The sequence below is a fragment of the Notolepis coatsorum genome, assembly GCF_963971535.1.
Source record: "Notolepis coatsorum genome assembly, chromosome: 11".
In the NCBI taxonomy this organism is placed as follows: Eukaryota; Metazoa; Chordata; class Actinopteri; order Aulopiformes; family Paralepididae; genus Notolepis; species Notolepis coatsorum.
Window position 1 is genome coordinate 4130162 of NC_140175.1, and position 71797 is coordinate 4201958.

General features: G+C 46.5%; 4 protein-coding genes across 4 annotated transcripts in view; 1 reads left to right on the forward strand and 3 right to left on the reverse strand.

Annotated features, from left to right (window-relative positions):
• The window catches only part of slc25a1b (slc25a1 solute carrier family 25 member 1b), a 35295-nt gene extending 25410 nt beyond the window's left edge, over positions 1-9885 (reverse strand). The window contains exon 1 of the mRNA XM_084324000.1: positions 9517-9885. Within this exon, the coding sequence (XP_084180126.1) occupies positions 9517-9634 (118 nt within the window). The 5' untranslated portion in view covers positions 9635-9885. The remainder of the gene's footprint in view (positions 1-9516) is intronic.
• A 5681-nt stretch (positions 9886-15566) lies between these two features.
• LOC311236684 (non-selective voltage-gated ion channel VDAC2) lies at positions 15567-33587 on the forward strand. The gene is made up of 9 exons (XM_084324406.1): positions 15567-15680; positions 21134-21204; positions 22456-22505; positions 24719-24871; positions 26095-26147; positions 27680-27901; positions 30009-30159; positions 31093-31150; positions 32231-33587. The coding sequence occupies exons 2-9, from the start codon at positions 21138-21140 to the stop codon at positions 32320-32322; spliced, it is 846 nt and encodes a 281-aa protein (XP_084180532.1). The 5' UTR covers positions 15567-15680; positions 21134-21137; the 3' UTR covers positions 32323-33587.
• Positions 33588-35807: 2220 nt separating this feature from the next.
• On the reverse strand, positions 35808-51802 carry tor4aa (torsin family 4, member Aa; the record flags this gene model as incomplete). The annotated part of the gene is made up of 3 exons (XM_084324160.1): positions 35808-37273; positions 41827-42294; positions 51755-51802. The coding sequence occupies 3 exons, from the start codon at positions 51800-51802 to the stop codon at positions 36407-36409; spliced, it is 1383 nt and encodes a 460-aa protein (XP_084180286.1). The 3' UTR covers positions 35808-36406.
• A 10523-nt stretch (positions 51803-62325) lies between these two features.
• Positions 62326-71797, reverse strand: part of brap (BRCA1 associated protein) — a 30342-nt gene continuing 20870 nt past the window's right edge. Inside the window, exons 10-13 of the mRNA XM_084324681.1 lie at positions 70735-70824; positions 66679-66782; positions 65522-65661; positions 62326-63343 (exon numbers count right to left, since the gene is read on the reverse strand). Of these exons, the coding sequence (XP_084180807.1) occupies positions 63126-63343; positions 65522-65661; positions 66679-66782; positions 70735-70824 (552 nt within the window). The 3' untranslated portion in view covers positions 62326-63125. The remainder of the gene's footprint in view (positions 63344-65521; positions 65662-66678; positions 66783-70734; positions 70825-71797) is intronic.

Below are 71797 nucleotides of genomic sequence, written 5' to 3' on the forward strand. Positions count from 1 at the left end.
GAAAGTCTTTCTCTGGTCTGCATCCCCTTAACAATTGTATGTATTGAGATGTACTGTACTGTACCCATTCTGCAATCTGTTAATAAACTTTTCAATCAATCAATCAATGTATGTCATAAATGTTATGATGTGGCGGCTAAGTGGCGCAGTGGGCAAGGCGCTCGCCACTAACGCAGGAGATGCTGGGTTCGAGGCCAGCTCTCGGCGTTGCTACCGGCTTGGCCGGTCGTTCATACTAACACATTTGGCAGTGTTAGGGGGTGGGAAGCTGGTGGGTGGGGATTGGACGTTGTGGACAGCGACTCCTACAGGTTGGTTGGTGCGCCTGTACAGCAGAATCAGGAAGTGACGGGGGCAGCGTGAGCCTCCCACGCGTTACTCCTCGCCGCCGAGAGATCGCGCTGTTCAGGTGAAAAGATGCGACGGCTGCCTCCTCGTGTACCGGAGGAGACACGTGATGCAAGGCTTCTGTCCTCACGGCAGCCGACCAGTGGGAGGCATAGTCTAGCAACGTTCGAGACAGGGGAGGGGAGAATTGAAGGGAGAATTGGCGAGGCGAAATTGGGATGGGAGAAAAATAGAAAATAAGGAGAAAAAGTGGATACAAAAAAATAAAAAAAAATTCAATCAATCAATCATACAACACTGGTGGAAAGGAACCCTGAGCGTGACGGTGAATATGGTGAACGGTGCTGGTGGTGTCGACAAAACCCTCACATTCCGTAGGTTAGAAAAGGGCTGCGGGACAGTAAGTGAAACTACTAATTAAAGCAGAGCGGGAGGATCGACCAATCGTCACCTGCGACCCGACACGTCTTATTTTACTGCCCTCCTTCCTCCCTCCCATGTCGGGGTGTTGGGAGAGAAAGCAGTCTAACCACATGTGTGGAGACTTGAATGGCTGCATTGTCACTCTGGCTGGGGGGGGGGGGGGGGGGGGGCAACATGAACCTCTGCTGCAGGTTCAAGAAAGACAATGTTTTCCCTCGGGATCAATAAAGTACTTCTATTCTATTCTAGTCATAGCAGCATGGGGGAGGGGGGGGGGGTGCAGGTATAGGCAGGGTAATAGTAGAAAGACATAAATTGTATCTGAATATAAAAAGATGAGAAGAATAAACAGTGTAAACAATATAATTAACTCTGAATATAAGTTATATATATATATCCTCCATACTTATTGATGCAATCTCAGCATTCCGATTACAAAATCATTGTGATTTAATTTAATTTTGACATGCCACTTTGAGCCATTCTTCTTCAGTGTAGTTTGCACCTGGGCCTGATCTGATCTGAGACCAGAAGCTGGGCAGTGATGCAGGTGGGTCTGTGTGAGTTTGGGCCTGGGCCAGATCTGAGATCAGCAGCCGGGCAGTGATGCAGGTGGGTCTGTGTGAGTTTGGGCCTGGGCCAGATCTGAGATCAGCAGCCGGGCAGTGATGCAGGTGGGTCTGTGTGAGTTTGGGCCTGGGCCAGATCTGAGATCAGCAGCCGGGCAGTGATGCAGGTGGGTCTGTGTGAGTTTGCACCTGGTCTGATCTGATCTGAGACCAGCGATGCAGGTGGGTCTGTGTGAGTTTGCACCTGGTCTGATCTGATCTGAGACCAGCGATGCAGGTGGGTCTGTGTGAGTTTGCACCTGGTCTGATCTGATCTGAGACCAGCGATGCAGGTGGGTCTGTGTGAGTTTGCACCTGGTCTGATCTGATCTGAGACCAGCGATGCAGGTGGGTCTGTGTGAATAGTACAGAACGTGCCAAAGGCCTCGTGAGATGTGCTTCGTCATCGTGGCTCGTGGAGCTGCATTAAGCATCGCGGGCCTCACGGCGGCGGTTGAGTACCGTTCACATTCGAACCGGTACCGGTACCTGGGAATCGATACCGGTACCTGACAGAACCTTTTTCCGGTATTTTCATTATAAATTTGTTTCTAAACTTCTCAATTTAAACATTGCTATCACACCACACAAACTAAAAAACCCTCCCTACCTCCCTCTCCCAAACCGTTCCTACAATGATTATTTTTATGTTGCATGATCATGTATATACATTTATTATGTATTATTATTTTTTAAGTTTAAATATCAAAATTAATCTGGCCAGCCTCAGTAAATACTATCAAACTCCTCTGACCTCATCTGGTCTTTCCAAAGACGAGAGATGGGACGTGCACACACACACACAAAGGGAGAATGGCTCATAGCAGACTTAATGATTTTAGAATATTTCAAATAATGAAATGTTTATATCTGGGAGGCTCAGTCCGCGCTGGTCTGTGTCTATAATTAAAGCAGAGCGGGAGGATCGACCAATCATCACCTGCGACCGGACACGTCTTATTTTACTGCCCTCCTTCCTCCCTGCCAATACATTTGGAAAAACCTGGAGTGCGTGCCTGGACATTGTTTTCCTATTTTTATCTGTGTCTATAATGAAATGACAATTGCGCATTATTGGAATTCGGATCATTTTCTAACTGGGCGGGTCTTAGGTATCGAAATGTGGCACTGATTGATCCAACGTGAATCGATACTCGGTAGTACCGACGTAATTCGGTCGATACCCTTAAAAGTACCGAGTTCGGTACCCATCCCTACTCACGGCCCCTCAGACCACCTGCTGGGTCCCTGGATGTACAAGCGGAACCGCTTTGTTGTCGCTTTATAAGTCGTTAGGATGACAAAATGTTAACACTTTAACTGCCAGAAGACGAGTTTAGGCGTCCTTCCCCGCCATGCTCAAGTTGCCGAAGACGCCGTAACTCGTCTTTGATATCAATATTTCAAAAATCTGTGATCGGATTCATATTTCCCATCCGCTGACCTGAGACCCACCAAAAAGCCCCACTGAACCCTCTAGCGGTTCAAGAGCGCCATCTGGTGGCCGATCGGCGCAATCGCCAAACAGGAAGTTACTTGGACGATGTGCTGTTCACCCATATTACTTCCGGGCACTCGGTATAGGTTCCGGCACTCTAGCTTGTCACAATACATAGCGATCCGTTGCCAATAACTCGATAAACAACATGATTTGGACGTATATACTATTACACAAGCTGGAAATGAACCGGATATTTTTACATCCCATAATGGAAAACTGTCTACCCCACGCTGATCGCCCAACGGCCCGCGGAGACTGGGGTGAGTTTTAGCGTGTAATATTTCCGTGTTCGACACTAACTGCTATGATGAACATTTTACCCACATTAGATGAATGGTATAACGCTGCCCACGGAATTATAAACGCCCCCTAGCCCATCCGGTCAACATCAGATGATACGTAGTAACTTCCAGAAGTCTGTCCAGTTGGATTTTTTTATATCGCGCCGATTGCTATCAAACTGTATTTGATCATCAATATAATGCATTTGGGGCTATAAATCACGTTCTGGAGAAAGCTGCAGAAAGAGATGAAAACATACTTATACTTTAGATCATATTTTAGTATGAATATGTGAATGAAAAAGTTTAACGTTCATACACCCTGAACAATACATATAGGACATTGAATGGGCCCTAATAATGGCAATTTAGCAATAGAATTTAAAAAGTTATAGCCCTGCAAAGAAGGGGAACTTCTCCATAGACAAATAGAGCTGGCAACCTATGGTATATCATGAATTTAGCCTTAGGCAATCAAAGTGTTAATGTGAAATGTATTTTTGTTTTAACATATATGTTAAAAGAATAAGTTATCATGTTATAACGAGGAACGTTTTATGTTAAAACAATAAGTTCTCACGTTATAACGAGGAACGTTTTATGTTAAAACAATAAGTTATCACATTATACTGATCACGTTTTTTTCTGTTTCTGGTGTGGCAGCAATACGCTTCCGTACAAGATAATCCACATTCCATGTAGGAACAATGTTCTACCAGACAGGGTTCCCACAGACATTGCAAAATGAAATTCAAGGACTTTCAAGTACTTTCCTAGGCACTATTTTTCATTTAAAAAACAAAGGGCATTTAAAAGGATACAATTCACTTTAAAATTCTGTTTTTTAATAGGAATAAAAGCGGACCCAATATGTATTTTCCGACAATTATTACACTTTAGATAAAACATTTCTTGATTCAGAACTATTTTATCATGGATGAACAAAACTTTCAATGCGAATGGTTGATTTGAATTTCAATGACTTTTTAAGCACCTTGTTAAAAAAATCGCTGTTTTCAGGGAATTCCAGGCCTTGACTTTTTTTTTTAAATCAAGCACTTTAAGCACCTCAAGGACCTAGCCCCTTTCGTGACTGTGATGCAAGCTTTGCTTGAATACGCAAGAAGAAGCCATTTTAGCCAAGGTTAGCTCAGTGATTTTTTTACTTGTTTATAAAACTGATTTAAAATGTTTATTAGCAACGCCGAGCTTTCAAACCACCCCGGTTTTGTGTCTGAAACCCTCGTGCAACGTTGAGTACCTTTTAAATTTCTATCTGATAAATTTAGAACGATCCGTTCCTATTAAGTAACCAGTGCTTGATGGTGCACATTAACATGGCTAGTAATGTGGGAACCAGTGACTGCGTATTCAAGCAAGGCTTGCATCACAGGCACGTAGGGCTGCAACTAATTACTATTTTTAGTAGTCGACTAATCTGTCGATTATTTTTTCGATTAGTCGACTAATCGAAAAACAATTATATAAAAAAAATATATATATATATATATTTTTATTTTTTTTGCACTACCTATCTTTGTGAAAGTGGCTTCTCAGCTCTGGTCCAGCTGAAGACAGAGCAGAGGAACAGATTGGACATTGAGCATGACCTCAGAGTTGCTTTGAGACTCTTGTCAGGACCAAACAACATCCCCAGTTATCCCATTAGTTCCCCCAAACTTACTGTCGGTCTGTTATGTTAAGCTAAGAAGTCTTCAGCTGGACCAGAGCTGAGAAGCCACTTTCACAAAGATAGGTAGTGCAAAAAATATATATATAATAATTTTTAATTTCATTTTTTTTAAATGACTAATCGACGCAACAATTCCTCGTCAACGATTTTTTACTAATCGTTGCAGCCCTACAGTCACGACTCACGAAAGGGGCTATTCAAGGACCTTGTGCGAACCCTGACCAGAGTACAGCCGCCATCACGTCACGAAGTGTTCCTTAATGTCCTTGGGGAAATCCATGTCATAGCATCACGGGGGAGGGGACTCTTAACCACCAAAACCTGCACAGACTAGTACAATGTATGATGTATATCATGCCAGTTACGGTACAGACACTCACCTGCACCGTATTCTTCTCATATTTTAATATTCAGAGTTAATTATATTGTTTACACCGTTTATTTCGCTCATATTTATATATTCAGATATAATTGTATTGCCTATATTTATGTCTTTCTACTATTACCCTGCCCATACCTGTACCTCCCCTCCCCCATGATGCTGCTATGCATTTCCCCCAAGGGATCAATAAAGGCATATCTTATCTTATCTTAATAATAGAATGAGTACACTATAGTATAGACAATGTATACTCTATCGATAACGGTATTACATAGTAGTAGCATTTTCTTTTTTTAAGTTTGCGTTTTGTGCTTTAGGTTGTACTTTAGTTTGTATATTGTATATTTTGTATAGTGTTTGGACTTTACTCTTTTTACCTTTTTACTGTACGAGGCACAATCTCAGGAGGCTCATACAGAACAAAGTATTTCACTGTACATGTATTTTATATGTGACAAATAAAAACAAACTTGAACTTGAACACTGTGTCAGAGTGCATGCAGGGTTTAGTATAGTTAATATTTTTTTAAATCATAATGCATTTGCTTTGACATATTGCGCACCACCACTAACCAAGTGGCGTTCAGCTCCATTGTGCTGGAGTGACGGCAGGCCAGGGAACAAAATTAACTTTTTGACTTACCAGCCATTTGGCTGGTAGATTTGAAAAACTACCAGCCAGGCAGATTTTTTACCAGCCAAAAATTTAAAATAGCTTTTTAGTATATCGCCATGTGTTATTATTACTATATAATACTCTCATATGCTATTTTCAATTAATATCATAAACAACATAAGGGATATTAGCATAATTTTGAGTGGACTGAAGGAATGAGTCAGCGTTAATAGTTTTAAATGCAAATAATTTATTGAAACATAGAAGTGGGGTCGGGGGCACACACACTGTTTCAACTCACCACCCCCGCATCATATTGTAGTCTAGTCTGTCTTCAAACTTCCACTCCTCTCGAAACCTTTTTATATTTGAATATCAACATTATCTGTGCATCCTCAGTAATCCTCAGTTTACTACAATATACTCCTCTCCTGAGTCCTGACTAGTGACTTCATCGTCTTTCCAAACGCACGCACACACACAGAGAAAGGGAGAGTGCCCCCCCCCCCCATTTCCCTTTCCCCAGTCCACACTGTCTGCTGTTCTCTATGGCTCTGCCGCTGAACAGGATTAGCTTGTTAGCTTACGCTAACATAACGTTCATTTCGGGCGATGTGGGCATAAAGGAATGGCGACGATGCAATGCATGTTAGATGCATTTGACCCGTTGTGAGAAGAAGAAAAAACCACAGACTTATTTCGGCTCGCAAAATAGGCGCACTGCTGTGTAGCTCTGCTCTCAGGGAACAAACTTAACTTTTTGACTTACCAGCCATTTGGCTGGTAGATTTAAAAAACTACCAGCCAGGCAGATTTTTTACCAGCCATTGGCGGTTGGCTGGTACTTATTTTGTTCCCTGCGGCAGGCGTCTCTACGGCAGATATCTTCAACACTAGACGACTCACACCGAGACCATCAGGATGGATAGACAGCACTCCAGGTAAAGGGGGGACTTTTGGGTGAACTGGCCCTTTAATATGAAAAACTTCCAAATCTGTCATTGATTGACTAGTGAGACGAGTCAGCGATCTGGTTAACGAGAGCTGCAGTCTGTCAGGGCTATGAAGGATCTGGTCTGACTCTTAATAATAAACACTGTTAGGACTATCTGACTATTACTCACAATTACTACTGTATCCTACCACGCACTACAGTTCACCACTACTACTACTGTTATCACTATTATCATTACTACTTGCACTTTGTTCTATTATTATTACTACCTATCCTACCTGTACCCCCCCCTCCCCCTCCCCCCATGCTGCTATGACACTTGAATTTCCCCAAGGGGATCAATAAAGGATCAATAAAGGGGCACTTGACCCGACTTGATAAGTATCAGCAGCACCAGAGATGAGAGATAAGAGGGGCTTCTTCGTCCACGAGACCCCAAGGTGCCCTCCTCCTCACTGTGTCCAAACCACACACACACCCCTTCACACGTGTGCGAGACAGATGCATAGCCTTACCTACTTGTAGCAGAGTACACGAGTACAACGAGTACCACTGTGAATTGAAAATGGGGGACCCTGATGTAAACAAGATGAAAGTATTTCTCTGGTCTGCATCCCCTTAACAATTGTGTGTATTGAGCCGTACTGTATTGTACCCATTCTGCAATCTGTTAATAAAGTTTTCAATCAATCAATCAGGAATGAATAGCTGTCTGTGTGTGTGTGTGTGTATGTGTGTGTGTGTGTGTGTGTGTGTCGAAACTCTTGGCTCACTCAGTACCACGCGTGCAGGTTTGAATTGGTGCTGAAGTTACTGATTTATCTGAGTTTTCATTCATTCATTCATTCATGAGTAAACGCGTGTAGTGTAATAGAAATATTATCTATGTCCATCTGTGTTCAATCTCTGTACAGCTTGACTAGTTAATATGATCAACTATAGTATACTAGTAGCTACAGCTCAGACAATAGGACGACAGTCTGACAGTGTCTGTTACCAACAACGACCAAGGTTGAGGAGATATGACACGGGCCTTTTCTCCAGTTCTAGTGAGAGACATAACAAAGCCATAGACCCATTCTTGATATGATTCTTCTCGTCTTTATTGTCATATCTGGTATTTTATACGTACGTCATGTCAATTTTGTATTTAATGTACGTCTGACCAAGACCTCTGGGTCACTTTCTGGTCAGACGCTTTGTGTGTACAGTACACATGTTGTCTCTGATTATAAACTGATCACTTTTTCTATGGCTATGGCCGCAGAAATAAACTATGTATGTTCTATATTTTTATACAAATTGACTCGATCTGAATTCCTACAGCTTACTGACCTGGCTCGTTTGAATATTCCACAACACGCATATCATCATCATGACTGAATGAATGGATGAATGAAATAGTTTAAGTATTCAACTTTAACCTGCTAGGGGCTCGTGCTTGGATTGTCATAACTTGAGTCATATCATGTGACCTGTAATTATTATATGAATGAAAGTCGCAACATAAATCAGTAACTTCAGCACCAATTCAAACCGGCACGCGTGGTACTGTGTGAGCCAAGAGTTTTAACACACACACAGCTATTCATTCCTGATTGATTGATTGAAAACTTTATTAACAGAATGGGTACAATACAGTACGGCTCAATACACACAATTGTTAAGGGGATGCAGACCAGAGAAAGACTTTCGTCTTGTTTACATCAGGGTCCCCCATTTTCAATTCATACTATAGTGATCCTGGTCCTATATATATATATAAGTGGCAGAGACAAAACACAGTTAATTTCCTATGAAGGGGATAATTTTCTAGTTCTTTCACACACATCCACTGCTATTGAAGCCAGGGTGTGTTTTTTTGTGTGTTGATCCTTTGAAGAGGGCAGGACGGACATGGGAGGGAGAGATGTCTACATAACTTTACTCCCTCCCCCAATCGGTAGTAACACGTGACGCCAGGCGGCCTATATCTATCTATCGATCACCTCCCAGTAGCGATCACTTGTTTCCACAGAGAGACTCCCGCGCATCGCAGCTCTTGTAAAAAGAATAACGAGTAACTTCATTCCCTTTTAGACACATGTCGTTATCAGTTAGAAACATGCGAGATCATGGGTTCTCAAAACAGCCACTGTTGTTGTTGGCAATGGCGCCATGTCATCTGGTGTCGTTTGTGTTTAAGGGAACTAACTAAGTAGATCTCTTGTGCAGAACTAACTAGGTAGATCTCTTGTGCAGAACTAACTAGGTAGATCTCTTGTGCAGAACTAACTCAGTAGATCTCTTGTGCAGAACTAACTAGGTAGATCTCTTGTGCAGAACTAACTAAGTAGATCTCTTGTGCAGAACTAACTCAGTAGATCTCTTGTGCAGAACTAACTAGGTAGATCTCTTGTGCAGAACTAACTCAGTAGATCTCTTGTGCAGTAAGTAGATCTCTTGTGCAGAACTAACTAGGTAGATCTCTTGTGCAGAACTAACTCAGTAGATCTCTTGTGCAGAACTAACTAGGTATGATCTCTTGTGCAGAACTAACTCAGTAGATCTCTTGTGCAGTAAGTAGATCTCTTGTGCAGAACTAACTAGGTAGATCTCTTGTGCAGCAGAACTAACTCAGTAGATCTCTTGTGCAGTAAGTAGATCTCTTGTGCTGCAGTGTGTAACGTGGTAACAACAAGTGCAGTAAAACAATATATAAACACTCACCTGCGAGGATCGCCTTGCCCGGATGCGTGAGTTTGGCTTTCCCTGCAGAAGACGGCGCCGCGGCGGCCAGACACTGCGGTCTGCCGAAAGGGCTAACGAACCTGCGATTCTCCGACATTATAATTTGCTGCTGCAATCTATAACTTCTTTGCTTCAAAAGGTTTGCATCCGATCACTCAGCCCAGACCTCGTCCGTCCGCCTGCAGCCTCCAGGTCGGTGCTCCTCTGTGCCGACCACTTCCGGGCGGTCACTCACTGCTGCTGACCAGTGGACTTCAACTCAAAAAGTTGCTTGTTATTATGGCATCGATCTGCTCCTCTCTCTGACAGGAGTTCTTCTTCTCCTGCTGCTGCTCGTCTGTCTGCAGGCCGCTGGAGTCACAGGCTGGACCTGCAGCTCTCTGGGGGCGGAGCTGCGCTCTAGGGGCGGGGCTGCGCTCTGCAGGGGCGGGGCGCAGGAACTGTCCCATGTTTGTCACCTACATTTAAGGAGGAGCGGAATATAATAATGTTTTTTTTTTTAAACAAATGTTTTTTATTTCCCCTTTTTTAACATGAAACTAGACAAACAATACAGTAACAGTAATAATCAATGATAAATCACAGGACAATGACATAAATAATAATAACAATAATGACAGTCCAGTAATTAAATCAAAATAAATGTAGATTAAAAGACATACAAATAATAAATACAATACATGTGCTCTTGCTCGCTCTTCCTCACTCTTTCCTTCCCCTTCTCCCCCCCCCCCCCCCCCTCAGGACCCCCTCTTGGACTATACATCCACTATTCCATTTAACATCAGAAATTACAAGTTCATATGCTTCCCTTTATCTTCTCCACCACAGCTAACCAGACTGCTATGCTGGCTTCATTAACACCTAAAATTTGTGCAGTAGATATCTCTAGATAAATCACATCGAGATAGGTAAGAACCCATACCTTCCGGCACATTTTATCCGGTTGAATCCAGCGTGACGCTATCAACTTTTTGGCAGCCACATAAGACCGGACAAAATTAGTCTCTTTACATGTACAGAGGTTGATAACTGAGAAACATCATTCAACAACAATACAGAAGGCAGTGTAGGTATGGTCAGAGATAAAAATTCTGATAATTGAGTGGTTACTTTTTCCCAGAATATCTTAACAGGAGGGCATTCCCAATACATATGCATAAATGTACCAAGAGCACCGTTTAAACACAAGGAGCATCGAGGGTCTTGTCTGAGACCCATTAGGTGCAAACGTCTAGGAGTCAGGTAAGTCCTATGAACAAAATTAAGATTAATCTGTTGGTGATCCGGGTTGCGTGATGATAGCCGAACGTTTGCCCAGACTGCATCCCAATCAAAATCTACTTCCAAGTTTGGGATATCCTTCCTCCAAACCGAGTCTAGGGGAAGGACGCGTGTAGCATAATGACAAGCAAGCAGTGCAAAAATGCGGAAGCATTCGTCACCGCACGCCACTACGGTAAAGCGCCTTTCTTTTCAGGCCCGCTTTGGGAGCTGTCGCGCGGAAATAGGCTGTCTATTGCCATTCTCTTTGACAAACTCTAACCTTAACCAGCTCCTTAACAGCGCTTAAACTTAACCGTTCTAACCTTAACCAACTCCGAAACAATGCCTAACCTTAACCTTAACCATGCCTAACCTTAACCATAGAAAGAATATTGCCATTCTCTTTGACAAACTCTAACCTTAACCAGCTCCTTAACAGCGCCTAAACTTAACCGTTCTAACCTTAACCAACTCCGAAACAAGGCCTAACCTTAACCTTAACCTTAACCATGCCTAACCTTAACCATAGAAAGAATATTGCCATTCTCTTTGACAAACGCTAACCTTAACCAGCTCCTTAACAGCGCCTAAACTTAACCGTTCTAACCTTAACCAACTCCGAAACAATGCCTAACCTTAACCTTAACCATGCCTAACCTTAACCGGCGAAAGAATACACGTTAAAAAAAAAGATCACGTTAAAAAAAAAATATTAGATGGGATTCGAACCGTAGGATCCACAGCCATGCAGTCTTGCCAATTGAGCTATTTCTGGATACTGAATAAGGGGCGGTGACTTATATATATTGAGCTCTGCTTGTGTCAAACCAAGGCCGGATCTCATGCGCATGCGCGGGCACCTCGCGCGAGCACGCCGGCGCACGCACGCACCTGAGCGAGCACGCCGCCGCCGGTGCACGCACCTGGGCGCTGGGCGAAGGAAAATGAAAGGCGCATTACCGCACGCCACTACGGTAGAATGCTTCTGCATTCTTGCACTGCTTGCTTGACATTAAGGAACAGGCGGGAAGGACCTCATATGAGGACGTAAGTAAGTGACGATAAAAGTCAGAGACGAAGCCTCTCGATGTCTCCTTTTCATAAAAGAATTTGTGAAATCTGTGGTGCTCAAGTGGAGTATTTAATGGGACTCCGTGAGCCTTCAAAGCTGCTCTTAATTGTAGATAGAAAAAATGAGTGGAACTGGCGAGGTTAAATTTGTTAAATATATCTTGATAACTGCAGAAACCATGGTCATCGAAGATATCCAACAATGTGTGTATGCCTTTCTTTTCCCATCTAGGAAATCTGATAGGTTGTTGTGCAATAAGGAGTAAATTGTTATTAAATAGGGGAGAATGACTGTGCCATTTATGGTGGTTAGTACATATAATGACATTTACAGGGGCCAGTTTCGAATTGCAGTCTCCCGTAGGTGCTCTTTGAGAGTGGTTTTGAAAGTGGGTAGTGATTCAAAATGTTTTACGGCTGTGGGTAAGTGTTCCACATTGATGTGGCATAATTGCAAAACGTGTTTAGTCCTTTGTTTGAGCCGAATCTGGGTTTAACATGATTTGTGGAGCTCCCTCTGGTGTTGTGGTCGTGATATTCACTGACCTTTGGGAAGTATTTTGACATGTACATGGGTATCTTGGTCATATAGTGTATCTTGTAGACCAGGCCCATTGCAAGTTGCTGTACTCTGTCGTCTACTCTAAGCCATCCTAGGTTGTCAAAGTGGGCAGGGGTGAGGTGGGTTCTAGGAGTAAGGTCAAGCAGTAGTCTGACCAGTTTGTTTTGTGATGTTTGTAATTTTGTTTTTAGCGTCTTTGAGGTGCTTTGGTACCATGAGGTGCAAGCATAGTCATAGTACCCTTGTATGAGTGCTCCTGCCAGAGTCTTCAGGGTATTCTTGTTTACCAGAGAGGAGATCCGGTACAAGAATCTAGTTCGTTGGTTGACTTTTTTTTATTACATTGGATGCCATTTTGTCACAGGAAAGATTAGCCTCTAGGATGGACCCCAGGTATGTATGTATTTCATCTTTCCTTGTGACAATATTGTCACCCACTGTAACTGAGAAGCCGTCGTTCTTGCTGAGTTTGTTATTTAAACCGAAGAGAATGGACTCTGTTTTACCCAGGTGTAATGATAGTTTGTTATCAGCGAGCCAGGTGCAGATTTTGCCGAGTTCAGAGCTGAGGGTTTTTTCAACCTGTAACTTGTTGTAGAGTTTCCTGTTCCTTCGCTCTCCATGCTCAATGTAGAGGGTTCTGTTTCTTCGTCATCAAGATTCATATCTTATCATATGTTTATCCACACAAAGAACGCCTGATCCGTTTTTTTTTTTTTTTTTATCCACTTTTTCTCCCATTTTCTATATTTTCTCCCATCCCAATTTCGTATCATCCAATTCAACCCTCCCCTGTCACGAACGCTGTTTCTTGCCTCCCACAAGCCGGCTGCAATGTGGACTAAGTCATACATAGCACAAGTCCCCTCCGGTACTTGAGGTAACAGCAGTCGCATCTTTTCACCTGCGCAGCTCGATCTCTCAGTGGCGAGGAGTAACGCGTGGGAGGCTCACGCTTCCCCCGACACTTCCTGATTCTACTGCGCAGGCGCACCAACCGACCTGTAGGAGTCGCTGTCCACAACGACCGATCCCCACCCATCAGTTTCCCACCCCCTAATACGGCCAATGTGTATTAGTATGAACGACCAGCTAAACTGAAAGCAATGTGGAGCGCTGGGCTCGAACAGGCGAGCCCAGCGTCTCCGCATTCGTGGCGAGCGCCTTGCCCACTACGCCACGTAGCCGCCCCCGTTTTGTTTCTTTTATGTGAATAGTTTATTTATAACAAGTGAACCAAACTTCTCCTCCATTACAAACACCACCAACACTCCCAGCTGTGACACACCATGTTCACCCCTGTGCGCACTGACAGCTGACTGATGACAGCTGACAGTTAGATATACGTGCTCGGCTTCCCGCCACTGCGTCATACCGTCATGTCTTTACGTACTGCAAGTACAAGAACAAAACACAAGACTTAGAATAGAGTTGAACCACATTTCAATACAACACATGCATATGAACATATCTAGGCTAACACAAACACAAACATAACAACCATAACATATGATCCCATTTTCAACATATGAGAACATATATCTCAACACTTGTCCCTGTCAGAGACCAGCAGGGCTGAGTCGTCCACGAACAAGAACAAGTTGCAGTCACAAGCTGACGACATGTCATTTGCATATTAGGAACAGTAGCGGTTCCTAATATGCAAATGACATTATGCTTCCTCGTGGAACACCACAGCTCACTGGGAGGGGGGGGGGGGGGGGGGGGGGCGTAGTGTACCGTTTACCTCCACCATCTGTTCTCTCCCCTCCAGGTAGGATTGCATCCAGCTCACTGATAAACTATCAGTCGATCGACTTGGGGTTGGTCTGTCCGTGTTCAGGAGACTCGGGCTAATGCAAAAAAGTATATTGGATCTTGTCTCCAGCACCCTAAAGGTCATAGCTACAACCACTTAGGTCAAGGCTCTAATCAACATTCATTAATTGTATGTTATGTATAGACAGTCTCCTCCCCATCATATGTATAGTCAAGTCAAGTCAAGTCAAGAGTTTTAATTGTCACGGCATACAGGTATACAATGAAATGCGGGTGGTCTTGCCCGCAACGATGTGCAATACAGTGGTACAACATATAATAGAATCAAAAAATGAAAAAACAACATTGTGCAGTAAACAGGTAACAGGTAACATGGAGTGACATCTCGGTATCTGTACATAGTTATTTACAGAGCATATGGGACATGCTAGTTAGCTTTGGTAGTGCAATACACTGTTCCTGTTATTCTAATAACACATACTCTCTGTCAGGATCTATGGGTAACAGTACTGTATATTTGCATATCATATATGTCATGATATGTACTGTCTATCTGTATGCCGTGTGTGTCATATGATGAATTGAAAATGGAGGACCCTGATGGAAACAAGACGAAAGTCTTTCTCAGGTCTGCATCCTCTTAACAATTGTATGTATTGAGCTGTACTGTACTGTACCCATTCTGCAATCTGTTAATAAACTTTTCAATCAATCAATCAATCAGTCACAAATGTAACAGTACTATATACCTGTATGTCATAAATGCCATGATGTCATGTATGTTGTGTGTATGTCATAAATGTCTCTATGAATTGAAAATGGGGGACCCTGATGTAAACAAGACGAAAGTCTTTCTCAGGTCTGCATCCCCTTAACAATTGTATGTATTGAGCCATACTGTATTGTACCCATTCTGCAATCTGTTAAATAACGTTTTCAATCATTCATTCATTCAAATTGTAAATCTGGTATGTCATAAATGTATAGATGTAGCAGTACTGTCTATCTGTATGTCATGTATAATATATGTTATGATGAATTGAAAATGGGGGACCCTGATGTAAACAAGACTAAAGTCTTTCTCTGGTCTGCATCCCCTTAACAGTTGTGTGTATTGAGCCGTACTGTACTGTACCCATTCTGCAATCTGTTAATAAAGTTTTCAATCAATCAATCAATCAATCAATCAATCAATCAATCAATCAATTCAGCTCAAAGTACCGGAAGTGCTGCGGTGGTCACATTATGCGTTTTTCCCCCCCTGCAGTCCCCACGCCACTGCGCATGCTCCGCGGGTCTCGCGTGTGTCTCCTCCATTGTGCCCTCCCTCTCCTCCACTGCGCATGCTCCGCGGGTCTCCTTCATTGTGCCCTATCTCTCCTCCAGAGCCGCTGAGCTAAGCTATCTGTCAACACCTCGCCATCACCAGGGACCAGCGTTCACCGACACTACAACTACACCACTGGTATGGTCACCGACCAAGTAGATAAAGAAGCTTCTCTCTGTGTGGCAGTGAATCAATAGTTTATTATAACAGTTTATCCAGCTGGACTAGTTAGACGCTGAAATTATTAAACGTTACATTTCTCTCCAAGGTTAGCCGCCAGTTAGCTCGCACGCTAAGCCATCTGACCACCATGTTATATAATGATGATGATGTTTTATAGCCTTGTTGTGATGTGCAGTTGAATCCTTTTGATAACCGCTTTGTGTTGCAAAGTGGCATGACTGGTTGGCTAGCTAGCTATAGTGGGTTAACGGTAGCTGTGGTCTGCAGGGGGCGTGTTAGCCTAACCGTTACCTGCACCCTGTCTGTGGGATGATGACGTGAGAGAACTGTTAGCTAAAGCTAGCTACTGCTGCAGCTAGCCGGTAGATAACTGTTAACTAAAGCTAGCTACTGCTGCAGCTAGCCGGTAGATAACCGTTCACTAAAGCTAGCTACTGCTGCAGCTAGCCGGTAGATAACTGTTCACTAAAGCTAGCTACTGCTGCAGCTAGCCGGTAGATAACCGTTCGCGTCAACATTTTAGGCAACCAACCTGTGTTCAGCGTTTCTCTGATTGGCCAAGACGCCCATGTGACCGCGGCATCGCGAGACAGCGTCAGTGCGGAAATAGGCTGCATTCTATTGCCATGCTCTGCGACAAACTCTAACCTTAACCAACTCCGAAACAATGCCTAAACTTAACCCTAACCTTAACCAACTCCGAAACAATGCCTAAACTTAACCGGCGAAAGAATGCACGTTAAAAAAAGAAAAGAAAAAAAGAAATTGAAGGGATTCGAACTTGTCACCAACGCACCGCAGGATCCACAGCAAGGCGGCGAACCAGTTGAGCTAACGGTCGATGTTAAAACAGGGGGGATTACGGCTGCATAATGCCGCGGCAGAGCTCTGCTGCTGCCGCGGGGGCGTGGCTAGGCGCAAGCTGGTTGCCTAAAATGATTAAGCTAACCGTTCACTAAAGCTAGCTACTGCTGCAGCTGGCCGGTAGATAACCATTAACTAAAGCTAGCTACTGCTGCAGCTAGCCGGTAGATAACCGTTAACTAAAGCTAGCTACTGCTGCAGCTGGCCGGTAGATAACCGTTCACTAAAGCTAGCTACTGCTGCAGCTGGCCGGTAGATAACCGTTCACTAAAGCTAGCTACTGCTGCAGCTAGCCGGTAGATAACCGTTAACTAAAGCTAGCTACTGCTGCAGCTAGCCGGTAGATAACCGTTCACTAAAGCTAGCTACTGCAGCAGCTGGCCGGTAGATAACCGTTCACTAAAGCTAGCTACTGCTGCAGCTAGCCGGTAGATAACCGTTAACTAAAGCTAGCTACTGCTGCAGCTGGCCTGTAGATAACCGTTAACTAAAGCTAGCTACTGCTGCAGCTAGCCGGTAGATAACCGTTAACTAAAGCTAGCTACTGCTGCAGCTGGCCGGTAGCTAACAGTTCACTAAAGCTAGCTACTGCTGCAGCTGGCCGGTAGATAACCGTTCACTAAAGCTAGCTACTGCTGCAGCTGGCCGGTAGATAACCGTTCACTAAAGCTAGCTACTGCTGCAGCTGGCCGGTAGATAACCGTTCACTAAAGCTAGCTACTGCTGCAGCTGGCCGGTAGATAACCGTTCACTAAAGCTAGCTACTGCTGCAGCTGGCCGGTAGATAACCGTTCACTAAAGCTAACTACTGCTGCAGCTGGCCGGTAGATAACCGTTAACTAAAGCTAGCTACTGCTGCAGCTAGCCGGTAGATAACCGTTCACTAAAGCTAGCTACTGCTGCAGCTGGCCGGTAGATAACCGTTCACTAAAGCTAACTACTGCTGCAGCTACTAGCCGGTAGATAACCGTTCACTAAAGCTAGCTACTGCTGCAGCTGGCCGGTAGATAACCGTTCACTAAAGCTAGCTACTGCTGCAGCTAGCCGGTAGATAACCGTTCACTAAAGCTACCTACTGCTGCAGCTGGCCGGTAGATAACCGTTCACTAAAGCTAGCTACTGCTGCAGCTAGCCGGTAGATAACCGTTCACTAAAGCTACCTACTGCTGCAGCTGGCCGGTAGATAACCGTTCACTAAAGCTACCTACTGCTGCAGCTGGCCGGTAGATAACCGTTCACTAAAGCTAGCTACTGCTGCAGCTGGCCGGTAGATAACCGTTCACTAAAGCTAACTACTGCTGCAGCTACTAGCCGGTAGATAACCGTTCACTAAAGCTAGCTACTGCTGCAGCTGGCCGGTAGATAACCGTTCACTAAAGCTAGCTACTGCTGCAGCTAGCCGGTAGATAACCGTTAACTAAAGCTAGCTACTGCAGCAGCCAGCTACTAGCTAGCCGGTAGCTAGGTGGTTAGCCAACCCCCACACCACTTCCAATAACCCATCTGCCGTCCCTTTGTCCTAAATGATGACTACTGTCTGCAGCATGCAAACGCTTTACGTCAACCTACTAATCTTAGCTATATCATGGTTGCGTTCGATTTTAACTGTAGAACAGTTATAGTTACACACTGTTCAATTGCAACTTGCAAAGTTTATTTTTTTTTGGGTGAAAACAAAAGGGCTCTCTTTATCGATATGAAGCCATGTGGGTTTGCACACTTTGCGCATCATAAGATGCACAGGGGGGCGATTTAAATCGGGCCCGTTTTTACAACCACAAATTACTGCAGTACCAATCTAACCGCCCTCATGTTTGTGATAATGATGGTGTTTACGTCGCCGGCAGGCCTGCGTGTGTCCGCGCTGGTTTATCATTACCTCTCTTTTTATTTATATATTTTTTTTTATCTACTTTTTCTCCCATTTTCTATTTTTTCTCCCATCCCAATTTCGTATTGTCCAATTCAACCCTCCCCTGTCACGAACGCTGTTTCTTGCCTCCCACAAGCCGGCTGCAGTGAGGACGAAGCCTTGCATCACGTGTCCCCTCCGGTACTCGAGGAGGCAGCCGTCGCATCTTTTTCACCTGAACAGCGCGATCTCTCAGCGGCGAGGGTCTGCGTGGGAGGGACACGCTGCCCTCATCGCTTCCTGATTCTACTGCGCAGGCGCACCAACCGACCTGTAGGAGTCGCTGTCCACAGCGTCCGATCCCCACCCACCAGCTTCCCACCCCCTAACACTGCCAATTGTATTAGTATGAACGACCAGCCAAGCTGGTAGCAACACAGAGAGCTGGGCTCGAACCCAGCATCTCCTGCATTAGTGGCGAGCGCCTTGCCCACTGCGCCACTTAGCCGCCCTATCATTACCTCTCTTACTTCACAGGCTCGATTAGACAATTTGGTGGCTAATCCTCCTCAGTCTGAGCAGGTTCTCTCTGGCTGTAGCCTATTGGCTCAGTTCAGATGCTGCAGACCCAGTGATTGTTGGCTGAGCGCCAGCCCCGGCCGGCTCTAAAGATCAGTTTGTTCCGTCTGGGCTGGAGGCTGGAGCTCAGTCTGGGAGACGGTTCAGCAGCAGGGCTCCCTCCGCTCCCGTCCCAGATCAGTGACTGTGAACGCCTGGCTGGGATGATGGAGGATGACAACTAGATTCGTCACATGACAGTGGATACAACATACTAGATGGATTTGACATTCAGTTCAGAAGTATAGGCACATACTGACTGAAATTAAATGTACTACTTTCAGCTGGGATGGAGTGGTGCTGCTTGTGTTTACACTGTAGACCTGTCTGGAGCTGATGGCTCAGACACAACAGCCACGTGGTGTCAATCCCTAAGATTAGATTAGACAGCACAAGGTCCTTGAAGTGCTTAAAGACAGTGCTTGATTCTTTTACCCAAATAAGTCAAGGCCTGGAATTCCTTAATTAAACAGCCAATTTTTTAACAAGGTGCTTAAAAGGTTTTAAGCCATACATATTAGATCGGATTTTATTTCCAATAAAAAAACGCATTTAAAAGTGTATCCTTTTAAATGAGAAATAGTGCTTGTGGAAAAGTACATTTTGCAATGTCTGTGGGAACCATAGATTTTCTTAAAATGTATTGTCATCATGCAGCACAAGTACAGTACAACGGAAAGAAGTTTAGCATCCAACCAGAGTGCAAATGTAATATACAATGTACAGTTGATTAAACTGGGTGTAAAATATATAAATGATTAGTACTACTGAGTAATAGTGCTAATCAGATGATGTATACAGAGTTGCCCCACCCCGCCTACCCACCCCCCACCACACCCACCCAACCACCTGCAATGTACAGTTCCCCCCACCTACCAAACCCCTCCACCCCACCTACCCAACCTCCTCCAATGTACAGTTTCTTCGTCAAATGTACTCTCTTTTTTAGACTATTTTTGTATCACAAACAGTACTGTATTTGTAAATCTGGTATGTCATAAATGTCTAGATGTAGCAGTACTGTCTATCTGTATGTCATGTATGTTATGATGAATTGAAAACGGGGGACCCTGATGTAAACAAGACGAAAGTATTTCTCTGGTCTGCATCCCCTTAACAATTGTATGTATTGAGCTGTACTGTACTGTACCCATTCTGCAATCTGTTAATTAAATGTTCAATCAATCAGTTAGCCCCTTACGTGACTGCGATGTGCAAGCCTGGCGCTTTAGTGACCGCAGTCACTGACTCTCAGCTGTGCCGCGACCAGGCTAAAAAAAAGTACCAAATGCCTGGTGCGCATGCGCGGTGACACCAATGGCGGAAATACACGGCTCGCTCTGTAAGTACCACTCGCTTTGTAACAATGATTTAAACTGTTTATTAGCAACTCCGAGCTTCCAGACCCCACTGTAAAGCCGTGTTAAACCCATATTGTACGCTGGGGTATCTTTGAAATTCATATCTGATATATTTTTGACCCACCCGTGACCCCCAGCCCCCGATTCAGCGTTTGGTACTTTTTTTTTAGTCTGGTCCCGGCACAGCTGAGAGTCACTAAAGCCCCAGGATTGCTCACGTAAGAAGGGGCTATCAATCAGTTGTAGTATCAACTCTGATACAGTGTAGTTAGTATCAGAGTTGATACTAGTATAGAGTACTAGAGTATCTATCAACATCTACAAACAGTGAAAAATACTAGCTCTGATCATATTATTTATTTTATTTATATCTTGGATGAATTGCCTCTTCACAACATACACATCCACATACAGATTTTGGATATTACATCCACAAAAAGATTTTGGATATTACATCCACATAAGGATTTTGGATATCATTATTACTAAGTTGTGTAATGACAGAGGCAGAACGCTTTAACCCTTTCACTATCGCACTACAGAATGAACCTTCCGTAGTGTGGTAGTGAAAGGGTTAACCCTTTGGTAGTGTGGTAGTGAAAGGGTTAAAGAGACACGTGAGTCTGAGTCTCATCACCTTCCTGTCCTTGTTGTCTCCTCCCCTTCCTGTCCTTGTTGTCTCCTCCCCTTCCTGTCATTGTTGTCTCCTCCAGTACAATGGCTGTTCCTCCGTCATACCCAGACCTGGGCAAGTCTGCCAAGGATATCTTCAGCAAGGGCTATGGTGAGTCTTCCAACCAATCACGGAACCCTAACCCAATCACTGAACTGCAGCCGCTGTGATCAACCCCGCCCCCCTGCTGTAAAAACGCCATCCACAGTTGTGAACATCTGTAGAGACTCGATTAGGCCATAAACAAATATCCTCCTCGCGTTTCTTTGATTATATAGATTGGATTCGATTCAAAAGTATTGTCGTCATGACGCAGCACAAGTACAGTACAACGTAAAGAAGTTTGACATCCAACCAGAGTGCACATGTAACAGTAAAGTGCAATAGTGATATACAATGTGCAGGTGATTAAAACTGGGTATAAAATATATAAATGAGTAATAGTGCTAATGAGATGTATGTACAGTGATACAGGTATAAAGACACTATGGTAGTAAGTCATACTGACCAGCAGTGTAACTAGTAAGAGTAGGTAAGGGATATGTACAGATATAGATATAGTATCTACTACAGATATGTAAAAAAGGATTATATGCACGTATGTACAGACAGATGTGGTTATATATATGGTCAGAATAAATATATATAAATAGCATTATTGTACATGCTATCATACAGAGCTATATGGGTTATATAGGTGTATAAGTAGGTATATAGACAGATTATATGCAGGTATATTTAGACAGACGGTGTTATCGAGTGTGATCTTCTTGGGTGTGTTTGTTCTCGGAGTGTCACTGACTGCTTGACCATGACTCCATAGCCCCCCCCTACCTGACTGACCTCCTTCTCCCTTACCGCCCCACCCGTTCCCTCCGGTCCTCTTCCACTCTTTCCCTCACTGTCCCGTCATCCAAACTCTAAAGTTTTGGTGACCGGGCCTTCTCACAAGCTGCACCCAGACTCTGGAACTCCCTCCCTCAGACCATCAGAGACTCTCCCTCACTCTCCACCTTCAAATCCAGACTCAAAACCTACCTGTTCTCCCAAGCATTCAACCTTCCTTACCCATAACCACCCTCCTCCAACTCGGCACCAATTCCCCCTGCCCTACGTTCTCTCCTCTCCTGCACCCCCCTTGGTTTTCCCTTACTCTCCTCCCGACTGTCTCCCCTACTCACTCCCGCATTTGTTATCCGTTACTCGTGGTTTTATGTTTCCTATGTATTCTTATTGTCCTCCGTTTCCCTATGGTTTTGTTTCTTTGTTTTCTTTGTTTCTTTTTTGCCTATTGTCAGCGACTTTGGGTATTTGAAAAGCGATATACAAAATAAATGAATTATTATTACTCTAATCTGGCAGGCTTTGGTGTCGTGAAGCTGGACCTGAAGACCAAGTCGCAGAGTGGCGTGGTGAGCAGTTTGTTTACCCTCTGAACGCTTCCCCCCTCCCCCCTCCGTACCTCAGGGTGTCTGCAGCCACGTATTCAAAAGTCTTAAAGTCATCATTCTCACATTTGTCTGTCGGGAGATGAAATAATATTAAATATAATGAAATTAATGTTTTTGTATTCAAATCGTTTTTTTTTTTTTTGCGGGGCTACCGGGAGCTTGGCGAGAGCTTCTATGGACCGTGTGATCATTTAAATAGCCGCCAGTTCAGTGTCTCTATGTGTTGTCTTTTGCTAGTATGGGAGTGAAATTGGTATTAAATTTAGCTTTAAGTGGTATTAAAATATCTTAAATTTAACTTGCAGATACCCTGCCACCTTGCCTTCTCTCTCTTAAGTACCCCCTATCTCTCTACATCTATCTATTGCTCTATCTGTCTGTCTATCAATCAATCAATCATGCCCTTGTAACTGGTCACTGCTTCCCCGAGCGCTGCTGTAACTGAGCTTCAAGGGGTTAACAGGTGGTGGACGGGTGAGGCCGTCGCGGGCGCGGCTGGCTGCGCTCGATCTGTGCTTCAGGAATCAGGACAGAGAGACAACGACAGGCCTGTGTGTATTATTATGTCTCTCTGGGCCTGTCTGCCTCTCTCTCTACCTGTCTGCCTCTCTACCTGTCCCCCCTAACCTTCACTCTGTCTCCACGCCGCTGCCTCCTGTTCCCGGAGCTGCTCTCTCTCTCTTTATAGATGGTAAGATCTTGGTCTGGTTATGGTTCTTGTGCTTGGAGACTGCAGCCATTTTGTTTTTTCCTCAATGGGTTTCTGTCCTACTCTTTGTCCTACTCTTCGTCCTACTCAGTCTGTTCTCACATGTTCTAACTGACCGGCCGGCCTCCCATCATCATCTCACCACATTCTTTCATGGGTGTTTTCTTTTTCTTTCCCGTTTAATGTCATTTCTGTCATCGTCACGCTTCCTCTTCTGGTTTTATTGTTTTCTTTGGGATATTCTGTCTGTTTTTAATCAATTGGATTTTGTCCACGTCTTCTTCAACACCTCTCCCAATAATCGCATCTAATGTTTGCTTCACGGCTGTGTGACAAGTCAATGTTCATGTCTTTAACTGAGAGAGTCTGTAACTGAGAGTGTCTTTAACTGAGTGCCTGTGTCTGTACTGCATCCCAAACCTCTTTGTCACCGTTTCATTTGGTGCGCTGGCTGCCGTCTGTGACGTCGTTAACGGTTGCTTGTTGCATTCGGCGTCTGTCTGACAACACGCGCCTCACGTGCCGAGACCCTCTTCGTCCGATCTTCATCCTAACTCCTTCTCTCTCTCTCTCTCCTCGCAGCCCGTCTTCATCGTCCTCTTCCTCACTTCCTCTCAGTCTCTCTTCACTTTGCTCATCCATCACTCACAGTTTGGTCTCGGGCCGCGGTCGCCTCCGTTTCCATCATCCACTCATCCAGAGACACGTCTGTCACGTTCACACTCATCCAGATACTCATCCTCTCTCTCTCTCTCTCTCTCGCCCTCCATCCTCACCTTCACTCAGTCGATGTACTGTCGGTCTCTCTCAGTCACGTTGACATACTGAGGTTCTCTCTCTCTCCTCCCTCTCCTGTCTCCTCCTCCCCTCTCCTCCTCCCTCCTCCCTCTCTCCTCTCCCTCCTCCCTCCCTCTCCTCCTCTTCCCTCCCCCCTCCTCCTCCCTCCTCCCTCTCCTCCTCCTTCCTCTCCTCTCCCTCCTCCCCCCCTCCCTCCTCCTCCCTCCCTCCTCCCCCCCTCCCTCCTCCTCCCTCCCTCCTCCCCCTCCTCCCCCTCCTCCTCTCCCCTCCTCCCCCCCTCTCCTCCTCCTCCCCTCCTCCTCTCCCCTCCTCTCTCCTCCTCCCCCTCTCCCCCTCCTCCCTCCCTCCTCCCCCTCCTCCTCCCTCTCTCCTCCTCCTCCCTCTCCCCTCCTCCTCTCCCCTCCCCTCCCCCTCCTCCCTCTCCTCCTCCTCCTCCTCCCTCTCTCTCCCCTCTCCCCCTCCTCCTCCCTCTCCCCCTCCTCTCCCCTCCCCTCCTCCTCCCTCCCTCTCCTCCTCTCCTCCCTCTCTCTCTCCTCCTCCCTCTCCTCTCCCTCCCCCCTCTCCTCCTCCTCCCCCCCTCCCCCTCCCCCTCCTCCCCTCCTCCTCCATCTCTCTCTCCTCCCCTCCTCCTCCTCCCCCCCCTCCTCCTCCTCTCTCCCTCCTCCAGGAGTTCAACACCTCTGGCTCCAGTAACACCGACACGGGGAAGGCAGCCGGCAGCCTGGAGACCAAGTACAAGATGAAGGAGCTCGGCCTCAGCTTCAACCAGAAGTGGAACACGGACAACACGCTGGCCACCGAGGTCACAGTGGAGGACCAGGTGTGTGGAGGAGCAGCATCAGTGTTTAGGGCCTCTAGAGGTCACTGTGGAGGACCAGGTGTGTGGAGGAGGAGCATCAGTGTTTAGGGGCCTCTAGAGGTCACTGTGGAGGACCAGGTGTGTGGAGGAGCATCAGTGTTTAGGGCCTCTAGAGGTCAGTGTGCGCACCAACCGACCTGTAGGAGTCGCTGTCCACAACGCCCGATCCCCACCCATCAGTTTCCCTCCCCCTAATACGGCCAATGTGTATTAGTATGAACGACCAGCTAAACTGAAAGCAATGTGGAGCGCTGGGCTTGAACAGGCGAGCCCAGCGTCTCCGCATTCGTGGCGAGCGCCTTGCCCACTACGCCACGTAGCCGCCCATGTACAGATATAGATATAGTATCTACAGATATAGATATAATATCTACAGATGTACAGATATAGATATAGTATCTAGTCTACAGATATAGATATAGTATCTACAGATGTACAGATATAGATATAGTATCTAGTCTACAGATATAGATATAGTATCTACAGATGTACAGATATAGATATAGTATCTACAGTTGTGTAAAAAGGATTATATGCAGGTATGTACAAACAGATTTGTATATATATATATATATATATATACAGTATAATACAGCACTATTGTACATGCTATCATACAGAGTTATATGGATTATATGCAGGTGTATAATTAGGTATATAGAAGGATTATATGCAGGTATATTCAGACAGATATGGATATATATATATATAATATATGCCATAAATATAAATGTGTATATACGGTATATACAGCACTATTGTACATGCTATCATACAGAGTTATATGGGTAGACTATAGTATGAGGCAGGTAGTTATGTTGATATTATGATTCCTTTGTGTTTCCATCAGACGAGATGCTTTGGAACGTTTAACTGCCACCAGTTAGATGTTTTGAAGCATCTATGTAGTCATCTTTAATGGATTCATCTTTAATGGATTCATCTTTAATGGATAATGGATTCATCTTTAATGGATTCATCTTTAATGGATACTTTTTCGTAACCGATTTATTGGATTCAGCGGATGAATCGTGACAAACCCACAGGGCGGAAACATTTCTGAGTCGCCATCTTGTTTACATACATTCCACAAGCGACTAAAATGACCCTCGGGGGGGTTCCGTAGGGGCGGTATGTTTATGTTCCGCTGCTTGTCGACTGACCTCTGACCTCTTTCCCCACAGCTGACTCAGGGCCTGAAGGTTGCCTTGGATACGTCTTTTGTGCCAAACACAGGGTGAGTATTAATAATCCTCACCGTGAGGATAATAGAACGAATTCATATGAATAATACTTAATAATAATATAACTATGAAATAACTCAGACTCATTTGATTATATATATAAATATATAATTAATGAACAATAATATAACTATGAATGAACTCAAACTAATTTGATTATATATATATTATTGTAGTGGGTTCTATAGAGACATAATTCCCCATGGTATTGTTTTGATGTGTTGATGGGGCACTGTCACTTTAAGGAGGTTGGTTTTGGGTTGGGCTGAGAGGAGACGCCCTGTGTGGGGTTTCATTGATAAATGTTTGATTACTACGAGCTGTCAGAAGCTAGCCCGGCATAGTTCAACTTCTGACAGCTGTCACTTGTGCTACTGCGAAATAAATGACACACGGCTTTGTGTTGTCAACTGAGAAATTGTGTGTTTCTCCATTCCAACGATTTCTACATTATAATAATTAATAATAACTATTCATTAACTCAAATTAATTTGATTGTGTGTGTATATATACCGTATATTCCTTTGCAGCAGATGTAGTTTATTTAGAGTCATCTATTGTAAAAAATCTTTTACCTAAAGTCTTATCTCATTTCCAACTAAGTATTCGCTTTGAACAAAACAGGCGACGCAGTGAGACTGAAAGCGGTGGTCTACGTGTTAAACCCTAAACGGCGTGTGTTAAATAATACAAATATAATAATATTTATATAGGCGCCTTTCAGGAGACCCAAGACGCTTAACCGGAGGGGGCAGCTAAGGGAAGGGGATCGGGGAACAACGTAACAAGAAAAGGAAAGAAAAGAGGGAAATCAGGCCGAGTCATTTACAAATTTGGTGAAGAGGTGGGTTTTGAGTTGGGATTTGAAGGAGTGCAGGGATGCAGCACTACGGATGTTTGGAGGGAGTGAGGGAGTGAGTTCCAGAGGGTGGGTGCGGCCACAGAGAAGGCTCTGGGACCAACAGTCCGCAGGTTGGTGGTGGGGATGGAGAGTTCAGTTCAGTTCAGAGTTTTTATTTGCCACATGGAATCATACAATCATAGTTTCTTCATTACACAGTCATAAATAGTCATTCCATGGACAAAAGGAGCAGGAAGAAGAATAAATCTTATAGTTACCTGCCCCTTATTCCTAAACTAACAAGTATTTACTTAATGGTCGGCGTACAACCTAATTTACACAAATAATCATTTATACCATTATAAAAGAAACACACAATCCACAGTTAAACAAGAAAAAATGAAATAATAATAATAATAATAATAATGATAAAGAATAAAGAAGAAAAGAAAGAGAAGAAAAAAATAAATAAAAGATCTCACTATTCAGATCACATTTGATTTTCATACTGACTAAATTATTTTTTTTATAATTATTTTTTGAATTGATAAACACTATTACATCCCTTAAGCTCGCTATGGAGAGAATTCCACAACTTTACACCAATAACTGGAGGACACATCTGTTTAAGAGACCGGAGTCTACGTGTTAAACCCTAAACGCCGCTGTGTCTCCCCCCGTCAGGAAGAAGAGCGGTAAGCTGAAGACGGCCTACAAGAGGGACTACATCAACCTGGCCTGCGACCTGGACATGGAGGGGCCCGTGGTGCACGCCGCCGCCGTCCTGGGCTACGAGGGCTGGCTGGCCGGCTACCAGATGGCCTTCGACACCGCCAAGTCCAAGCTGGCGCAGAACAACTTCGCCCTGGGCTACAAGGCCGGGGACTTCCAGCTGCACACCAACGTGTGAGTTACCTCTATCAAGGCTGAAGCAGTGGTGCACGATATAACGGCCGCCCATATGGTCATTATTATTATTATTATTATTATTATTTTTTTTACACATCGGTATCGTTCCGATGTCAAAATATAATATCGGCCGCCGATATAATACCAACACTTTTGGCTTTGGCCATTTAAGGCCTACTACTGCTGTACTTAAAAGTTTTGAACTGTTGTACAATGTTCACAGAATACAGTGACTTGGTCTCAAGTGAGTTAGATGTCTATTGAGAAGTCTCAGGGTTGGCTTATCCATAGTGTGAATTCAGGACAGACTTGTATCCTTTATGAAAAATTTATTTTTATTTAAATATGTATTTTTATTTAACATGTTTTGGTCTTAAACTGTTAAAAAAAAAACATCAGTCATTTCTGAAAATAAATGGCAAAAGTAAATGCGTTTTGGAAAATAGCTCTTTATTTGATTATCATAAAAAAGTGTTTTCTATACAGAGATCAGTAAATATCGGTATCGGCCAGAACAGCAATATTAATATCGGTTATATCGGTATCGGCCACAATTTTCACATCGGCGCATCACTAGTCTGAAGAATAGTAAAAGAAACGCCCGTCGTGTGGGGTTTCAATGGACCTATCTCAAACCATGCCCTCTTTTCTTGATCCTCCAATCACAACTGTCGCTTACCTCGTTTGTCCGAGGTAAGCGACAGTTGTGATTGGAGGATCAAGAAAAGAGGGCAGGGTTTGAGAGGTCCAATTAGGGATGCACCGATTTGACTTTTTTTCAGTCCCAATACCGAGTACCGTACTGATACCTGGGCCTTTGGGTGTCTGGCCGATACCGAGTGCCGATACCCATCGTTCAATTAATAAACTGCCTCACTGTGTGGAAGAGACTGGGATCATTCTTTTGTGCAACAAGGCAACATCGGGCTCGACTTAAAACATTACTCTCCTAGGCGGTTAGGTGGCCGAGCGGAGATTGCGTTCGTCACCAACCCCGGAGCTGTGAGCTGGATTCGCCTGTTCGAATCCAGCTCACAGCTCCGGCGTTGTCACCAGCTTGGCTGGCCGTCTGCACTAATACAATTGGCTGTATTAGAGGGTGGGAGAAGCTGGCGGGGTGGGTCCGGGTCGTTGTAAACAGCGACTCCTACAGTTCGGTCGGGGCGCCTGCTAAGCGCGGATAGGACTTGAGGGGGATAGTGTGATCCTCCCACACGCTACGCCCTCTCGATGAGAATCCGCGCTGCCAGGTGAAAAGAAGCGGTGATTGGCTGGACGTGTGTCGGAGGAAGCACGTGGTAGCCTCCACTCTCCCAGATGATCTGACTGTGGGGGGTAAGTGCGCAGCGACCAGGAAGGGACTGGGAATTGGCATACGACTAACATTGGGATGGGAGAAAATCGGAGGAAAATGGAGGGGGAAAAAGATCAAAAAAAAAAAAAACATTACTCTCCTAACTTGGTGAAACAAAATGTAACAAATGAACACATAATGTACTGAATTGTTATTTATTATTTTATTTATTATATTATTATTATTATAAAAAAAGAAAAGAAAAAAATAAATATTTGTACTTATTTGTATTTATTTTTTGATACTCTCTGTGTCTCTCTCTCTGCCTCTCTCTCTCCCTCCCCCTTCTCTCTCTCTCTGTCCTCTCTCTCCTCTCTCTCCCTCCGTCCTCTCTCCTCTCTCTCTCCCTCCCCCTTCTCTCTGTCCTCTCTCCTCTCTCTGTCTCTCTCCCCCCTCTCTCTCTCCCTCCCCCTTCTCTCTCTCTCTGTCCTCTATCTCTCTCTCCCTCCCCCTTCTCTCTCTCTCTCTGTCCTCTCTCTCCTCTCTCCTCTCTCTGTCTCTCTCTCCCCCCCTCTCTCTCTCCCTCCCCCTTCTCTCTCTCTCTCTGTCCTCTCTCTCTCTCCCTCCCCCCTTCTCTCTCTCTGTCCTCTCTCTCCTCTCTCTCTCTCTGTCCTCTCTCTCTCTCTCTGTCCTCTCTCCTCTCTCTCTCTCCCTCCCCCCCCTCTCTCCTCTCTCTCCCTCCCCCTTCTATCTCTCTCTGTCCTCTCTCTCCTCTCTCCCCCCTCCCTCCTCTCTCTCTCCCCCCCCCAGTAACGATGGCACTGAGTTCGGAGGCTCCATCTACCAGAAGGTGAACGAGGAGCTGGAGACGGCGGTTACTCTGGCCTGGACCGCTGGGAGCAACAACACCCGCTTCGGCATCGCGGCCAAATACAAGCTGGACCAGGACGCTGCGCTGTCCGTGAGTCCCCCCGCCGGCCAATCAGAGCACACGAGTCCCCCCCGCCGGCCAATCAGAGCACACGAGTCCCCCCGCCGACCAATCAGAGCACACAAGTCCCCCCGCCGGCCAATCAGAGCACACGAGTCAACCCACCGACCAATCAGAGCACACGAGTCCACCCACCAACCAATCAGAGCACACAAGTCCACCCACCGACCAATCAGAGCACACAAGTCCACCCACCAACCAATCAGAGCACACAAGTCCACCCACCGACCAATCAGAGCACACGAGTCCACCCACCGACCAATCAGAGCACACGAGTCCACCCACCGACCAATCAGAGCACACGAGTCCACCCACCGACCAATCGGAGCACACAAGTCCACCCACCGACCAATCAGAGCACACGAGTCCACCCACCGACCAATCGGAGCACACGAGTCCACCCACCGACCAATCAGAGCACACAAGTCCACCCACTGACCAATCGGAGCACATGAGTCCCCCTGCCCACCAATCAGAGCACATGTACAGTGATACAGGTATAAAGACACTATTCATACTGGCCAGCAGTGTAACTAGTAAGGGATATGTACAGATATAAATATAGTATTAATATGTACAGTGATACAGGTATAAAGACACTAGTATGGTAGTAAGTCATACTGGCCAGCAGCGTAACTAGTAAGAGTAGGTAAGGGATATGTACAGATATAGATATAGTATCTACAGATATGTACAAAGGATTATAATATGCAGGTATGTACAGACGGTATATATATACACGGTAAGAATAAATATATATATGGTATATACAGCATTATTGTACTGTGTATATATATATAGAAGGATTATATGCAGGCATAATACACTCCTGTTTCATACTCTGCAGGAACGTAATGATCTCACCCTCTACATGTCTCCTCTGTGCTCTCCTGCCCCCTACAGGCCAAAGTGAACAACGCCAGTCTGATTGGAGTAGGCTACACCCAGAGCCTCAGGCCAGGTAGGTCCCTCTGTCCACACATACACCCCCCCCCCCAGACTTGAAATTGGACCTACGGGTAGTTAGGAGACCCTTGTCAGCCGATCTGAGGGCCCTGACGTTGGTATATAGGGGGTGAGGAGGTCTGCTAGGTAAACAGGGGCCTAGGGCTGGGCGATATGGAAAAAAATCTTATCGCGATAACGATATGATAATTTTATTTTATTTCTCAATATCGATAATTATCGAATTGTTATAAGTATAATTTTTTTTTTTTTTTTTTTTTTTTTTTTTAACAACAGATGTATGTTTATTTTGCAGCAATTCTTTGTCATTGCCGCCATCTTTAGTGTTACATCCCTCACACTCCAGTTCTCAGGCTGCAGCTGGTTTAAAAGCTAAAGTAAACCGGCTTCTCTGCTGGCTGTGGCTCCAGAGGAGTTGAACAGTTCTGGCTCTGCTAGTTTATTTTCGATCTTTTGGCGCTTTTTTGGTGGACAAACCACCGCACATGTGTACTGTGACTCGTGACTGGAGTCTAGTTCTGCTAGCACACATAGCCTACTGTGTACAGACGGTTTCAAAATGTATTTTAAATTAGAAAGCAAACAAAATAAATGGACAAGAGAAAAATAAATCTGAATTTGGTCAGTATTGTCATTTGGACAAGCAAAGCCATTACTTTAAGTTGCAGGCAAGAAAGACAAGTCTGTCCACTGTCTCTGGTTTTAAAACTGCCCTGTTGCAGGTAGAAAAAAAAACGATTTTTCGATTTTTTTTTTAATTTCGATATTCGATATCGATTATTAAAATATATCGCGATATTTATCGTTATATCGCCCAGCCCTACAGGGGCCTTACCTTTTAGGGCTTTATAGACTAATAGGAGGACCTTGAATTCTATTCTGTAGCGCAGCGCACCGGGAGCCAGTGGAGGGAGGCAGGAACAGGGGTGATGTGAGCTCTCTTCTGGGTACCTGTGAGCAGTCTAGCAGCAGCGTTTTGGGGGAGTTGTAGGCGGGGTGACATAACGTCTTGCTTTGCTCACTGTTTCATTATGCTTCAAATGATTGTCGATCGTCCCGTCCCTCGTCCTCCCAGGTGTGAAGGTCACCCTCTCGGCCCTGATCGACGGGAAGAACTTCAACGCCGGCGGGCACAAAGTGGGCATGGGCTTCGAGCTGGAGGCGTAACGGGGGCAGGAAGGACGTCCGCCCAACCAAGAGAAAACACCCAGAACCCCCACAGACACCGTACTCCCCCCCTCGACCAATCATCTATAGCTTCCCCTCTCCAGGACCCCTCTCTAGAAGCCCTCTCCAGGACCCCCCCTCTCTCACACATACACCCTGACAAACCCTCATCCCTACACACACACACACGTCGTTGAGCATTCTGGCAGTAATAGTGGTGTTTACAGCAAGCGTGAGAGGGGTTAACGTGGCCACTGTGTTTTGTTGCTCCTTTTCCTTTGACCGTTTCTAGTGAGGTCGTTGTAGCTATATCCCCTCTTCTGACTGGTCAGTGAAGTGACACAGTGAGTCTTCCTGTCGGTCTTTGGCTCCAGTAGTCATCATCAGTGTCCTGTGTCGTGTGTGTAGCTCATTGATGCTTCCGTGTTCCCCGCCTTCCTAACACGCATGTCTGAATGAAAACCCTGGATGCAGAACAGAAGGTTCGCCCGGTTAACGGTGGTGCCGGCTTGTTGTCCGTTCCGTTTCGTATTTATTTGAAGTATGAAATCGTGGTCGTTCTTCCTGTGCCACGCTTTCGGTCGATGTCATTGTTTTTGATTTCTGTTCTGCACTGAGCGAGCGGAGGTTGGGTTTGAGGTCGTCGTTGTCGGCAGCATGTATGGTTTTAAACACGGCCCTCTCCCGTACAAATAATCCTAAATGTTCTCTTCCTCTCGCTTTTCATTTGAGCCGATTTTCATTAGGTGGGTGAGATCAATAGAGTGGAATCTTCCAGTAGCTAGGTAGTTAGATAGCATTTCTGCAATGTTGTTTTCATCCGTCAAATCTTTTCAGCGTAGCCGGTCGCAACAAATGAAAAGTGACGCGATGTCATTTTGAGAATATTACGTTTTTTGTATTTCGTTTTTTTCTGCTCTTATATGGCAGGTTCGTGTGGTTTGATGGAGAGTTGGTTTCTCATGTTGCCTGGGAACTCTTAACACCCCCTGTTGCTGTCATTTGCTCACTTCTCAAACCAAAACGACAAAAGTACCTTTTCGGACCAACTACCATAATGTACATATTAATATTATACAGATTGTTCCTGAGTAGCTTGTCACAGCGACCGGTAGGAAGCGTGAGACTGGTCGCTCTTCCATGCAACAAAGTGTGTTTTTCATCCCGTCGTGTTCATAATCATCGAGACTCGTGTCTTCTTGTCGTTTATTTGTTTGTTTCCCCATCTTCAAATGGAATTCTAATAAAAAACCACAATGTCTTGATGTCGGTGTTGTTGTGATTGGATGCCTTCGTTTTTCTCTCGCGCGCTTATTAACTGACCCATCTCAAACCCCGCCCTCTTTAACCTTGATCGTCCAATCGTAACTGTTGCTTCCCGTCCGGTTGGCGTCTATATTAATCCCAGCCGAAGAGTGCAAGAGCGCTTCCGCATTCTTCGCCGCGCATGAGGGTCCTCGCTTAGTTCAGACGCCCCATTCAACACGGTTAATCACAAACTCGAAACTCCGTTAAGCTCCAGAGAGAGGCTGAAAACCCACAGTTCTTGCCCGACGGATGGGAGCCGAATCGCGGATCCGAGTTTTCTGATGAATAGCGCCAAAACATGGAGGTCGCGAACGGCGCCGGCTTCGCTGACCAGAGCTCTCTCAGATTCAAAGTTTTAATTGCAGCCTGGAACATACATGTTTCGGAACCAATGTGTAACTAGACAGTTACAATATAACATTTATATTAATTAACCCAGTTAATGCCTTAAGAGAGAGTCTGGTGGTCAATTACTACGGAAATGTTGTGTCTTACTAATAATAACTAATTCCTTGGTCAATAAAAGTCTCTGTGATACTTTCTGAATATGATATGATTTGGGAATGGGCAGGGTTATAATAGAAGAAAGACAGTGTAAACAATATAATTAACGAATGACGAAAAATAAACAGGATACACGTCAACAAGGTGCATGAGATGAGGTTATATGTAGTGCACCTTGTTGTGTATCCTGTTTATTTTTCGTCATTATTATATTCAGAGTTAATTATATTGTTTACACTGTCTTTCTTCTATTATAACCCTGCCCATTCCCAAATCATATTCAGAAAGTATCACAGAGACTTCTATTGACCAAGGAATTAGTTATTATTAGTAAGACACGACATTTCCGTAGTAATTGACCACCAGACTCTTTCTCTTAAGGCATTAACTGGGTTAATTAATATAAATGTTATATTGTAACTGTCTAGTTACACATTGGTTCCGAAACATGTATGTTCCAGGCTGCAATTAAAACTTTGAATCTGAGAGAGCTCTGGTCAGCGAAGCCCATTCGTGACCTCCATGTTTTGGCGCTATTCATCAGAAAACTCGGATCCGCGATTCGGCTCCCATCCGTCGGGCAAGTACTGTGGGTTTTCAGCCTCTCTCTCTGGAGCTTAACGGAGTTTCGAGTTTGTGATTAACCGTGTTGAATGGGGCGTCTGAACTAAGCGAGGACCTCATGCGCGGCGAAGAATGCGGAAGCGCTCTTGCACTCTTCGGCTGGGATTAATATAGACGCGTCCGGTTGGAGGATCGAGAAAAGGGGGCAGGGTTTGAGATGAGGCACACACACACACAAACTTCAGTAGGGCCTCAGAACTATGAATATAGAATAAGAATAAAATAATAGAATAAATCATCTTTGGTAAAGTTTATAATTGTAGCAAATGCATACATACTTTGTTTACATGGTGTCTTTATGTACAACGTCACACACAACGCCTCGTTCTGGGAAATACAAGAATTATCTGGGCTGGGAAATGCAATTACTGGTCAAAGTAAAGCATTATTTAAAAAGCACTGTCTCCCCTCAGTACATCCTAAAGTTTTCGTTGCCGTTTTTGTTTGTGAGAAATTCGATGCAGCCTCCTATTGGAAACGCTGGTGCAATTTTTAACGGGGTTTATAAATGTAAAAAGTTAATTGCACGCAGCTTCTTCCAAGAATTTGCTATTCATCCTGACTCTCATTATAGCCCATAGAACTAGGAAATGTCTTGCATGCAGTCTTCAGAGAGATTGATTGATTGATTGAAAACTTTAACAGATTGCAGAATGGGTACAATACAGTACAGCTCAATACACACAATTGTTAAGGGGATGCAGACCAGAGAAAGACTTTCGTCTTGTTTACATCGGGGTCCCCCATTTTCAATTCATCATAACATATATGACACACATGACATACAGATTACGGTACTGCTACATCTATACATTTATGACATTCCAGATTTGCAAATACAGTACTGTTTGTCAGTGTCAGAGGTCAGTGTAAACTCCATAGACGTGCGCTAACATCACTAAAGCATAGTAACAAGAGTGCTGCACATTTATACATAAAAGAAAAGAAAAAATAAGATTTGTTTTTACGGCATTTTCAGCTTTATTATTGTAGATGGGACAGTCGGAGGAAATCGGGTGAAGAGATGGGGGGGGGGGGGGGGGGGGGGGGGGGATGCAACACACGTCCCGGCGCCGGATTCGAACCCAAGGGCGTTTGCGATTACACTGCGAGCGCAGCTACGTGGTGCCCCTCATTTATAGAATTTTATTAAAATAATAATAAAAGGCCACCGTAAAAAGGTGTGTATGTTAAGAGGAGTGTTGGCTGGTACTGAACACAGCGTGGTTCTGAACCAAAACATTCAGAATCCTCCGCTCAGATACTGCAGCCTCTCTTCACCAATAATACATGTTCTCTTAATCACTAACACATGTCCTTCACTGCCGTCGTGAGAAATCAAGAGCTGCCCGGTGATGACATCACGTGTCCACGACATCGTCTCAAGTCAAGGATTGTTTGTGGGACGACTTTAATAAACGACAGATATTCAGATCCCCAGGGAACAACACCGTGTCTCGGAACAGAACCCTGCCGTCTTCACCGCCAGCGTCCCGAGTGTAAAACCTTCTCTCCTGGTCGGAGACGTGTTGTCGGGACAACGGAACCCGTGGTCTTCCTCACCGGCAGTCTCTTCCCGGCTCCGTCACCGACAGCGTTCAGAGAACTCTCCAGGAGTCGTTTCGTCTCGGCGCCCCCTAGAGGGGCTTCACAGCAGGTTGACCTTGGCCACCACCTGCTTGCAGCCCGTGCGGGCGTACTCCCGCCCCCCCACCTCGGGGTAGTACTCCATCTCCCCCGCCAGCCGCTCGATGTTGCCGCGGTCCGGGTAGAAGCCCTCGCGGGTGATCTCGTCCATGAAGCACTCCGCCACGTGACTCTTCTCCAACAGGCTCAGGGGCACGAGGACCGCCTCCGCCCACAGCGGGTGCAGCGGCGCCAGGGCGTCGCGCAACACCGGCGTTATCTCCTTCACCAGGTTGCCGTGGCGCCCGGCCGCGCTCGTCGCCATGCTGGAGACGCTGGAGGAGTTGTGCAGCAGGTGTCTGGTGATGTGGGCGTGGCCCAGGTTGCTCAGGAACAGGTAGACGGCGTTCAGGTGTTCGTTGGAGCGCTCCGAGCCGGAGGTCACCAGGTCCCGCAGGGCGTCCAGGATCTCGCCGTGCATGTGCTCCGCCTCGTCGAAGATGAAGAGCGGGATCTTCTCCTCTTCCTCGGCGCGCGCCACCGTCTCGGAGACGATGATGGACAGGGCCCGGGCGCAGTTCCACGCCTCGGCCTCCAGGGGGCAGTGGTGCAGCACGTAGTACTGGAGCACCAGGGGCTCGCCCACGACGGAGCGGAAGTGTCCGGCCAGCAGGCGCCCCAGGTGGCTCTTGCCCACGCCGCTGGGCCCGTGCAGCGAGAGCACCAGCGGCTTGTTGTGCACGTAGGTGGACAGGTAGTCGCGCAGGTGGGCCAGCAGACCCCCCACCGCCCCCTGCTGGCCAAACACCTCCCGGTGCAGCGTCTTCTCCAGGCCCTCCAGGTCGTAGCGCAGGACGTGGTCGTCCAGGTTCTCGATGGCGTTGTACACCTGGGGGGGGGGGGGGGGGGGGGGACAAGAGGAGCTGATGAGGTGTCATGATTGATTGATTGATTGATTGAAAATTGTATGAACAGATTGCAGAATGGGTACAATACAGTACGGCTCAATACATACAATTGTTAAGGGGATGCAGACCAGAGAAAGACTTTCATCTTGTTTACATCAGGGTCCCCCATATTTTCAATTCCTAGTGACATTTACATACCGCTATACGCGTCTCTACATTTCGTAGCCGCATTTCTGCAGACCACTCTCTGATTGGTTGAACTCCATTTCTGCAGACCCCTCTCTGATTGGTTGAGCGAAGCCCCTCTAAGATTGGTTGAGCGTCATGTGAGCGAAGCCCCTCTCTGATTGGTTTAGCTCGTCACGCGGTAAAAGGCGGATGTAATGTTATCATATCAAGAAGATAAGCAGAAATGTACTACCAGATTCGCGTATAACGTTATTTATTTCCCGTGACTTCGCGGTTTATTCATAACGTTATGCACATTTCACAACACAGCCAGCTGTTAGAAACTGATGTTATTTCGCGGTTTATTCACATAACGTTATATTGTTTACACTGTCTTTCTTCTATTATAACCCTCCCAAATCATATTCAGAAAGTATCACAGAGACTTCTATTGACCAAGGAATTAGTTATTATTTCGCGATTTATTCACATAACGTTATAATTGTTTACACTGTCTTTCTTCTATTATAACCCTCCCAAATCATATTCAGAAAGGCACACACAACATATTCCAGTTAACGGTATATTTCTTTAATGATTCGTTATGGCGTAATCAATACTTCCATGCGTATAAATTGCGTTCGCGACCTCCATGTTTTGGGGGTAGTCATCAGAAACCTCGGATCCGGGATTCGCTCCCATCCGTCGGGCAAGAACTGTGGGTTTTCAGCCTCTCTCTCTGGAGCTTAACGGAGTTTCCTCCGGAGTTTCTGGAGGAGCTTGTCGCGGCGCATGCGCATGCTCAACCAATCAGAGAGGGGCTTCGCTCAACCAATCAGAGAGGGGTCTGCAGAAATGGAGTTCAACCAATCAGAGAGGGTTCTGCAGAAATGCTGCTACGAAATGTAGAGACGCCCCACGCACCACCGCAACACTTCCGGTATTTTGAGAACGCATTCTACCGTAGTGGCGTGCGGTAATGCGCCTTTCATTTTCCGCCGCCCAGCGCCCGTGCGTGCACCGGCGGCGGCGTGCTCGCTCAGGTGCGTGCGTGCGCCGGCGTGCTCGCGCGAGGTGCCCGCGCATGCGCATGAGATCCCGCCTTGGTTCGACACGAGCGGAGCTCAATATATATAAGTCACCGCCCCTTATTCAGTATCTAGAAATAGCTCAATTGGCAAGACTACATGGCTGTGGATCCTATGGCTTGTTTGCTGGCGAGTTCGAATCCCATCGAATATTTTTTTTTTAACGTGATTTTTTTTTTAACGTGTATTCTTTCGCCGGTTAAGGTTAGGCATGGTTAAGGTTAAGGTTAAGGTTAGGCATTGTTTCGGAGTTGGTTAAGGTTAGAACGGTTAAGTTTAGGCGCTGTTAAGGAGCTGGTTAAGGTTAGAGTTTGTCAAAGAGAATGGCAATAGACAGCCTATTTCCGCGCGACAGCTCCCAAAGCGGGCCTGAAAAGAAAGGCGCTTTACCGTAGTGGCGTGCGGTGACGAATGCTTCCGCATTTTTGCACTGCTTGCTTATCATTAAGGTAGACGCGAGCGGGGCCCGGGCCGCGTGAACGAATGTTGAGGAGCCTTGGCGTAAGTGGTTGTAGTTAGTAGCAGGCTCTAATCAACATTCATTCATTCTACCCCCGCGGCCCGCGCGCTCTTTCCCCCCTCCCCCCTCCTCCTCACGAGCTCCATGTAACGCGGAAGTGCAGTGGTCTCTGTGGGGACACCTCTGCAGAGGCTCTCTGGCTCCCTCCCGTGGTTGAAGTCTGCCATCACAGATTGATTGATTGATTGAAAACTTTATTAACAGATTGCAGAATGGGTACAATACAGTACAGCTCAATACACACAATTGTTATGTTAAGGGGATGCAGACCAGAGAAAAGACTTTCGTCTTGTTTACATCAGGGTCCCCCATTTTCAATTCATCAGGACATATATGACATACATGATTGATTGATTGATTGAAAACTTTATTAACAGATTGCAGAATGGGTACAATACAGTACAGCTCAATACACACAATTGTTAAGGGGATGCAGACCAGAGAAAGACTTTCGTCTTGTTTACATCAGGGTCCCCCATTTTCAATTCATCAGGACATATATGACATACATGACATACAGATAGTCAGTACTGCTACATCTATACATTTATGACATACCAGATTTGCAAATACAGTACTGTTTGTGATACAGAAGGAGTCAGGAAAAGGGAGTATATACATTTGACGTAGAAACTGTACATTGGAGGAGGTTGGGTGGGGGGGGGTTGGGTACACTGGGATATTGACAACCATACTGGGTAATCTACATTGGAGGTGGTTGGGGGGGGGGGGGGAAACACTGTATAAACAAGCAAAACTGTACATTGAGGGGGGGGGGGGGGGGGACACTGTACAACAAGCAAAATTGTACATTGGACTATTGACAAAACCATACTAGGTAAATGACTGTACATTGGAGGGGGTTGGGTTAGGATATTTACAGGGGCCAGTTTTGAATTGCAGTCTCCCGTAGGTGTCCTTGAGATTGGTTTTGAAAGTGGGTAGTGATCCACATTCCTTTACAGCTTTGGGTAGGGCGTTCCACATTGATGTGGCATAATTGCGAAACGTGTTTAGTCCCTTATTTGAGCCGAATCTGGGTTTAACATGATTTGTGGAGCTCCCTCTGGTGTTGTGATCGTGGTATTCACTGACCTTTGGGAAGTATTTTGACATGTATATGGGTACCTTGTCGTGTAGTGTATCTTGTAGACCAGGCCCATTGCAAGTTGCTGTACTCTGTCGTCTACTCTAAGCCATCCTAGGTTGTCAAAGTGGGCAGGGGTGAGGTGGGTTCTAGGAGTAAGGTCAAGCAGTAGTCTGACCAGTTTGTTTTGAGATGTTTGTAATTTTGTTTTAGCGCCTTTGAGGTGCTTTGGTACCATGAGGTGCAAGCATAGTCGTTGGATGGAGGGACTCGAGACGAAAGATGATTGAAAACCAAGGCAACTCTAATCTAATCAAATCAAATCAAATTTATTTGTAAGGCCCGACAACACACGTTAATGTCCCCATGGGCCAGAAACGTCTTCTTTAAACAAGTCAAGAAGAAACATAATAAGTCAAGAACAAAACAAGATCCAACAAATTCAAAATAAATGCAAAATAAATGAATGAATGCAAACACTCCCAGACATACCCCACGCGAAGGTAAGGAAAAACTCACTAAAACCTAACAATAGGAAAAAATGCACCACAGGCAGTGTGGAGGAGAGAAACCTTAGAAGGGCCATTCAAGCGGGGATCTCCCTTCTTAGATGTCGGTGATAGTAGTGTTGCAGACGGACAGTTGGTAAGCATGCACTCGTGTGTGTAGTGAAACACAGATCAGTGCATGCAATAGCAACTGAACATTTTGAAAAATTAAAGATAGAGCTGATAGCGGATCTATTTGAGGCACATGGGCGGCGCAGAGAGTCCTCCCGTCTTAATCACGGGACGTTCAACACTCCGGTCATCGCTCCGAGACAGGGAGATAGGGGGCGACGCAGAGAGGGTCGCAACCTCCCTGACTCTTAAGACGGAAAAGCGAAAAGCCTTTATTGAATGGCTAGATTCTATTTGAACAAGTTCCCCTTGACACGTCTGTTGTTTTGCCTTGATGCATTTAATTCTGATACAGTATATAGTTGGGTCATCTGTGGCACTTCCGTGACCGTGGAGAGCGAAGGTTCCTTTTCTCAATGGATTTGTCATCTAGGAGGGTTAATAAACAAATTTAGCCGGGGTGCATTTTTTTTAAAAAGGCGGGGAAAATTAGTGAGAGACCAAAATCCCAAATGGCTGCCGTGGAAATAAACGTTTTAATTAGAGCCTAATATGAAGGCTCTGTGATGATTTTGAAAAAAAATCCCGTTTGGAGCTCAAAATTGGAAGCCATCTTGCATTTGAAGGTCAACAATAGGTCAGATCATTATATAAACACCAAATATCTATTCCTTGACCAAAATAAGCTCTTGACTTAAACCATGTATTGTGCTGTTTGTGTATCATTGTAGCTTGTAGGTCAAATCATTAAAAAGTTAATTTCCACGGCAGCCATTTTGGATTTTGGTCTCTCACAAATTTTTCCCGCCTTTTTAAAAAATGCACCCGGCTAAATTTGTTTATTAACCCTCCTAGATGACAAATCCATTGAGAAACTGACCTTCGCTCTCCACGGTCACGGAAGTGCCACAGATGACCCAACTAACTTCTGCTTTATATTCGGTTGGTTGTACGGAGAAGTGTTTTTAAGCCGCTGATGATAATAACGACAGTTTCCATCCTACATATTCCGCACATACCGGTAATAATATTATCGTAATGCGTTTATTACCTGGAGGAAAACGATGGCGCAGAACAGGAAGAGGCAGCTCTTGGCCCGGCTGGGGTCCGGCTTGGGTGGGCTTCTGCACCCACGTCCTCCCGGCGGGTACAGCACCTTCATCCTCCTCTTCCTCTTCTTCTTCTTCGGGGGCACCTTGGACGGCGCGGGGGTGTGCCCGTCGAAGAGGAAGAACTTGGGGCTGGTGCGACAGGGCGCCCCGGTGACGGCCCACTGCGCGCCGGCGCACGCCAGCTTCTCCAGACGCCGCTTCTTCATGGCCAGGTACTTCTGCCGGATCCGCATGGCGGCGCACAGCGTGGAGGAGAACTGGAAGAGACTCGGGGTTGTTGTTGTTGTTGTTGTCGTCTCCGCCGTGTCCTCCTCCTCCTCCTCCTCCTCCCCCTCCCCCTCTCCCTCCAGGTCTTCCCCCACGTGAGACTCGCTGCTGCTGTCGCTCTCCTCCTGGTCGCTCATCATCTGCAGACGAACACAGAGAGGTGCAGGTGATCATGGAGAAGAAAGAAATGCACACCCGAGCCACTAGAGGTCGGCAAAGTGGCGCGTCGCCAATCGTCCTCGTGAGGGCCCGGGATGTTAAGAGGTTAATGTATTTTATTTTTATTTTTTTGTAGCCAAGAGTAAATACCATAACCCTATCAAAACAGTAGTCAAAGTGTATATTTTCATTTTTACCGATGTTTTATACGATTTATCGGGAAATACGAATTTATCGAAAAAATGCTAATTATATCTCTTTCATCGTAAAACCGCAAGGAAATGACTAAATCCAGATTCAACCCTGCCATTGGAAAGAGGAGCCTTTTCCCTATCCACAGATGTATGATTTGGCCATAATAAGGTCAAGTTCAAAAAAATTAAAACTGCTTTTTCCTTTGATGCTTCCAACACCTGGAACGTCCTCCGACTGACTGACTCTGAAGCTGAAGGTTCTTCCAACACCTGGAACGCCCTCCGACTGACTCTGAAGCTGAAGGTTCTTCCAACACCTGGAACGTCCTCCGACTGACTCTGAAGCTGAAGGTTCTTCCAACACCTGGAACGCCCTCCGACTGACTCTGAAGCTGAAGGTTCTTCCGACACCTGGAACGCCCTCCGACTGACTCTGAAGCTGAAGGTTCTTCCTTCTCTCGCTGCGTTTAAAAGTATGATCTCCGACCACCATGTGTGTCGACTTGTAACCGTCTCAGCTGATTTATTAAACTGTGTCTTTCTTTTGTAAGCTCGTTGTCGCTGTAAACGAGTTGAAATAAAATGTTTGAAATTAAATGAAAAGTAAACTCAGGTCATGTTATTTATTAACAGCTGTTTTGCTCTGCCACTCAATCACCCAAATCCTGTAGATATAAGTGTTGCACTCAGCCTCTGGCAGCGAGAAGGATGTTACTTCACTTGAGATCAACCACGGACCGACAAGAACCCACACAAACCTGCAGCCGGGCGAAACATCCGGGTTCAACCAGGTTCATCTGCTCTGTGAAAACACATATACAGCTGGTGCTTCGAGAATAGATTCCTAAAGCTTAGACTTAGACCTGCACCTAGGAGGAAACGTTGAGCTGTATGTGTGTGTCGCTGGAATTTCCCCAAGGGGATTAATAAAGGAATATCTTATCTTATCTTAAAACGCTTAGACCTAGAGCGGTCAGGTGGCGTAGCGGAGATTGTGCTCGTCACCAACGCAGGAGATGCTGGGTTCTAGCCCAGCTCTCGGCGTTGCTACCAGCTTGGCTGGTCGTTCACACTAATACAATTGGCTGTATTAGGGGGTGGGAAGCTGGAGGGTGGGAATCTGGCGTTGTGGACAGCGACGCCTACAGGTCCGGTCTGGGCGCTTGCTCAGCGGGGCAGGACTTGGTGGAGATAGCGTGCCCTCCCACACGCTACACTTCACCAATGAGAGTCCTCGGTTCCCTTGTACCGACTCGTAGGAGAACATGCGTACAACAACCAGGTAGGGGAGGGGGGGGAATTGGCACAACGACTAAATTGGGACGGGGAGAAAAACTGAGAAAGAGAGGATAGAACAAAGAGAACAAGGACCCTCCTGGCAGGACGCTTTGTGTCAGTCAGACTTCGTGGCGTGGGAGGTGTGGCCTCTTCAGCGTGGGAGGTGTGGCCTCTTCAGCTTGGGAGGTGTGGCCTCTTCAGCATGGGAGGTGTGGCCTCTTCAGCGTGGGGGGTGTGGCCTCTTCAGTTTGAGATTCCGTTATTGCTCCACCATCTGGTCAACAGGAGAGCTGGCCCCATAGGAGTCCGCTGCCAAATCTGTCTGCTATAGGACTTATGGTTTTTCTCATATTTCTATACTCAGAGTTAATTGTATTGTTCACACTGTTTATTTTTCTCATCTTTTTATATTCAGATCTTTTACATATTCATTGGAATAATTTCAACTTAATTTGACTACACGCCTGCTCTGTATACCAGGAAATCATCATTTTTTAAATTACAACTAAAAAAGTGTTTTTTCTTAAAATGTAGAAATATAATGATCAATTAAAAGGTAAGTATATGTATTATATTAAACAAGACATACCGTGAAGTATAAAGACAACGGATTGAGCCTTTAAACTATACTCCTGTACTCCTGTACCAAGAAAAGGTGTTTACAGTGAGGTTCTGTGGGTCTAACCTCCTACATTCCTGACTGTGTAAACTACAAGCTTCTCCGCTCCCACAGCGTCTGTCAGGATATTGCAACTTTCTGCTGCGTAATTCTTACAGACCACATAACTGTGCAAACATTACTGTAACGTGTGATGTGTGTGTGTGTGTCTGTGTGTGTGTGTCGAGGAGGAGAGCGGAGTGTGTGTGACGTGTGTGTCTGTGTGTCTGTGTCGAGAAGGAGAGTAGAGTGTGTCTGTGTGTGTCTGTATGTCTGTGTCTGTGTCTGTGTGTCTGTGTCTGTCTGTGTCAAGGAGAAAGAGAGCATAGCGTGTCTGTGTGTGTATCTGTGTCAAGGAGAAATAGTGGAGTGTATCTGTGTGTGTCTGTATCTCTGTGTGTGTGTCTGTGTGTCTATGTGTGTGTCTGTGTGTGTGTGTCTGTGTGTGTGTGTCAAGGAGAAAGAGAGCGGAGTGTGTCTGTGTGTGTATGTGTGTGTGTATGTCTGTGTGTGTCTATGTGTGTGTGTATCTGTCTGTCTGTCTGTGTGTGTGTGTCTGTGTGTGTATCTGTGTGTGTCGGTGTGTGTCTGTGTGTGTCTGTGTGTGTATCTGTGTGTGTATCTGTGTGTCTGTGTGTGTGTCTGTGTGTGTGTCTGTGTGTGTATCTGTGTGTGTCGGTGTGTGTCTGTGTGTGTATCTGTGTGTCTGTGTGTCTGTGTGTGTATCTGTGTGTCTCTACTACCTTCAACAACTTCCTCACATCTGATAGGAAGGACTGTGATCCACCAGTGAAATGGGTCAATGTTTCAAACGAGACACATTCGACTAGACGCCACTTTTATCCACAGATGTGATCCACTGGTTCAGAGCCGCGACTCGTGGAAACAAAGAAGGCATTTCAAATTCGGAAAGAAGTGTGAAAGAATTCTGGGGGAGTCATGGAAACGATTCCAGTCAAACCCATTTTCTAAACACGGGCTTGATAAGGTATCTCATACTCCAACAGCTGCGGGCGGATTGAGATCATGTGTTTGCTTAACCTGCCAGCAAAGTGATGCATGTCAAGGCAACATCTACAGTAACATTCACTTGTTGTTACACTATAGGTTTCCACAAAGGTGGCTGGAAAAAACATACAACCAAGATCTCCCTTCAAATGCCGTTTATTCCAAGTGAGTGAAGGACGACTTACCTCATTTTATATTTGATCTTACTACTACTACTACTACTACTTATTGTGACCATTCTTGTCTTCATTGATGTTTCTTAACTGTGCTGTTGAGTCTGAGCTGGAAACACAAACACTTCATTACCTGCAAAGCCCCTGAACTGTTGTGTATTTGACACATAAAGAAGTTGAACTTGAGGTACTTAAAACACCGCAGAGACTTCATTTCAGCCGCTCTTCTACTGATAAACATCTTCATCGGTAAATGTCAGGAGAAATTAAGGAGCTTAATTTAAGCTTAATTTGCCCCTTTATTTGACATATTCCATGTGCAATTCTACTTCATTTCTTTCAGAATTGACCTCCATTCTTATTTGATTAACACACGCCTTCATTTTAAGTGCTTTCCTCTCCCATCATGACGTCACATCATCTGTTCACAGCCCTCTTGAAGATAAGAGGAGAAGCAGTCCAGAGCACTGCATCTGGAGTACCTGGTACCTGTAACTGCTGACCTCAGACCAGCTTCAGACTGCAGTACCTGGTACCTGTAACTGCTGACCTCAGACCAGCTTCAGACTGCAGTACCTGGTACCTGTAACTGCTGACCTCAGACCAGCTCCAGACTGCAGCACCTGGTGATATAACTGTAACTGCTGACCTCAGACCAGCTCCAGACTGCAGTACCTGGTGATATAACTGTAACTGCTGACCTCAGACCAGCTTCAGACTGCAGTACCTGGTGATATAACTGTAACTGCTGACCTCAGACCAGCTTCAGACTGCAGTACCTGGTGATATAACTGTAACTGCTGACCTCAGACCAGCTTCAGGCTGCAGTACCTGGTGGGTGTAACTGTAACAGCTGACCTCAGACCAGCTTCAGGCTGCAGTACCTGGTGGGTGTAACTGTAACAGCTGACCTCAGACCAGCTTCAGACTGCAGTACCTGGTGATATAACTGTAACTGCTGACCTCAGACCAGCTCCAGACTGCAGTACCTGGTGATATAACTGTAACTGCTGACCTCAGACCAGCTTCAGACTGCAGTACCTGGTGGGTGTAACTGTAACTGCTGACCTCAGACCAGACTGTAGCACCTGGTGATATAACTGTAACTGCTGACCTCAGACCAGCTCCAGACTGCAGTACCTGGTGATATAACTGTAACAGCTGACCTCAGACCAGCTTCAGACAGCAGTACCTGGTGGGTGTAACTGTAACAGCTGACCTCAGACCAGCTTCAGACTGCAGTACCTGGTGGGTGTAACTGTAACTGCTGACCTCAGACCAGCTCCAGACTGCAGCACCTGGTGATATAACTGTAACGGCTGACCTCAGACCAGCTCCAGACTGCAGTACCTGGTGATATAACTGTAACCGCTGACCTCAGACCAGCTTCAGACTGCAGTACCTGGTGGGTGTAACTGTAACTGCTGACCTCAGACCAGCTCCAGACTGCAGCACCTGGTGATATAACTGTAACGGCTGACCTCAGACCAGCTCCAGACTGCAGTACCTGGTGATATAACTGTAACTGCTGACCTCAGACCAGCTCCAGACTGCAGTACCTGGTGAGGGTGGGAATCACCAGAGGCCTCACGATACGATATTATCACGATACTTAAGTCACGATACGATAGTATTGCGGTTCAAAATATATTGCGATATGCTGAGTATTGCGATATTAATATTGCAATATATTGCGATTTATTACCTTTTTTCAACTGCAAAGTAAAACTTTGTCAACAACATGTATTATCTAATCAAATAAAGTTTTCAGTCTGTTCATCTCACTTCAATAATTTTTATTGCAGCAAATGGTATTTTTAAAAATGTTTATCTACTTTTTCTCCCGTCCCCAATTTTCGTATCGTCCAATTCTCCCCTCCCTTGTCTCGAACGCTGTTAGGCCATGCCTCCCACTGGTCGGCTGCAATGTGGACCAAGCCTTGCATCACGTGTCCCCCTCCGGTACTCGAGGAGGCAGCCGTCGCATCTTTTCACCTGCACAGCGCGATCTCTCAGCGGCGAGGGTCTGCGTGGGAGGGACACGCCGCCCCCGTCGCTTCCTGATTCTACTGCGCAGGCGCACCAACCGACCTGTGGGAGTCGCTGTCCACAACGTCCGATCCCCACCCACCAGCTTCCCACCCCCTAACACTGCCAATTGTATTAGTATGAACGACCAGCCAAGCTGGTAGCAACGCGGAGAGCTGGGCTCGAACCCAGCGTCTCCTGCATTGGTGGTGAGCACCTTGCCCACTGCACCACCTAGCCGCCCAGCAAATGGTATTTTCTCAAGCAGACGTCAACACTGTAATCTGTGTTGCATGTACCTGACAGACTGAACTGTTTGTATTACAGTCATATTCCAACTTAACTGAATGCACATGTGTGTGTGTGTGTGTGTGTGTGTGTGGATTACTGTATATTACAGGTATTGAAATTAACAATGCAACTTCCTTATACAAAAAAATTATAATAATAATAATAATAAAAGAATATATACAAAAAAAAGTCGATACTTGGCGTCCTTGTCCTTGTATCGCGATACTATACTGTATATTTCCCCCACCACTAGTACCCAGGTGGGTGTAACTGCTGACCTCAGACCAGCTTCAGACTGCAGTACCCAGTGGGTGTAACTCCTAATTCTTCTGTTACAGCACGTTTTACAAGAGAACCCCCCCCCCCACGTGTGCTGTGAGCCCAGAGGGGCTAAAAGAAAACAATGTCAAAAAAGCCTGATTCTTTGCCGAATGTCTTCCCCGGTCTAGCACCCCCCCCCCCCCCCCCCCCCCCCCCCCGACTTGAAATTGGACCTACGGGTGGTTAGGAGACCCTTATCATCTGATCTGAGGGCCCTGACACAGACGGTTAGACACAGAACCTGCTCACGGACAGCGGTGAGACTCAGAGGCAGCTGAACCAAAAACAAGAGCATGACCAACTGTGCAACAGAGAGCTGTTCAAGTCAAGTGCTCCTTTATTGATCCTTTATTGATCCCCTTGGGGGAAATTCAAGTGTCATAGCAGTAGGATAGGTAGTAATAAGAATAGAACATGGAACAAAGTGAAAGTAGTAATGATGATAGTGATAACAGTAGTAGTAGTGAACAGTAGTGAGTGGCAGGATTCAATCAGTCAGTAGTGATAGTGATGATGGTATACATTTACATTTTGTAATTTAGCTGACGCTTTTATCCAAAGCGACTTACACAAGTTTTGTATGACAAGTCAGTAGGAAGGAAGGGTACAACTCTTATCAGCTGAGTAACAATGTTCATCAAAGTGTTAAGACTTGAGTGCTGCAGTGATGAGTGTATGTTAGTATATTAGGAAGAGTACATTACAGTAAGAAGGTTGGTTTTTTTCCTAATTTTTTTTAAATTTCAGATATTGATTGAAGAAGTGTCTTCAGTCGATGGCGAACGATCCACCACTGTGGGGCGAGGACTGAGAATAGGCGGCTAAGAGTCTTTGATGACCCTCCCGGAGCTCGGATAGGAGTAGGTCTGAGGCGGCCAGGAGATGCAGAGCGTAGGGGTCTTGAGGGTGTGTAGTTAGAGACCATTGACCGGAGGTAGGCGGGAGCCGTTCCCTTCGCCGCACGATATGCCAGGTCGAGGGCCTTGAAGTGGATTCGTGCAGCAATGGGGAGCCAGTGCAGGTCCCTAAGAAGTGGGGTGACATGGGCCGACTTCGGTAGGTTTGAGATCAGGCGGGCGGTTGCGTTCTGAATGAGTTGAAGAGGCTTGATGGCAGTGGCCGGGAGGCCAGCAAGTACTGTAGTGCGTTGCAGAAGTCGAGGCGGGAGATGACTGTAGTGTGGTCCAAACCATAGTAACCCACTGCACCAGAGTCTGTGCAGTGTTTATTATTAAGAGTCAGATAGTCCTAACAGTGTTTATTATTAAGAGTCAGATAGTCCTAACAGTGTTTATTATTAAGAGTCAGATAGTCCTAACAGTGTTTATTATTAAGAGTCAGATAGTCCTAACAGTGTTTATTATTAAGAGTCAGATAGTCCTAACAGTGTTTATTATTAAGAGTCAGACAGTCCTAACAGTGTTTGTTATTAAGAGTCAGATAGTCCTAACAGTGTTTATTATTAAGAGTCAGATAGTCCTAAGAGTGTTTATTATAAAGAGTCAGATAGTCCTAACAGTGTTTATTATTAAGAGTCAGATAGTCCTAACAGTGTTTGTTATTAAGAGTCAGATAGTCCTAACAGTGTTTATTATTAAGAGTCAGATAGTCCTAACAGTGTTTGTTATTAAGAGTCAGATAGTCCTAACAGTGTTTATTATTAAGAGTCAGATAGTCCTAAGAGTGTTTATTATAAAGAGTCAGATAGTCCTAACAGTGTTTATTATTAAGAGTCAGATAGTCCTAACAGTGTTTATTATTAAGAGTCAGATAGTCCTAACAGTGTTTATTATTAAGAGTCAGATAGTCCTAACAGTGTTTATTATTAAGAGTCAGATAGTCCTAACAGTGTTTATTATTAAGAGTCAGATAGTCCTAACAGTGTTTATTATTAAGAGTCAGATAGTCCTAACAGTGTTTATTAGTAAGAGTCAGACAGTCTTAACAGTGTTTATTAGTAAGAGTCAGATAGTCCTAACAGTGTTTGTTATTAAGAGTCAGATAGTCCTAACAGTGTTTATTAGTAAGAGTCAGATAGTCCTAAGAGTGTTTATTATTAAGAGTCAGATAGTCCTAACAGTGTTTATTATTAAGAGTCAGATAGTCCTAACAGTGTTTATTATTAAGAGTCAGATAGTCCTAAGAGTGTTTATTATTAAGAGTCAGATAGTCCTAACAGTGTTTATTATTAAGAGTCAGATAGTCCTAACAGTGTTTGTTATTAAGAGTCAGATAGTCCTAACAGTGTTTATTATTAAGAGTCAGATAGTCCTAAGAGTGTTTATTATTAAGAGTCAGATATAGTCCTAACAGTGTTTATTATTAAGAGTCAGATAGTCCTAACAGTGTTTATTATTAAGAGTCAGATATAGTCCTAACAGTGTTTATTATTAAGAGTCAGATAGTCCTAACAGTGTTTATTATTAAGAGTCAGATAGTCCTAACAGTGTTTATTAGTAAGAGTCAGATAGTCCTAACATTGTTTATTATTAAGAGTCAGATAGTCCTAACAGTGTTTATTATTAAGAGTCAGATAGTCCTAACAGTGTTTATTATTAAGAGTCAGATAGTCCTAACAGTGTTTATTATTAAGAGTCAGATAGTCCTAACAGTGTTTATTATTAAGAGTCAGATAGTCCTAACAGTGTTTGTTATTAAGAGTCAGATAGTCCTAACAGTGTTTATTATTAAGAGTCAGATAGTCCTGGGCGGCTACGTGGCGTAGTGGGCAAGGCGCTCGCCACGAATGACGGAGACGATGGGCTTGCCTGTTCGAGCCCAGCGCTCCACATTGCTTTCAGTTTAGCTGGTTGTTCATACTAATACACATTGGCCGTATTAGGGGGTGGGAAACTGATGGGTGGGGATCGGGCGTTGTGGACAGCGACTCCTACAGGTCGGTTGGTGCGCCTGCGCAGTAGAATCAGGAAGTGTCGGGGGCAGCGTGAGCCTCCCACGCGTTACTCCTTGCCACTGAGAGATCGAGCTGCGCAGGTGAAAAGATGCGACTGCTGTTACCTCAAGTACCGGAGGGGACTTGTGCTATGTATGACTTAGTCCACATTGCAGCCGGCTTGTGGGAGGCAAGAAACAGCGTTCGTGACAGGGGAGGGTTGAATTGGATGATACGAAATTGGGATGGGAGAAAATATAGAAAAATGGGAGAAAAAGTGGATAAAAAAAAATAGTCAGATAGTCCTAACAGTGTTTATTATTAAGAGTCAGATCAACAGTTCTCAAGTTCTCCAGCCGTTAGTTCTCCAGCTGCTGGCAGCAGTCTGTGCCCACGGTTGTGAAGTCCTTCCTACTGGCAGGAAGGAGTGGCCCAGGTGGTGTGTGGTGCGTCAGGGGGGGTATGAGTCTATGGCTGAACGTGCTCCTCATCTTGACTAGCTCCCCCTAGAGGGAGTGGGAGTGGGAGGGGTTCTCCAGTGTATACTGTAACAGCCCCCTCTAGTTTCCCCAGGTGGAGACCACTGGGCTTCCTCACCTGGTCAAACCTGCTGAAAAACTGGTTTGGCTCATTTGCATGTTCCATGTTGCTCTCGTCGTCACTGAGGTGGGAATGACACACGATATGCCTCGTTCCGTCTCCAAGAACATCGACCTCAGAGTGAAAGGATCATGAAACAAAACCCCACTGTCCTGCGAGCGAGATCCTATCACGGCTTCACGTGTAGAGACCTGAGAGAGACTGGCCACATTCCATACATTTTAGAGGCTTTCCTCGCATTCTAGGATCCTTCTGCCCCTCGTCTGTGCCCCTCGTCTGTGCCCCTCGTCTCTGCCCCTCGTCTCTGTGATACTGACTGTTTCCTTCCTGACCGCTTCCTGCTGCCAGCTCATGCCACACCAAGATGAGCGTGCACGCACGCACAGACGGTTAACCTTCTGTAGTGTGGTAGTGAAAGGGTTAACCTTCTGTAGTGTGGTTGTGAAAGGTTAACCTACTGTAGTGTGGTTGTGAAAGGTTAACCGTCTGTAGTGTGGTAGTGAAAGGGTTAACCGTCTGTAGTGTGGTAGTGAAAGGGTTAACCTACTGTAGTGTGGTAGTGAAAGGTTAACCTACTGTAGTGTGGTTGTGAAAGGTTAACCTACTGTAGTGTGGTTGTGAAAGGTTAACCGTCTGTAGTGTGGTAGTGAAAGGGTTAACCGTCTGTAGTGTGGTAGTGAAAGGGTTAACCTACTGTAGTGTGGTAGTGAAAGGTTAACCTACTGTAGTGTGGTTGTGAAAGGGTTAACCGTCTGTAGTGTGGTAGTGAAAGGGTAACCGTCTGTAGTGTGGTAGTGAAAGGGTTAACCGTCTGTAGTGTGGTAGTGAAAGGGTTAACCGTCTGTAGTGTGGTAGTGAAAGGGTTAACCTTCTGTAGTGTGGTTGTGAAAGGGTTAACCCTTTGTCGTGTGGCAGTGAAAGGGTTAATAAAAGTAGAAATACCCAGATGAAATAGTATTCTGGAAAAAAGTCAAAGTTCTCCATTCAGGGGCGGCTGAGTGGCGCAGTGGGCAAGGCGCTCGCCACTAACACAGGAGATGCTGGTATCGAGCCCAGCTCTCTGCGTTGCTTCCGGCTTGGCCAGCCGTCATACTAACACAATTGGCAGTGTTAGGGGTGGGAAAGCCGGTGGGTGGGGATCGGACGTTGTGGACAGCGACTCCTACAGGTCGGTTGGGTGACGCCTGTACAGCAGAAACAGGAAGTATCGGGGGCAGCGTGAGCCTCCCACGCGCGTTACTCCTCGCCACTGAGAGATTGTGCTGTCTGGTGAAAAGATGCGACAGGCTGCCTCCTCGTGTACCGGAGGGGACACGTGATGCAAGGCTTCTATCCTCACTACAGCCGACCAGTGGGAGGCATAGTCTAGCAACGTTCAAGACAGGGGAGGTAAGAATTGGAATCACGAAATTGGGATGGGAGAAAAATAGAAAAACAGGTGAAAAAGTGGATACAAAAAAAAAGTTCTCCATTCAAATATCTAAAGTAAACGTGGAGAGGTATTTGATATGTACTCAAGTATCAAAAGTACACATTCTATATGATGTTTGTGTGTTCCAGTGCTTGGGTGCATTCAGCCCTTGATCCATTGACCTCTATAGGTTGTGTTAAAGTGGTATGTGGTCCAGTTCTGCTGCCCTGTGAACGTCCTCTCGATTGTTGCCATGATTTCTATACAACATCTCTTTCTTCAAAGTAACTAGTAACTGGTTCAGATGAATGCAGTGGAGTAAAAAGTACAACATTTCCTTTGAAACGTAGTGAAGTAAAAGTACAATGTTCCCTACAATGGAAATACTCAAGTAAAGAACAAGTACCTTGAACTTTTACTTAAGTGCAGTACTTGAGTAAATATACTAGTTACTTTCCACCACACACACACACACACACACACACACACACACATTCTGTTCATATTATAGCTTGTCCATTTTCATATAGAAAGAATTTAGAGTCATAAATCTGCTTCTGTCGTCTTCTTAAACCTTGACGTTTGTATTCGCTCAATGTAACCAGTTCATTCCTGAGAGAAAGGAAGGAGACAGAGAGCGGGACTTCACCCTGCCAAACTGAGAGAGGGAGAGAGAGGGAAAGAGAGGGGGAGAAAGAGAGAGGGAGGGAGGGAAGGAGAGAGAGACACAGAGAGGAGAGAGAGGGGACAGAGAGAGAGGGAGGGGAGGGAGAAAGAGAGGGAAGGAGAGAGAGACAGAGAGAGGGAGGGAAGGAGAGAGAGAGAGAGGGGGGGAGAGAGAGAGAGGGGGAGAGAGAGAGGGGAAGGAGAGAGAGGGAAGGAGAGAGAAGGAGAGAGAGAGAGAGAGAGAGAGGGGGGGAGAGAGAGAGGGAGGGGAGGGAGAGACAGAGAGAGCGGGGGGGAGGGAGAGAGAGGCAGAGAGAGAGGGAGAGAGAGAGAGGGGGGAGAGAGGGAGGGAAGGAGAGAGGGAGGGAAGGAGAGAGAGAGGGGAAGGAGAGAGCGAGAGAGAGGAAGGAGAGACAGAGAGAGAAATACACAAGAAGAAACTGTACTTCACCCTGCAAACTGAGAGAGAGGGAGAGAGAGGGGGAGAAAGAGAGAGGGAGGGAGGGAAGGAGAGAGAGAGAGGGGGAAGGAGAGAGAGACAGAGAGAGAGAGAGGGAGATGAGAGAAAAGAAGCAGAATAAAGTTTCACTTTACCTTGAACGGGGGATAATAATCCAACGTGTGAGAGAGAGGAAGTCCTTCTCTAGACCTACTAGTCCACGGTCTCTCTCTGCCGGAGGGGGGGGGGGGGAGGTGGAGAGGGCGGTAGTGGAACGAGAATGGCTCTTGGAGGAAGAAGAACCTCCTATCTATCTACTGTAATATCTGCCTTCAGGCTCTCCTCTCGTCATGTAAGCTCCACCTCCTCTCTTCCTCCTCTCTCTCTCTCTCTCTCTCTTCCTCCTCTCACTCTCTCTCTCACTCTCCCCTCTGTGGTTTGTGTGCTGTAGTAAGTGGTGGTGGTGGTCAGGTCAGTACAGTTCATTTGAAGGAACACAGACTGCTCTTGGCACCTTACCCTGCTTGCTTGGAAGCTGCGGTACAGGTTTGCATACTATGTGGATTATTTGCTTACGGGACCAACTATGGAGAATATTATATTACATAGAAGAAAACCTTGCATGACATGAGCCTGGAACAGATCCCCCCCCCCCCCTCTGCGAAGGATTCAGATCCCCTTTGAACATCTACGTCACACAGCATGGATGATGGGTTCCGTGTTTAACTGGCCTTCTGACTTATTTGATTAGTCCTAGTTTAGTTTTATTTGTCACATATTTAAGGTACATGTACATTACAGTGAAATGCTTGGTTCTGTACGAGCCTCCTGAGAACGTGCTTCATACGGTAAAAAGAGTTAAAGACCAAACACTGTACAAAATATACAAAACGCAAAATGCAAACCCTGCTAGTAGTGAGGGGGAATCGGGATCTCTTTTGCATTTCGGGAGCAGCGGATGACGTATATACCACTCCGGTTAGGGTAGCTTATGTATACTGTCTGCACCTGTGTATATATACCGTATACTTACTCATAGTACTGTATATATTTAGATTCTAGTGTTTATTGAAACCATATTTTTATGTAATGTATAATAATATAACTGATGGGGCATACAGACCCTTTGATCACACTGCCTACTTTCTCAGACGCGTATATTCACAGTTAATTCTATTGTTTACACTGCCTTTTATTTGTTTTTACTTTTCTACTTTACTATAGTTGTATTGCCTACTACTGTATTGGCTTCTACCATTATTACCCTGCCCATACCTGTACCTCCCCTCCCCCCTATGCTGCTATTACCCTGCCCATACCTGTACCTCCCCTCCCCCCTATGCTGCTATTACCCTGCCCATACCTGTACCTCCCCTCCCCCCTATGCTGCTATTACCCTGCCCATACCTGTACCTCCCCTCCCCCCTCCCCCATTACCCTGCCCATACCTGTACCTCCCCTCCCCCCTCCCCCATTACCCTGCCCATACCTGTACCTCCCCTCCCCCTCCCCCATTACCCTGCCCATACCTGTACCTCCCATCCCCCCTCCCCCATGCTGCTATGACGCCTGAAGGCTTCTTCTGTGTGTCGGTCTGACCTGCCCCCCCTGTTCAGTGTCTCTCTGTAGATATAGGCCACTGATAAGGGTCGCTCGCTTCACAACGCTACAACTGAGAACAGGAAGACTCTGGCAGGAGCACTCATTCAAGGGTACTACGACTATGCTTGCACCTCATGGTACCAAAGCACCTCAAAGGCCCTAAAAACAAAATTACAAACATCACAAAACAAACTGGTCAGACTACTGCTTGACCTTACTCCTAGAACCCACCTCACCCCTGCCCACTTTGACAACCTAGGATGGCTTAGAGTAGACGACAGAGTACAGCAACTTGCAATGGGCCTGGTCTACAAGATACACTACACGACCAAGGTACCCATGTACATGTCAAAATACTTCCCAAAGGTCAGTGAATACCACGATCACAACACCAGAGGGAGCTCCACAAATCATGTTAAAGGATACAATTCAAGTTGTTTTTTTGGGATCCTATATTTATGGCGTAAAACCAATTTCCGACAATTAGTTACACTTTAAAGCCAGCAGGCCTCTCTCTCTCTCTCTGTAAACTGACCTGAAGCCAGCAGGCCTCTCTCTCTCTCTCTGTAAACTGACCTGAAGCCAGCAGGTCTCTCTCTCTCTCTCTGTAAACTGACCTGAAGCCAGCAGGCCTCTCTCTCTCTCTCTCTCTCTCTGTAAACTGACCTGAAGCCAGCAGGCCTCTCTCTCTCTGTAAACTGACCTGAAGCCAGCAGGCCTCTCTCTCTCTCTCTCTCTCTGTAAACTGACCTGAAGCCAGCAGGCCTCTCTCTCTCTCTGTAAACTGACCTGAAGCCAGCAGGCCTCTCTCTCTCTCTCTCTGTAAACTGACCTGAAGCCAGCAGGCCTCTCTCTCTCTCTGTAAACTGACCTGAAGCCAGCAGGCCTCTCTCTCTCTCTCTGTAAACTGACCTGAAGCCAGCAGGCCTCTCTCTCTCTCTCTGTAAACTGACCTGAAGCCAGCCCTCTCTCTGTAAACTGACCTGAAGCCAGCAGGCCTCTCTCTCTCTCTCTGTAAACTGACCTGAAGCCAGCAGGCCTCTCTCTCTCTCTCTGTAAACTGACCTGAAGCCAGCCCTCTCTCTGTAAACTGACCTGAAGCCAGCAGGCCTCTCTCTCTGTAAACTGACCTGAAGCCAGCCCTCTCTCTCTGTAAACTGACCTGAAGCCAGCCCTCTCTCTCTGTAAACTGTTTACTTGCAACAAGCTGCCTCTAGTAAACTGTTGCACTGACCATTATTCACATGGCGGCCATTTTGCTCTTATGTCTCGCTCAGTTTGGGATTCCTTTCCTCCGCAGGAATCCTAAGCTGAGTGTGACATAAGAGTAAAAATAAGATATTCCTTTATTGATCCCCTTGGGGGAAATGCGGGTGTCATAGCAGAATGGGGAGGGGAGAGTTACAGGTATGGGCAGGGTAATAGTAGAAAGACATAAATATAGGCAATACAATTATAGAAAAGAAAAAAATAAGCAGTGTAAACAATATAATTATTGTTGTAAGAATATGAGCAAGTAAACAGTGTAATCAAAGGTGCAGATGAGGCTCTGTATGCCCTATTAGTTATATTACACGTTACAATAAATATGGGCAATAAAACGTAGAATCTGAACATAAACACAGGTGCAGTATACATGAGGTACCCTAACTGGCATGGGCCAAAATGGCCGCCATGTGAACATGGTCAATTGTAGCGAGATGAAAATAAATACAGACATGACAACAGCCTGCTGCGTGACTCCTCGACTCAGACCAGCCGCCTACTGCGTTCATCTCCAACGGGGTGACGTTTCTGATCAGGTGAACCTGGTGCCATCTTTTAATAATAACTATAAGGCTGTCAAAGTTAACGTGGTATTAACGCGTTAACGCACAATTCTTTTAACGCCACTATTTTTTTTTACGCAAGATTAAAGTTTTTTCACTTTTTTTTTTTACTAGCCTCTTAACCCGCGCCCCCAAAAGTGGCTATTTTAGTTTTCGTTTTTTGAGGACTGCATACTTTTTTTGCAAACCAAAACAACATACTTTATGCTTATAGCACATGCATGAGCCTGGTCTCTTTTGAAAGATGACATTCTGAAGTTTCTGATTCCAGAAAGAGAATTCACGGACTTCACTCAGGTGTATTATTGACTCTCATTGACACTATGTTTGTTTCTGACTCAGTGTGTGTGTGTGTGAGAGAGATGAGGAAGGGGCGAGAGAGAGAGAGCTGGGAGTGTGAGAGGGGGGGCGGGGGGTGTGAGTCCTCAGCCCTTGTGTGGGTGACTGTTCCTAACGTTTTCTTTCCCCTATTATTTCATGCACTTTATTCAATGTTTTAAATTATTTTCTTTTAAGTTATTTTGTGTATCACTCCGTTTTAAATTTACATGAGGGTCATCCTTTTGTGTTAAATGGCTGCATAAAGCAAGCATTTGTTGACTCATGTTGATAAGAGTATTAAAACTTGAACAATATGTGTTTAAGGTAGATTTAGAACAGATAAAAAATATGCGATTAATCGTGAGTTAACTATGGACAATCATGCGATTAATCAGATGAAATATTTTAATCGATTGACAGCCTTAATAACCTTTATGTATAAAGCACTTTGTATTAGATCTGCTGTATAAAGTTACCGTATGTTACAAAGTAAACAGAATAGGAAAGAGGAGTAAAGTCTAAATATACATACATAATGTATATGTGGCTCAGGAGGTAGAGCGGTCGTCTGGTAATGAGGTTCCCGGTTCGATTCCCACTCCTCCCAGACATGCGTGTCATTGTGTCCTTGAGCAAGACACTTAACCCCTAATGGGTGAATGTGAGGAACACAAAATGTAAAGTAAAACATTGTGATTTTTAGAAGCGTTAGTTGTGGAGAGAAAACATGCGACGAGTGGAAACTATAACGGCAGAAAAAACGAGACAAGTAAAATATAATAATAAAAATTTTAATAAAGATAATTTAAATGATGCTGCTGCTGCTTTGGCAAATGTCTGTGTTCATTCGACATCTTCCTCTTTGAAGACCTCATCGGAACATCCTTCTTCATGGAAGTTGGAGCACTTCCAACCCAAATCCATGTGTCAAAATGAATCATAGAATTATAACATCTTTAGCCAGATCTGATCTGTATATAGAGGGTTGAGAGACGGAGGAGGCGGGACCTGGAGAGGAGGTTGATGGAGGAGAGAACAGGAACGTGGAGACGACCTGAAGGAGACCCATCATCAGGGATGCATCGTGACGGGAGCCACTCTGTTCAAATGAGCCAAATCACACAAACAATACAGGCCTCGCACTGGTGTAGTTCTCTCTTCCAACATGGCTGCCTGAAACCATTGGTAAACACTTTAGAAAATAAATGCTTCATTTGGGTGCAGTAGGTATGTACCGTGTACATTTCGATTATGTCTATTTGTAACTATTTATTGTAATGTATAATATAACTGATAGGGCACACATACCCTCATCTGCACCTCGATTACACTGCGCTCATACTCAGAGTTAATTATATTGTCTATTTATATTTTCTACTGTACTATAATTCTATGACCTGTATCATGTCTTCTACTATCACCATGTACCCCCCCCCTCCCCCACGCTGCTATAAAGGAATATCTCATCTTATCTTACTAGAAAAAGACGATATTTCTGTTCCACTGTAACCTGTATCTCATATCAAAAGGCAATGTTTTATTTTGTAGCAGGGCGTCTACAGGCGTCGCTATGCTGCGCACATAGCAACCGTTGTATCTCGCACTATCGTGTATGAGAGAACGGTTGCCATGTTACAGGCAGCCATGTTGGAAGACAGAACTACACAAACATTCCGTGCAAAGGCCTCAACTTAGCGAAAACAATATACAGCCTAAACATCAGAAAGTACAAAATAATTCTCTTCCGATCTCATACCAGCATTAGGTAAAGTGACGTCATTTTCGGGGCACATGTGATCAATAAAAAACAATCAATGAACAACAAATGATCCTACTCCCTCTTGGTGATTTAGGGGTTCCTTAAATGGTGCAAAACCTCATGTGAAAATGTTTTGCATAGAGGTGACATGTCTCTCCGTTTAGTTTGAGAGGATCGTGTTCTAATAAAACCAGTCTGGACCCCATTTCTTATGCAAGGCTATGTGGCTCCATCTAGAGGTCTTAAAGTGTATATATCAATTAAATAATTATACTCAACACAAAAGCAGCAATTTAATGAGGAATTCCACCAAAATTAAGTACTAGGCTGAAATTCTGCAAAAAAAAAAAAATAAGATTCCCCCCCCAAGAAATTGCCAATTATTTCTGCGTTCTTATACTCTCAAAAGTAAGGAAAATTCAGATAAAATGTTCTTTCAAGTGTGGAATCTTCCTGACTCTGAGCTAATAACCCCCAACTCACAAAGAAAAAGAAAGTCCTTTGAGGTGAACGTCTATCGTTTTGCACAATTACAGCCTAGAAGTTAATTTCCGCTTCATCTCTCTCTCTCTGAAGCTTTAAATGAAGTGCGGCTAGGTGGTGTAGTGGGCAAGGCGCTCGCCACCAATGCAGGAGACACTGGGTTCGAGCCAAGCTCTCCACATTGCTATCAGCTTGGCTGGTCGTTCATACTAATACAATTGGCAGTGTTAGGGGGTGGGAAGCTGATGGGTGGGGATCGGACGTTGTGGACAGCGACTCCTACAGGTCGGTTGGTGCGCCTGCGCAGCAGAATCAGGAAGCGACGGGGGCGGCGTGTCCCTCCCACGCAGACCCCCGCCGCTGAGAGATCGCGCTGTGCAGGTGAAAAGATGCGACGGCTGCATCCTCGAGTACCGAAGGGGACATGTGATGCAAGGCTTCGTCCACATTGCAGCCGGCCAGTGGGAGGCATGGCCTAACAGCGTTCGAGACAGGGGAGGGTAGAATTGGACGATACAAAATTGGGATGGGAGAAAAATAGAAAATGGGAGAAAAAGTAGATACAAAATAAAAATAAAACCTTTAAATGAAGCCCAGCCCATGAAGCCTGCAGTCATCGCTCTGTGAAGCCGGTTTGTTTTCCACGGTCCTTCCAGTCTCTCCAGACTCCTCCTTCCATGAGGTACAAGAGACCCGACTTGACAAAGAACTCTCCAAAAACACGTTCTTCACAGTAACCCCCTGTGGCCAGCGCTGCGTGCGAGGGCTCGTCTCTCCGCTAGATCATCTCTGCCGAGCCGAGGGAGGAAAACATTCGCCAGGATGTTGCAGAGAACACATGCTTCCTGTCCCAACGGCTGCTTTTCACATGATGTCTACTGGCTTTTTCCACTCGCAGATCTACCGTACAGATCACAGGTCAGCCCCAGTGAAGGCAACGTCACAGATCTACCATACAGATCACAGGTCAGCCCCAGTGAAGGCAACGTCACAGATCTACCGTACAGATCACAGATCAGCCCAGCGAAGGCAACATGGCCGATCTACACCTCTTGCCAACTAGTTTTTGTAGTGTTGGTAAATGTAACGCATGGACGACTGACATGAGCATCCCCTGAACTGACAACCATCCCCTGAACACACAAACCATCCCCTGAACAGACACACAACCATCCCCTGAACAGACACACAGCCATCCCCTGAACAGACACACAACCATCCCCTGAACAGACACACAACCATCCCCTGAACAGACACACAACCATCCCCTGAACAGACACACAGCCATCCCCTGAACAGACACACAGCCATCCCCTGAACAGACACACAACCATCCCCTGAACAGACACACAGCCATCCCCTGAACAGACACACAGCCATCCCCTGAACAGACACACAACCATCCCCTGAACAGACACACAGCCATCCCCTGAACAGACACACAGCCATCCCCTGAACAGACACACAACCATCCCCTGAACAGACACAACCAGTGAAGAATATCAGAGTGTAATTACAGGTGTGTCTCATACGTTTTGGTAACAGTGGAGGAGTCGAGAGCCAGCTACTGTACCGCCGTGCAGAAGCTAACCGCAGTAACTACGCAAACACAGAGAAATGGCTTTTTTTTTGCATCTACTTTTTCTCCCATCCCAATTTCGTATCGTCCAATTCTCCCCTCCCCTGTCTCGAACGTTGCTAGACCATGCCTCCCACAGGTCGGCTGCAATGTGGACGAAGCCTTGCATCACGTGTCCCCTCCGGTACTCGAGGAAGCAGCTGTCGCATCTTTTCACCTGAACAGCGCAATCTCTCAGTGGCGAGGAGTAACGCGTGGGAGGCTCACGCTGCCCCCGTCACTTCCTGATTCTGCTGCGCAGGCGCACCAACCGACCTGTAGGAGTCGCTGTCCACAACGTCCAATCCCCACCCACCAGCTTCCCACCCCCTAACACTGCCAATTGTATTAGTGTGAACGACCAGCCAAGCTGGTAGCAACCCAGCATCTCCTGCATTAGTGGCGAGCGCCTTGCCCACTGCGCCACTTAGCTGCCGGAGAGAAATGGCTTTAAAGTTCTTTGACCATCCAGTGATTTTGTAGTTACTTACTGCAATTCTTTATACCCCTTTTCTCAAAAGAAAAGGAGCAAGATTGAACTCTGAAACTTGGTCACAGGATAAAACGGATATTGAGAAGTTCAATTTCACTCATAACTCAATTCAGTTACTGCGGTTAGCTTCTGCACGGCGGTGTTGAATGAACACGGTGGTGAATAAACAATGACTACGCATCACTCACAACAGAAATATCAAAAGATTCTTTAGATTTGTAAAAGCCAGCATTTTCCACCACGAGAGGTATTTTCTTCATCTCGTGTCCAACTCTACTATCACGGAGTCGCCCACACATCCACTCCTCTCCCATATTCTTCCCCGTGTACCAAGACATCCGTGTTCTCTCTCGCTTCTTTCACCGCCAGAAATGAGCAGAAGAAAAAATAACAAAAACCAATTACTCCTCTTCTTCCACGAGATATAAGTGTAGTTATGTTCACAGAATCCCCATCTTAGCCTCGCAAGCCAGAAAAAGCTCTTGCGACGACATTCGGAAGAATCTCACGCTGTTGAACAACTTGAGATTTAGATGTTCTTTCTGGCCTGCGGGGCCGATCCCGTTCCAACCCCTCTTCCAGGAGAAACCACATGGAAGGGGTCAGAATTATTTTAGACACACATTTTGCGCAACTATATACGAGCAGATCTAAAGCCATGTACACATTGTCCATGATGCCGCGGGGCATCAGTGTCCCCTCCCTGGCACTTCCTGTTCCGCTCTTCTTCTTCTCTTCTCTCCACGTCTACTTCCCCCTCCTGGCCCGCCCCCTGCGGGGCCGGCCCGAGGTTCCCGGTGCCGAGCTGTTGGTCGCGGGGCTGGCGCCGATGTTGATCTGTCCCTCCTGGATCTCCGCGCGGGCCTCCGGGGGCAGGTGCTGCATCTGCTGCTGCGTCTCCAGGTAGAACATCACGTCCCTCAGCTGCTCCCGGAGGTCCGCGATCACCTCGTCCTTACGCTCGCCTGAGGGGGGCGGGGTCACGGTCAGTTCATTTAGCCGCTCGGCTGAACGCTTTCGTCCCAAGACTTCAGTTAGCAGGAAGGGACAACAACGATCTCTCTCTCTCTCTGTACTCACCGGTGTCTCTCGCCCTGCAGGTCTCTCTCTCTGTACTCACCGGTGTCTCTCGCCCTGCAGGTCTCTCTCTCTGTACTCACCGGTGTCTCTCGCCCTGCAGGTCTCTCTCTCTGTACTCACCGGTGTCTCTCGCCCTCCTCTGCTCCTGCAGCTTGTTCTGCAGGTCTCTCTCGCTCTCTCCTCACTACTCACCGGTGTCTCTCGCCCTCTCCTCTCTCTCCTCACCGGTGTCTCTCGCCCTCCTCTCCTCACTGCTCACCGGTGTCTCTCGCCCTCCTCACTACTCACCGGTGTCTCTCGCCCTCCTCTCCTCTCTCTCCTCACTACTCACCGGTGTCTCTCGCCCTCCTCTCCTCTCTCTCCTCACTACTCACCGGTGTCTCTCGCCCTCCTCTCCTCTCTCTCCTCACTACTCACCGGTGTCTCTCGCCCTCCTCTCCTCTCCTCACTACTCATCGGTGTCTCTCGCCCTCCTCTCCTCCCTCTCTCTCCTCTCCTCACTACTCACCGGTGTCTCTCGTCCTCCTCTCCTCTCTCTCTCCTCACTACTCACCGGTGTCTCTCGCCCTCCTCTCCTCTCTCTCCTCACTGCTCACCGGTGTCTCTCGCCCTCCTCTCCTCACTGCTCACCGGTGTCTCTCGCCCTCCTCTCCTCTCTCTCCTCACTATTCACCGGTGTCTCTCGCCCTCCTCTCCTCCCTCTCTCTCTCTCCTCACTACTCACCGGTGTCTCTCGCCCTCCTCTCCTCTCTCTCTCCTCACTACTCACCGGTGTCTCTCGCCCTCCTCTCCTCTCTCTCCTCACTACTCACCGGTGTCTCTCGCCCTCCTCTCCTCTCTCTCTCCTCACTACTCACCGGTGTCTCTCGCCCTCCTCTCCTCTCTCTCTCCTCACTACTCACCGGTGTCTCTCGCCCTCCTCTCCCTCTCTCTCCTCACCGGTGTCTCTCGCCCTCCTCTCCTCACTACTCACCGGTGTCTCTCGCCCTCCTCTCCTCTCTCTCTCCTCACTACTCACCGGTGTCTCTCGCCCTCCTCTCCTCCTCTCCTCTCTCTCTCCTCACCGGTGTCTCTCGCCCTCCTCTCCTCTCTTTCCTCACTACTCACCGGTGTCTCTCGCCCTCCTCTCCTCCCTCTCTCTCTCTCTCCTCACCGGTGTCTCTCGCCCTCCTCTCTCTCTGTACTCACCGGTGTCTCTCGCCCTCCTCTCCTCTCTCTCTCTGTACTCACCGGTGTCTCTCGCCCTCCTCTCTCTCTGTACTCACCGGTGTCTCTCGCCCTCCTCTCCTCTCTCTTTCCTCACTACTCACCGGTGTCTCTCGCCCTCCTCTCTCTCTGTACTCACCGGTGTCTCTCGCCCTCCTCTCCTCTCTCTTTCCTCACTACTCACCGGTGTCTCTCGCCCTCCTCTCCTCCCTCTCTCTCTCTCTCCTCACTGGTGTCTCTCGCCCTCCTCTCTCTCTGTACTCACCGGTGTCTCTCGCCCTCCTCTCCTCTCCTCTCTCTGTACTCACCGGTGTCTCTCGCCCTCCTCTCCTCTCCTCTCTCTCTGTACTCACCGGTGTCTCTCGCCCTCCTCTCCTCTCCTCTCTCTCTGTACTCACCGGTGTCTCTCGCCCTCCTCTCCTCTCCTCTCTCTCTCTCTGTACTCACCGGTGTCTCTCGCCCTCCTCTCCTCTCCTCTCCTCTCTCTGTACTCACCGGTGTCTCTCGCCCTCCTCTCCTCCGCTCTCTCTCCTCTCCTCTCTCTCCCTCTGTACTCACCGGTGTCTCTCGCCCTCCTCTCCTCTCCTCTCTCTCTGTACTCACCGGTGTCGCTCGCCCTCCTCTCCTCTCTCCTCTCTCTCTCTGTACTCACCGGTGTCTCTCGCCCTCCTCTCCTCTCCTCTCTCTCTCTCTCTCTGTACTCACCGGTGTCTCTCGCCCTCCTCTCCTCTCCTCTCTCTCTGTACTCACCGGTGTCTCTCGCCCTCCTCTCCTCCGCTCTCTCTCCTCTCCTCTCTCTCCCTCTGTACTCACCGGTGTCTCTCGCCCTCCTCTCCTCTCTCTCTCTCTGTACTCACCGGTGTCTCTCGCCCTCCTCTCCTCCTCCAGCAGCTTGTTCTGCAGGTGCAGCTTGTTGTCTCGCAGGCAGCGGTTCATCTCCTGCTCCTCCTGCAGGTCGTGGTTCAGCCGCGTCACCCGGGTGTTCAGCTGGGTGCACCTGGGCAGAGGACCGTGACCTTTAACCCCACCGTGACCTTTAACCCCACGTGACCTTTAACCCCACCGTGACCTTTAACCCCACCATGACTGACAACTCTTGCGGTGGAAAATTACTGAGTTCATGCAAAAGCTCCAAGTCGTTGTTCTGTTGTTGTTATTCCTGCATTTATTATCTTGCACTAAAGTCTTTATCTGTTGAAACTGTCAAACCATGCACATCACCTCTTGTCCAGCCCCTGCCTCTCCTTGATTAATGAGGAGGGTCTCGTTAAGGTCTCACCTCTTGTCCAGCCCCTGCCTCTCCTTGATTAATGAGGAGGGTCTCGTTAAGGTCTCACCTCTTGTCCAGGCCCTGCCTCTCCTCGATTAATGAGGAGGGTCTCGTTAGGGTCTCACCTCTTGTCCTCTCCTTGATTAATGAGGAGGGTCTCGTTAAGGTCTCACCTCTTGTCCTCTCCTTGATTAATGAGGGTCTCGTTAGGGTCTCACCTCTTGTCCTCTCCTTGATTAATGAGGAGGGTCTCGTTAAGGTCTCACCTCTTGTCCTCTCCTTGATTAATGAGGAGGGTCTCGTTAAGGTCTCACCTCTTGTCCTCTCCTTGATTAATGAGGAGGGTCTCGTTAAGGTCTCACCTCTTGTCCTCTCCTTGATTAATGAGGGGGGTCTCGTTAAGGTCTCACCTCTTGTCCTCTCCTTGATTAATGAGGAGGGTCTCGTTAAGGTCTCACCTCTTGTCCTCTCCTTGATTAATGAGGAGGGTCTCGTTAAGGTCTCACCTCTTGTCCTCTCCTTGATTAATGAGGAGGGTCTCGTTAGGGTCTCACCTCTTGTCCAGCCCTGCCTCTCCTTGATTAATGAGGAGGGTCTCGTTAGGGTCTCACCTCTTGTCCAATGAGGGGGGTCTCGTTAGGGTCTCACCTCTTGTCCTCTCCTTGATTAATGAGGAGGGTCTCGTTAGGGTCTCACCTCTTGTCCTCTCCTTGATTAATGAGGGGGGTCTCGTTAGGGTCTCACCTCTTGTCCAGGCCATGCCTCTCCTTGGTCAGCTCCCCCAGCCGGCGCTCCAGGTTGTCGCAGCGATCTATCGTCTCCTTAAACTTTATCTTCATGTTGTTGATCTGAGACACGGAGACACAGGAGAACGTTGAAGATATTCACCCCTGAAGTATCTTATTATAATCTAATCTAATCTCTCAGTGACTCCGTATACTTGTTGTTGTTGATGTTGATGACTGGAGGGCAGGTTTCTATTGTTGACATTACACCTCTACTCCGTGTGACATTCTAGTTAGTTATTTCATTAGTCAAATGTTAAAGTAAGTGGTATTTTCTTGTTAAAATAAGTGTTAAAGAGCTCTACATTCTAACAGCCATCAGTCACTGATATAGAGTGTCTGGTCAGTAACATGGGTCTCTCAGTCCCTCCACTCTGCAGTAAACACACAATAGATTTTCTGATATCCCTTCCCACTTTATCCAATCAGGAGAGAGAACCCCAGGTATTATTTTATTTTTTTATTACTTATTTCAGGAAATCTTGCCAAGCCAAATTTGCTTACTGCACTGGTAAGATTATTTTACTTGTTTCAAGCACACATTTGCTTAGTTTATGTTTCATTTTTGCAGTGTGGAGTTCTCTCCTGATTGGATAAAGTGGGAAGGGATACGGGGAAAATGTATCTTCTGTTTACTGCAGAGTGGAGGGACTGGGAGACCCATGTTACTGACCAGACACTCTATATCAGTGATGACTGTTTACTGCAGAGTGGAGGGACTGGGAGACCCATGTTACTGACCAGACACTCTATATCAGTGATGGCTGTTTACTGTAGAGTGGAGGGACTGAGAGACCCATGTTACTGACCAGACACTCTGTATCAGTGATGACTGTTTACTGCAGAGTGGAGGGACTGAGAGACCCATGTTACTGACCAGACACTCTATATCAGTGATGACTGTTTACTGCAGAGTGGAGGGACTGGGAGACCCATGTTACTGACCAGACACTCTGTATCAGTGATGACTGTTTACTGCAGAGTGGAGGGACTGGGAGACCCATGTTACTGACCAGACACTCTGTATCAGTGATGACTGTTTACTGCAGAGTGGAGGGACTGAGAGACCCATGTTACTGACCAGACACTCTGTATCAGTGATGGCTGTTTACTGCAGAGTGGAGGGACTGGGAGACCCATGTTACTGACCAGACACTCTGCATCAGTGATGGCTGTTTACTGCAGAGCGGAGGGACTGAGAGACCCATGTTACTGACCAGACACTCTGCATCAGTGATGGCTGTTTACTGTAGAGTGGAGGGACTGAGAGACCCATGTTACTGACCAGACACTCTGCATCAGTGATGGCTGTTTACTGTAGAGTGGAGGGACTGAGAGACCCATGTTACTGACCAGACACTCTATATCAGTGATGACTGTTTACTGCAGAGTGGAGGGACTGAGAGACCCATGTTACTGACCAGACACTCTATATCAGTGATGGCTGTTTACTGCAGAGCAGGAGGGACTGAGAGACCCATGTTACTGACCAGACACTCTATACCAGTGATGGCTGTTTACTGCAGAGTGGAGGGACTGGGAGACCCATGTTACTGACCAGACACTCTATATCAGTGATGTCTGTTTACTGCAGAGCAGGAGGGACTGAGAGACCCATGTTACTGACCAGACACTCTATATCAGTGATGTCTGTTTACTGCAGAGCAGGAGGGACTGAGAGACCCATGTTACTGACCAGACACTCTATATCAGTGATGTCTGTTTACTGCAGAGTGGAGGGACTGGGAGACCCATGTTACTGACCAGACACTCTATATCAGTGATGGCTGTTTACTGCAGAGCAGAGGGACTGGGAGACCCATGTTACTGACCAGACACTCTATATCAGTGATGGCTGTTTACTGCAGAGCAGGAGGGACTGAGAGACCCATGTTACTGACCAGACACTCTATACCAGTGATGGCTGTTTACTGCAGAGTGGAGGGACTGGGAGACCCATGTTACTGACCAGACACTCTATATCAGTGATGACTGTTTACTGCAGAGCAGGAGGGACTGGGAGACCCATGTTACTGACCAGACACTCTATATCAGTGATGACTGTTTACTGCAGAGCAGGAGGGACTGGGAGACCCATGTTACTGACCAGACACTCTATATCAGTGATGGCTGTTTACTGCAGAGCGGAGGGACTGGGAGACCCATGTTACTGACCAGACACTCTATATCAGTGATGACTGTTTACTGCAGAGTGGAGGGACTGGGAGACCCATGTTACTGACCAGACACTCTATATCAGTGATGACTGTTTACTGCAGAGCGGAGGGACTGGGAGACCCATGTTACTGACCAGACACTCTATATCAGTGATGACTGTTTACTGCAGAGTGGAGGGACTGGGAGACCCATGTTACTGACCAGACAGACACTCTGTATCAGTGATGGCTGTTTACTGCAGAGTGGAGGGACTGGGAGACCCATGTTACTGACCAGACACTCTGCATCAGTGATGACTGTTTACTGCAGAGTGGAGGGACTGGGAGACCCATGTTACTGACCAGACACTCTATATCAGTGATGGCTGTTTACTGCAGAGTGGAGGGACTGGGAGACCCATGTTACTGACCAGACACTATATCAGTGATGTCTGTTTACTGCAGAGCGGAGGGACTGGGAGACCCATGTTACTGACCAGACACTCTATATCAGTGATGGCGGTTTACTGCAGAGTGGAGGGACTGGGAGACCCATGTTACTGACCAGACACTCTATATCAGTGATGGCTGTTTACTGCAGAGTGGAGGGACTGGGAGACCCATGTTACTGACCAGACACTCTATATCAGTGATGACTGTTTACTGCAGAGCAGGAGGGACTGGGAGACCCATGTTACTGACCAGACACTCTATATCAGTGATGGCTGTTTACTGCAGAGCAGGAGGGACTGGGAGACCCATGTTACTGACCAGACACTATATCAGTGATGTCTGTTTACTGCAGAGCGGAGGGACTGGGAGACCCATGTTACTGACCAGACACTCTATATCAGTGATGGCGGTTTACTGCAGAGTGGAGGGACTGGGAGACCCATGTTACTGACCAGACACTCTATATCAGTGATGGCTGTTTACTGCAGAGTGGAGGGACTGGGAGACCCATGTTACTGACCAGACACTCTATATCAGTGATGGCTGTTTACTGCAGAGTGGAGGGACTGGGAGACCCATGTTACTGACCAGACACTCTATATCAGTGATGGCTGTTTACTGCAGAGCAGGAGGGACTGGGAGACCCATGTTACTGACCAGACACTCTATATCAGTGATGACTGTTTACTGCAGAGCGGAGGGACTGGGAGACCCATGTTACTGACCAGACACTCTATATCAGTGATGACTGTTTACTGCAGAGTGGAGGGACTGAGAGACCCATGTTACTGACCAGACACTCTATATCAGTGATGGCTGTTTACTGCAGAGTGGAGGGACTGGGAGACCCATGTTACTGACCAGACACTCTATATCAGTGATGACTGTTTACTGCAGAGTGGAGGGACTGGGAGACCCATGTTACTGACCAGACACTCTATATCAGTGATGACTGTTTACTGCAGAGTGGAGGGACTGAGAGACCCATGTTACTGACCAGACACTCTATATCAGTGATGGCTGTTTACTGCAGAGCGGAGGGACTGGGAGACCCATGTTACTGACCAGACACTCTATATCAGTGATGACTGTTTACTGCAGAGTGGAAGGACTGGGAGACCCATGTTACTGACCAGACACTCTGTATCAGTGATGGCTGTTTACTGCAGAGTGGAGGGACTGGGAGACCCATGTTACTGACCAGACATTATACCAGTGATGAGGACCGGTGATGGCGTAGAGGGCTAATATTCTAACATGTAGACCACTTATTATAACAAACCACAAAATACCACTTACAGCTCCTTTTAAGGGGTAAATGATTGCAGTATACTGTCTATACTGTTCCGTTTATGGAATTAGCAGAACAAAAGGTGCAGAGAGGAGGACGTGAGTGTGTTGCTCACCTCCTCGGTGGTGTCCTTCTCCAAGTGGACGATCTTACTCTCCCAGTAGATCCTCTGGGCGTCCAGCTGACTGGTCAGCAGGTAGGAATACTGCAGACACAAGGAGACGTGTTAGTTAGAGCGCCCCCTGCAGCCCACAGGTAGGAATACTGCAGACACAAGGAGACGTGTTAGTTAGAGCGCCCCCTGCAGCCCACAGGTAGGAATACGGCAGACACCAGGAGACGTGTTAGTTAGAGCGCCCCCTGCAGCCCACAGGTAGGAATACGGCAGACACCAGGAGACGTGTTAGTTAGAGCGCCCCCTGCAGCCCACAGGTAGGAATACGGCAGACACCAGGAGACGTGTTAGTTAGAGCGCCCCCTGCAGCCCACAGGTAGGAATACTGCAGACACCAGGAGACGTGTTAGTTAGAGCGCCCCCTGCAGCCCACAGGTAGGAATACTGCAGACACCAGGAGACGTGTTAGTTAGAGCGCCCCCTGCAGCCCACAGGTAGGAATACTGCAGACACAAGGAGACGTGTTAGTTAGAGCGCCCCCTGCAGCCCACAGGTAGGAATACGGCAGACACCAGGAGACGTGTTAGTTAGAGCGCCCCCTGCAGCCCACAGGTAGGAATACTGCAGACACAAGGAGACGTGTTAGTTAGAGCGCCCCCTGCAGCCCACAGGTAGGAATACTGCAGACACCAGGAGACGTGTTAGTTAGAGCGCCCCCTGCAGCCCACAGGTAGGAATACTGCAGACACAAGGAGACGTGTTAGTTAGAGCGCCCCCTGCAGCCCACAGGTAGGAATACTGCAGACACAAGGAGACGTGTTAGTTAGAGCGCCCCCTGCAGCCCACAGGTAGGAATACTGCAGACACAAGGAGACGTGTTAGTTAGAGCGCCCCCTGCAGCCCACAGGTAGGAATACTGCAGACACAAGGAGACGTGTTAGTTAGAGCGCCCCCTGCAGCCCACAGGTAGGAATACGGCAGACACAAGGAGACGTGTTAGTTAGAGCGCCCCCTGCAGCCCACAGGTAGGAATACTGCAGACACAAGGAGACGTGTTAGTTAG

What these genes read in the sequence shown, in the direction of transcription:
- LOC311236684 (XM_084324406.1), top strand. Translation starts at nt 21,138, where the DNA reads ATGGCTGTTCCTCCGTCATACCCAGACCTGGGCAAGTCTGCCAAGGAT. An exon ending in AGGTCACAGTGGAGGACCAG is followed by an intron (nt 24,872 to 26,094) that starts GTGTGTGGAGGA and finishes CTTTCCCCACAG; the next exon opens with CTGACTCAGGGCCTGAAGGT. An exon ending in ACCAGGACGCTGCGCTGTCC is followed by an intron (nt 30,160 to 31,092) that starts GTGAGTCCCCCC and finishes TGCCCCCTACAG; the next exon opens with GCCAAAGTGAACAACGCCAG.